This window comes from Helianthus annuus, chromosome 1, assembly GCF_002127325.2.
Source record: "Helianthus annuus cultivar XRQ/B chromosome 1, HanXRQr2.0-SUNRISE, whole genome shotgun sequence".
Classification (NCBI taxonomy): domain Eukaryota; kingdom Viridiplantae; phylum Streptophyta; class Magnoliopsida; order Asterales; family Asteraceae; genus Helianthus; species Helianthus annuus.
The window spans coordinates 95308701-95380789 of NC_035433.2; the positions used below are offsets into that span (position 1 = coordinate 95308701).

A 72089-nucleotide genomic window follows, 5' to 3' on the forward strand; every position below is an offset into this window, starting at 1 on the left:
TAATGTTTTAAAATCTTGCACGTTATTTCCTTTATCATAACCTAGTTAAATTTTTTTGTTAAATCTGTTCATGTCGACCTCATATAAAGGTATTGTTTTCTTTTCACATCTAGTATATAAATAAATCTTTTTTTAGAAAATATATAAAATCAATTCACCCATTCCCACCCACCGTATCCTGTCTCTCTTTAAAAACCCAGACACCCCGCCCCCCTCTCTCTTTCTAAAAACCCATCATTAACACCACTTTCCACCACCGCCTCAACCACCATCCACCACTCTCTCTTGTCATCACAAACACACCATCATCACCTGCATCTCAACTGCCTGCAAAATCCTAATTTCATCCCCAATCCCCAAACCCAACGCAATCACATGTATTTGAAATAAGTTATCTCGTTGTTTCGTCTGTGAGGTTAGAGTTCGCCGACGTGGTGGAGTGCTGCTCCATCGGAGCCTTAGAGTTTGCCGGTGAGATCTAAGTACATCCGTTCAAATCGCTCGCCGCTCGTCGCTCGCTCGGCACTCGTTCGGAAATTGCTCGGAAAATGCTCGTTCGATTTGACGCTCGGTTGTAAACGAGCCGCTCCGCTCGGTTCGGTTTGTAAACGAGCCAAGCATGAGCAAAGGTCCGCTCAGCTCGGTTTGGCTCGAATTATTATTTTTAATTAGTATACATATACATATACATATACATATACATATACATATACATATACATATACATATACATATACATATACATATACATATACATATACATATACATATACATATACATATACATATACATATACATATACATATATAAACATGTATATACACATACATATACACAAATATAAATTATACATATATATATACACACATTACACATACATATATACTTAAATATAAATTAAATTTATAGTTTTATATATAGCACTATATTAGATTTTGGTTCACTATATACAAATTTACAACTACATCTATACGTACTAGACCAACCATGCCAATAAAAAAATTCATATCAAATCTAAAAGTTAAACCCTAAACCGATAAACGATAGGCTGCTTATCGCCTCAATGTTTCATGTCGTTACCCTAAGTCGATCGTCTTCTGCTCTCAACGTAATTGTTCGTGCAATATGATCACCGTCTTGTTGGCCAAAACATTGTTATTCATAAGAAAAATATTATACCATGAAATGTGCATGTTTTAAAGACATAAAAACTTGAGACCAAACATTGTCACTATCTCTCTCAGCAAATTTAAATCGGGCAACTTGGTTGTCCAAATTGCTCGAATTTCGCTCGACGCTCGTCGGAATATTTAGTGCTCGAAAAACGCTCGCTTGATTTGAGGCTCGGTTTTAAATGAGCCGCTCCGCTCGGTTCGGTTTGTAAACGAGCCAAGCACGAGCAAAGGTCCGCTCGGTTCGGCTCGGCTCCTGAACAGCCCTATCTAAGATGTGTGGTGGCAGGTTGTGGCGGTGTTGATTGTAGGCAGTTCATCTGTTGTTGTTTCACTCGTGAGATCTAAGACGGGTTCATCTCTAGTTCTTTCACTGGTGGCAGGTTGTGGTGGTGGTTGCGTGTTGTTGTGATGGTGATTGTGGGGGTTGGTAGCGGGTTGTGGTGGTGGCGGGTTGGGGCAGTGGTGGATGATGGGGATTGTGGCTGATAGTAGAAGGTGGTGCTTGAGGTTGGTAGATGGTAGTAGAGAGAGAGTGAGGGAGAGAGAGAGAGAGAGAGAGAGAGAGAGAAAAGGGGGAGTGGTGGATAGTTGTGGCGGTGGTGGATGGTGGTGTTGATGGTGGGTTTTTAGAGAGAGAGATAGGGTGTCTGTGTTTTTAGAGAGAAATGATAGTGTGGGTGGGTAGCGGTGAATGGATTTTTCATATTTTCCATAAAAGGATTTTGTTTATATATTAGGATGTGAAAAGACAATAATACCCTTATATGGGGTCCACGTGATCATATTTAACAAGAAAATCTAACTAGATTAGGGTTAAAGGATATAACATGTAGGATTTTGAAATATTAAGTGCAAAACTCGTCAATTTTAGCACCAAATGAAACCGTTTGTAAAAAGGGTATTAACATAAAGGATAAAACGTGCAATTTACTCAAAGCCCTTTATATATATGATCAAATACAAAATGAAATTAATCTAAAAAAAATTTAGGAAGGAAAACTAAATCAACGATTAAGATTAAGGGGTTGTTTGGTAGCTCTGAATGGTCATTAAGAGGCTACCTCTTAATAGAATCATTAAGAATTTTACCAATGAGAAGGTAGAAGAATGTGACATGTGATGATTTACCATTTAGAGGTTACCTCTTAACCATTCAGACTTGAGGTTACTTCTTATTCATTCAGAGGTTTTAAACCATTAAGATGTAGCATCTGAATAGTCATTAAAAGGCTACCAAACAACCCCTAAATGGATAGCAGTTTGGTAATTAATTGAAAGTTAGTAAAAGTTTTAGGTAAAAGGGAGATTTTACCTCTTGTGTTTTTTCATTGTATACTAGTTTCTACTTTCCAGGGTGTTCAACATTTCAAATAATGAATTTTCATATTATTCATATTAAACTTTTCGAATATTTATCTTTTTACTTAAATTTAGATTTGATTTGATTCCATTCATATTTGAAACTCGAATTGAAATACATTCGATTAAATTTAATTATCCTTAAACAATAAATTATTTTAATTCTATTTTTAAAAAAGTAAAATGCAATTTTTCACCCTGTAGTTTGGTCCATATTGCCATTTGTCTCTCTATCTTCCATTTTTGCCTAATGAAACCCTGTGCTGGACATTCCATCACACTTTGCATCTTGTCGTTAGTCAATGGTTAGTTTCACAATCCAAAAAGTGATAAAAATGACTATTATACCCTTTTTCTATTACAGTATGCACCCTCGTGGTTTCATTATTATTACATTTATCCACCACCTATCACCACCATCATCATCAATCCATCATCCCCACCACCACTATCATCATAACCACCGCTGTTCACCATATCACTTCCGAACACCTGAAAACTAAAATCTTGAAATTTATAACCCTAGGACCATAGCATATACTTTATCGGGCGATAATCGATACTCTAAAATGCAAATATAAGAGTGTATACATAACTGAAGTTATCTTAGTTTGAAAATCAAAAAGGTCAAAAAGTTAGGAACATGATTTAATTGGATTCACATTAAGTGTAAAAGATTGAAAACTATAGAATATTAGCAATGATAACGTCTAGAACAGAAGTTAGACTAGATTATTTAGATTTTTAGGAAAAAAAGTACAAAAATGTTTAAAACAACAAAGTTGTTATGTATAATAATCACGAGACAATACTTCTGGATATTTGAATCTCAAATCTTGAATCATGTGCTGCTTCCATATACTATCACAAGGAATTTTGGGTTATGTTTATCTCAAAAGGGTCTAATAAATTTCTTCGTTTTTACTTTAGGATCAGATTAGTAGCACCAACAACTCAATCAGATAAGTAGCACAACAGTTTCGATCAAGAACAATAGAGCAAGCCAGCTGCCAACTAACATTAGCAGAATAGCAGCGATATCAACCATTGTGAGCAGAAGTTATCAAACAAACAACCGTCAACTGCAAGAAAAATACAAACTTGGCGTCAGCACTTATATTAAAATCAACAAGACAACAACCACATCAACTACAGACCTTGAATGAAAAAAAAAATGTTGTTTTTTGTAACATCAACTCTTGTTAAATTGAACTTGGAAAACAATGGTTGTTTGATCCTTGATTTTTTAAAATTGCAGTTTAGAAATTGATATTATATCAAGGTCTGCAAATCATCAAGACAACAACACACATCCAAAGTACTTGAGAGAATACTGAACTTCAAACGCTACATCTCGTTTGAATGATTGTGATGTTATACCGTTTTATCATTTTATGTGTGTTATCAAGATGTAAGTATATTTTACTAGAATGTTTTACAAAATTATATACTTTAAATCACATGGAAGTTTTGCACCGTTAAATCCATTTAAAGGAGTGTATTAATTCTCTACACTACATTTGTGATTTGTGAGTAGTTTGATCGGAAATTTAAGATTGTGGAAGGGATTGTTAGATTTCTTTTGGAGGAGTTAACTAGTGATTAACTATTAATGTGAGCAAAAACTATTGTCTTTTAATAGAGGTCTTGATTCAAACTCAAACAAGAAGTAATTTATGATTAATTTGATGCAACTTAAAAGTGAGTAACCATTACTCTTGGATGTGGTAATGGGGTACGAGATTATGATTATCCTATTTTAACATGTCGCTATGATTTTAATTTTGGGTAGGGATAAGAGCTTTTTTTTTTCTTTTTTTTTTAAATAATGATGGTAAAAAATAAATTATAGTAATAATATGACGTTGATATGACTAAAATAACATGAAGGCATCCATGCTAAAAATAAAGGGGTGAATTGCATATATCCCCCTACAAAGTTCATTAATTGCGTATTTACCCAACCTAAAACTAAAATTGCGTATATCTCCTCTCTTATTGAAAAAAAATGCATATTTACCAATTTTGATTTATTTTATTAAATAAAAATTATAGAATGACTATTTTACCCTAATTTTTCCTAAATCTTTAAAATCTCTCAAATTTTCATATTTACCAATTTTTAACCGGTGCTTTTTATAATATTTTTTTTGTAGTTTTTCCTTTTCATTTATGCTTCGTTCGAATCTTTGACTCATGTTTAATCTACTTGAGCTAATAAATTTAGTGAAAATTATGTAGTGTACAACAGGTAGAAATATTATGTCTTCCTTCTTCATGTTAATAAATTTAGTGAAAATTATATAGCGTACAGCAGGTAGAAATATCATTATTCAATTCTTTTGAAACTTGCTATGCGTATTGTTGAGAATTATTCAAGTCTAGCATAATTCAACTTCTTGTAGTGCTTATTCCCGGCCAGTTCAGATGGCATTCCAATAAATTCAATCCTCAGACTACTTTCTTATAACAAGTAGTGTTTAAATTTCCAAACTTTTAGCTTATCTCTAACCACCGCAAGCATGTGAACCAACATGAAGAATCGCCGACGAATTTTCAAACGGATAATTCCCAACTGGAATTAAGAAACGTGAACAATCGTGACCCCATTTGGAACCTGGAATAACGAATAATCGACGATGGAATAAAGGCCGCTGAAAGCATTAGAACCGATATGCATAAATCAGCGAATTTTGAACGAAAAATCACTCGCGAGAATGAGGAAACGTGTTCATCCGCTTATTCTGGATCCTAGATAATCACTGCTAAATTTTTTATTAGGGCTTGTTAATTTTGGAAGGACAATTTTGTCAATATTTAAAACTTTAATAACAAAGGGGATATATGCAATTATAAATTTAGGTAGGGTAAATATGCAATTAAAGATGCTTTTGAAGGGGATATATGCAATTCTCCCAAAATAAAAATTAAAGAAACAATGTAGTCTTATAGACGATAATGGCTATTTATCTTGGTCGTGTGGCATTAAATTGATCAAGATAAACAATTAACTAATATGAGTAAGATCTATAGTTAAATTAGTGAATCTTAAATTGATCAAGAGAAACTCGTATATTTATGCCCACATCAACCAATTGGTCCTAATTGCCACATATCTCAACATGTTTAAATAATTTGTTTTTCTTAGAATTTTGTTTGTTTCATTGGCAAAGAAATATTTTTCGGTAGATAAAACTTCAGTTACTTTTCTCTGTTAAAATGATGTGAAATGACAAAAATACCCTTTCCTTAAAAGGCCAAACCACAGGGACTATCCGGGCATCTTCTTCATTTTTATTTATAAAACCCCACCACCACACTTCATCTTCAACCTCCACCCTCCTCCACCATGTGAATCATAAACCACCCTGTGAATCATAGCCCGCACACCCTGTGAATCATAATCCGGACGGTATTTTTGAAGCTTATCAGTTCGATTCCATTGCTCATCCTGCGGAGAGTCTCCATTCGGAAGTTCTGTTCATCCAGGGTTTGTCGTTGTTCATTCGTTAAAAGTGGTTCAGTCTTACGGATCAGCATAAAACAAATCTGTGTGCAAGGGTCGATATCAGTATTGTTTAAAAACAGTTTCACAGGTGTTGTTGATAGCGAACAGGAATATTTTTTTAACAGATCTGTTAGAACAAATCAGTTCAGGTTGAATCAACTTCTGAACGTTGCTGGTTATACAGATCTGCATAATAATTGCGAATACATCCACAGAATTTAGATGTTTGAAACAGTGTTCATTCGTTGAAACATGGTTCATTCGTCCTATCTGCTGATAATCTGAAAGTCCGAGTCTTGTGTGTTAATCACTGATCTGGATATTCACGGATAAACACTCTATTGATCTGTATGAATCAGTTGTCTGTTTATATTCAAGTAAATCTGAAACAAGAATAATATTCACGAATCAAGATTGATTCGCCCGGATCTGAAACAGATCAGATTGTTGATCAGTTAGCGTGAATCGACGTTGTGATTAGTATTGTTGCAGTGGATCTGTTCTGCACATATTCAATCACTTGTTGTTTACGCATCCGCGTAAATCTGTGAATTTGTAGAGTCAAGAGTTCAGTCTATTTGCAGATTAATATACAGTCTTTTCGGTCAAACAGAAACAATAAATCTGATGTTCATTGTCTGAAATCAGTAAATCAAATCCGAAACAGTTCGATAACGCCGCAGAATTTATTACAGTCGCTAAAGTTTGCACATTCATTGAGTTAGTTTTGTTTGATTCAGTTTGGTGATAATTCAAACGAATCCGGTGGAAGGAGAGGGCACAGGGGTTTTGTCTGGTGTGCTGGTTATGATTCACAGGGTGGTGGTGGAGGGTGGAGGAGGGTGATGGTGGGTGGAGGTTGAAGATGAAGTGCGGTTGTGGGGTTTTATAAATAAAAATGAAGAAGATGCCCGGATAGTCCCTGTGGTTTGGCCTTTTAAGGAAAGGGTATTTTTGTCATTTCACATCATTTTAACAGAGAAAAGTAACTGAAGTTAGACCCAGGGACTATCCGGGAACAAAAAATGAAAACTTGGGGACTATTCAGGTAGTTTTAGAAAGTTGGGGACTATAGATGAAAAAAGATGAAACCACAGGGACTATCCGGGCATTTTTCTCTATAATATATTTCTTTATAATAAGAAAAGTATTATAAAACTGTTAAATTTGTAATTTAATATTAATTAATGATGATATAAGACTTATTAAGAAAACATAAAGTGTATTTATTTATTTATTTAAATATTATAACAGAACCACTACAACTACCTTTTGCTATCAATCATCCCAAGGGTATCTTATGTGCATCCCGTGGTATTTAGATATTGTAAGATGAATAAAGTTAGGTTTTATGATGGCTAATAATCGCGCAATTTTTGTGTACAAATTCCTTTTGTATAAAACTATAATTTAATTTTGTCATATTCTCCCTCCATTATTAATTGAAAAAGTTATTTACATAGAAAGTCCTTTAGTTTTGTCTTGATTACAACTTTAAGGTTCAAGTATAAAAAATATGTTCTGTGTTTTGTAACAAGTGTGATTCTAACATTAACCAACATTATATGTAACTTTGAATGAAATAATAGTTTTACGCTTTCATATGCTATAGCGACTGTTTATTGTTACATAAAGGAACTATTGCAATGTATGAGATGTGTCCCATATCAGTTATATAGGTAACAAATGTGGGATTTATAGTCCAAATCAGCCATTTCAACTATCAAACTAGTTTTAGGTTGAGTTTTTCTATTTGGACTATAAGATTTATGTAGTCTAATAATATTCATGGTTTGTATATTTCATGTTTGTTACATCTTTGAGACATGAACATTCACCGTTTGAAGATACAAATATATTTCATTAAGCATAACCACTACTACTTGGTTATATCTAATACCAAAAGTTCTACCCAAACCAAATCAATTAATTTGTATTGTTTTTAGCTAAAGAACAACTAATTTATACCTAATCCTCCTAAAATATTGAGTCAAAACCATTTCCCTAAGAACCCTTATCACACCCTAGTGCATATATCTACTAACCTTATCTAATTAGCATAAGATCATCATGATCTACCACCATCATAACCATAAACACATCCTAGCCTTTGAGCACTATAAATATATTAACATTACTCTAATAATTTAATTAAAATAAATTAAAAAAAAAATAAATTAGCCTTTGTTATCATCCAAAAAAAGTAAGGGCCCTCAAGCAAACCGTCCAAAGTGGAAGTCACCATCACCCATTATCTCATTCATATTCATATTCAAATTCTTCACTAAACAAAACACCCACTAAAACACCATCACCAACACACATTTCCCCTAAAACCTGCCTCCTTTTCTTGATGCTTCTGCTAGTGTTTTACCTTTGAAGATGGTTCAAAGAAAGGTTGCCAACAAGTCTGGTATCATCAAACCTCATCTCCATAAATTAGATACCCAATTGGTTAACCTTAAACCATCATCCTTAACATCATCATCAACTCCATCAACTTCATCATCCTCACAAGCCCATGACAAGCTCAAGAAGATCATGAAGAAGTCAAGATCCATCAAACGCGCCGATGAATCGCGGTCGTTGGCGCCGTTTAAAACCAAGAAAACACCACCATCAACTCCAAAAAAACAATTAGAGCATCTCCAACGCATCCCTTTTCAAACGCCTACAAACACGCCAAATGCATCCCCTTTTAAACGCTCACCAAACTACATGAAATCCACTACTAGTTTTGAAGCAAGAAAAGAGCAATCACCATCATCCAAGACTACTCCAATCAAAAAAGTTTCAAAAAGTTCAAAAACAAATGAATCATCTTCTTCTGGGATTAAAGGGTCAAGGACATCTAGTTTAAAAGTGAGGAGTTTAACTAAAACTTCCAGTTTTAAACCGTTAAGATCTTCAAAGAAGGTGATCATATGTGAAGATGTGGATTCTCAACGCGCAACTTGTTCTTCGACGTTAAAAGATTCAAAGTTCCCGGATTATCTACAACTAAACGATGGAGGGACGGAGTTAGACGGGACTTCTGCTATGAAAGTATGCCCGTATACTTACTGTTCACTCAACGGTCATCATCATGCGCCTGTGCCACCGTTGAAGTGCTTCTTATCAGCAAGACGACGAGCTTTGAAAACGCAGAAGGGGTTTAAGCTCGGCTGTTTATCGCCACGCCAGAATAAGGCTTCTGTAAAGAAATCCGCGGTTAAAGAGCCTGCGATTGTAACTCCAAAAGAAGTAGATATGGAAGACGAAGATTTCTTTATCGATATCTACAGCGCTCAGAGGGTACCGCTTCTTGCAGATATGAAGGGTAAGGATGCGAGCATCAAAACCAAGCGTGCTGTTAAGAAATCCGCCGTTAGAGAGCCTATAATTGTAACTCCTGAAGAAGTCGATATGGAAAACAACGATATCTTTAATGATATCTACAGTGATGACAAGGAACAGCCTCTTGTAGAAATGCAAGGTAAGGATGTGTGCATCAGACCCGAGTTGGACGGACCCCACACATGCGAGAGCCTCGTGCACCAGGTTTACAGTGATGACAAGGAAAACAAAGGCGCTCAGGATTCGGAGTGTTCCGATATCGAATGGGAAGAAGGTTATCGTTCCGATTCAGGTATCGACGTGTTAAGAGATATATATTTTTTTTCTATGTACAGAAAATATCATTTATCAATGTTGTTTAAATTCTCTTTCAGATGGTGGTGTTGGTGAATATCAAACAGAGAAGATGGGTGTCGAGAAGCTGTACAACGAGCATCAAGAACTGTACGATGAAGAAAGTGTGAGCTCGGGAGCTTGGTCAGAGGAAGATTGTGATTCTGCATCAGATGGTTCGTGCCAGCATTTGAAGATTAATCAAGATTATATGAACTATGATGAATCTGAGGTGACATCAACAACTTCTGAATCGGATATAAATGATAAAATGGATCAGCATATCAATTATCAGCAAGAACAAACTTCTCAGGAGTCAAAAACTGTCCCAGATTTTGCAGAGAAGTTGAGCAGTGAAGCTGACACCAATCGGACCACGATAATCTACAACATCATACAGTTCAACATATCTGTGTTCATCAATGGTGAAAAAACAGAGCACTCTGTTCAAGTCCCTGCAACATCTGTTGCTGCTGATAAAATGGAGACAGACGAGCCCATGGACCAAGAAGCCAGCGAGGTGAATCAAATGGCTGCAGATGAAGAACTTCCGTTTGATGTTCAAGATCATGCATTGGACGACCAATTGGATGTGATTGAAAAACAGGATAATCCTGAGCAAGAATTCAATGAATATGAAGCTGCAATAACATCAGATGAAATGATGCCCGAAACAGATATGAAGACAGATTCTTCGGGTAAAAAGAGTGCATCAGTTGACGAGCAGCCGGACCCCTGCGTAAATCTCAGGGATCTCACCGGTGTTAAAAAACCTTGCGAAGAAACTGGCGACGATTCACGGGAATTCAACCCACGAGGACCGAATTTCCTGCCGGAAGCACCTGACCCGGATGCAGAAACAGTGGATTTGAGGCACCAGACGATCGACGAACGAAAGAACGCGGAGGAATTCATGGTGGACTTTGCTTTACAGCAAGCGGTTACAACACTCGCGCCAGCACGTAAGAAAAAAGTCGCACTACTTGTTGAAGCTTTTGAAAAGGTGATGCCCGATCAGGCTCCGGTTCGGCCTCAGGTCCATATTCCGGGGTATGAACCACAAAACAGGCATACTTCAAAAGCTTTCACAAATTCAAGACCCATGCAAGCTTGCAGCTGATAAAAGTGGTATGTTAAAAAATTTCAGTGAATTTAAAGATATTTGACATCAAGAAAAGTGCGGAATTAATTAAACTTTTGTTATGATTTATGCAGCATTCGTGAATTCCGGAGAACTGCTTGGATTGATTGTGAAACGACGCCAACTACGTACCATTCAAGCTGAAATATTGGGTGACATGGTTAATCATCAGTTTATGGTCTGCAAAGCAGTGCTGAGAATTAGATGATGAAGTGTTATGATAATATATGTGTGATTTGAGTTTATGTAAGAGAATTATAGTTGGATTAAGTGTGTTGTGTATCCATCTATATGTGACTTGTGTTGTAGCAGAGGCACTCTTGCCTGCCTCTGAATATTTATGAATTAAGTGTGTAATTTTACAAGAGTCTTTACTATTATTATTTGTTTTATTTTCTTAAGTTTCTTCTATCATCAAACAATTTTGTACTCATTTGGGGTTGAACAACATACATGTTACACTTGTTCTCTGCGTGTTTTCATTGTTTGGAAACAGACAGTTACGCTTGAATGTGTAGTGGAAGACACCCACCCTTGGGTGTTTTGCACCATATGGCAGTCCAGTCAGCAATGGGGCGTTTTTCTAAATTGGGTGAAGAGTGACTTCGCTAGCAACAAAGAAGGGATGCTTGGCAACGACACCAAAGCGGTACAGGAAAACAAAAACTATGATGTTTGACAATATTGGAAGGATAATCAGTTGAAACATCCAAAATTGCTTCTTAGAGAGCATGCTAGTTACTAGTACTATTGTTATGATATACATAAATATGAAAGTTCACCACTATGATCAAATTTTGAGCAAGAAGACATTATATTCCATTTTTTTCCAACTAAACTTTTATGTGTTATTATGTGTATGTATGATATTAATACACATACATACAAGAACAAGATCGAGAAAGGAATTGTATTGAAGATTTGATTCTTATTACAATAGTAGCAACTTTTAAGCTTTTCTGACTATATAATAAGTTGCAGGGCCGGCTCTGAGCAAGTGCTGGGGGGGCACCGGCTCAGGGCCAAAAACGTAGAAGGGCCCGGAAATTTTTTAAAAATTCGTATACATATATGTATTATATATATTATGTAATCTGTAAAAGAAGTTCGCATGCACAGGCCTTGGTTCAGTGGTTGAAAAGTCTCATTCCAACTTCCACGTAGCAAGTTCGACCCTTGTGTTTTAGTTTTATTTTTACTTTGTTATAGCAAGTCAGTTTTTGGGCTCACATACCTTTAATTAATGGCAGGCTATTCGTTAACATTTAATGGGCTCACATCCTTTTAATTAATGGTAGACTATTTGTTAACATCTAATAAATATATGTTTTCCGCCTTTACCATTGAACAATAAGTTAATTTTTTATTTCAGTAATTATTTTTGAGTTCCTTTAAGAGATTTCTTTTTTTCTTTTGGATCAAAATTTTGTTTTATATGAAAAGTAAATACGCAATGCATAAATAAGAGATTCTTTTATGGTGTTAGTTGATGTTATTTAAGTATGTCCTAGGTCTTGTTATGGTGGCTTGTTGGGCTATTTGGAAAGCGAGGAATGATAAGGTTTTTTCTAACGGGAGAAGTGATAAAGTGAAGTAATACCGGCCTAATAACATCAATACCGACACGATCGATACGTCTAAAACTTATCTTAAATAATATGATAAAGCTACAAGATCAATCATATAAAATAAATGTAAGAAAATACATAAGCAGACAATATAGTAAACTTTTTATAAGTTAAATGGATTCATTAGATCTTCTACCGTCCTATCAATCGACGATCCTTATTAAAAAGGAAGGTGTAAACTTTTTTGAAAACATAGTTGTATTCAGAATAGAGTATGGTTTTGACCGAACAAAATCGGTGTCGATATCAATATTTAAAACCGCTACTGGCATTCATTTTACTAGGGCGGGTAGGGCCCGTTTTTTTGTCTCGCACATGGCCCAAATTTTTTTCGACATTTTCGGAGACGGCCCTGATAAGTTGTTTACTCTTTAAAAAAATTGACAGCAAAGCTAATGCTGGTGTTTTCTTTAAAAAACCCACCAATCATGAGAGCATCTGAAATGCGAGAGCTCGATGGATCCCTCCACCTCAGCTGCTCGATGGATCCCTCCACGTCAGCTTGCCCAGCTCCTCTATCACGGACAACGTCATCTTTCTCTCTCCTCCCCCTTTACACAAGTTGCCTTTTTCTCCCACAGACAGTCTAGTCACAGTTTGCAAGGGCTCTCTCCTCCCTCTTTCTTCTACGTTGGCCCCAAAAACACTAAATTGCACATGGTTTGACGAATAATAATGTGTTCTAAATTCCTTTTCCAACCCATTGATATGAACATGAGTTGATTGACATAAAGCCATGTAAAATATATATTATATATGAATAATTTTTAATAGCATAGCTTTTTGCTTTTTATAATAGTCAATACAATAACTATTCTAATAGATGCCAAACCTATTATGACCTGCACGTGAAATTAACTTTAAGAATATAACACGCTCAGCCTGCTATCCAACCTTCCTGACCCCTCCCCTAAAAACTTTCCGAAAGACTTAACTGCAGTTGCATTACTCTATTGATGTTTGGTAATTTTCAGGATTACGGTATTCACTATTCAGGATTTGTAAATCATTTGGTCTAATATTGATGATTGGGTCAACTGTTGTTGGTCTGCTACTGGAATTAAGCACTGATCATATTGATACTTTTAAAAACGGGTCATTTCAACCCAAACCGGGTACGACCTGTTATCTGTCCTAACATGACCAACTCGACCGTTTTGCTAAAGTTTCAATTGTTTGACACCATGTGAGATCTTCCCACATTTGCATTGACAGTAAGTTAGAAATTTCAAAAAGCCTCAGAAATTTCTAAAAGTATGTTTCTTTTTCTAAAGTTTGAAAAAAAAAAATTCCCAAAAAAGAAATTATTTAATCTCACAAACTACAATTACAATTATAGTTAATATTACCCATGAGTATCTGTTAATAATAAGGACCATGTGTCTACAACAAAATAGACTGTACCATAATCATCAAAAGATGTAACATCAAACGATCAGTTTATTGCATCATGGTTGCGAAACAAACCTCATTCGCGGGAAGGTTCTTTGTCTGACGATGAAACACCAATTGTTTTATCCCATGATTGCACCTCGACAGCAGGGCACTCGACAATGAGAGACTGAAGCTGTCTATAGCAACCATAGAGAACACTGCAATCTGTTTGACCACCCGGTTTGACTTCTCGTTTTGAAAGATCATCACCGAAAGCCTTCAATGCATCTGTTGTTGATAGTTTATTAACAGATTCATACAACTGGTGGAACTTGTTTCTCGTTTCGGGTGATTCGATTATCTTTTCTCTTAATTCACTAGGAAGGCACTCCAGAGCTCTAAACCGAGTTGCAAAGTAACACCAATGTGAAAAATAAATGTTAGAAAAAGAAAGCGGATTATTTAATGTCAAGTTAGTTAGGGTGGAAGGGGTGGGTTCGGTGACATGATGCGGGGATGGGGTTCACCGCGCGGGCACAACGCCGCCGGCCCCCATCAGTGTGTGGTGAAATGCATTTATCGGTGAGTAGTCACCGAGTGGAGTGAGAGGAGAGAGAGAGGGTTTTAATGGTGGGGCCCATTCTATTCCAACCAATCACACATTTATCCTTTTTTAAGAAAAAATTGTTTTGGTGGAGCATTAAGAAAAAGAAAAAGAAATGTACCCGGTGACACCTCTAACAAGACCAAAGTTAAATCCAATGAGTACAGATTCCTGAAAGCCAATGTTGAAACCTTGTTGTGCCGAAGCTTCTTTTCCTGCTATAAGGCCGTCACGATATCCTATCTGTTGAATTATTTAACATTTACATAAAATGTGATACACCACCAGTATAGCGTTCATACATATATTTGAGTATGCGTGTGTGTAACTGTGTATGAGAGAGTGGGTTCGTTTGTGTGTATGCATACCGCATAGAATTGGTTTTTTCTTCTTTGCCATTCTCTGTCTAGGTCAGAGGACAGATCAAGCGTCGCGTCTGCATCATTCCATGATGATCCATCTCCGTACCACTCTTCATCCTCATCATCTGATATTAAACAGTAATTATTTGTTTTTGATTAAGTTATATTGAATCATACAACTTCATCTAATGCATACTACCTACTAATTAGCACACAATGAACCTGGATCTTATACCTACTGAGTGAGGTTGCGTAATATGATGAGTTGATGGTTGATCCGATTCTGCTTTTGGTTTTAAAATCTCCGAGTAGAGCTCATCAGCCAGACTTCTATCCATCTGTTTTGTGTGACGTAGTTCATATCAGTTATCAAGTGGAATTGATGACAATAGCATTAACAGCATAATGTTATTATAATTAGAGGTGTGATCATCAATCTGTTTTAAACAAATTATCGTATTATTTGTGTTATTATCATCATTCGTGTTCAACTCAAAAGTCAAAACCATTTGTACCTTTACAAAAGAACTCACCATTGACCACCACGGTGGACCAAGTTTTAAAAAAACGGAAAAGAGTTTCGAGGCGTTTTCCCTTCGCCTCACGAGGCATAAGCCTCGAGGCGTAAGCCCGAGGCGGAGTTAAAAAATAAATACAAATATTATATATCTTATAAAAATAGTAATACTAACTAAATTCATCAAAGTAATAAAAAACACACATAAAAAAGACATAAATTGCTTGAAATTCACAAAAACTCAAAAACATCAAAAACAAATATCAAAAACCACTGAGGCGCAGCCTTTTTAGCACCTCAGCCCCTGTGAGGCGCACATACAGTATAAACCCCCTGAGGCGTGCCTCAGAATCGTTTTTTGGCCGTTTCACCTTGAGGCGCACACCTCAACCGTTTTTTAAAACCATGCGGTGGACAAGAGGTTTGACCTTGTAAGTTTAGTTACAATCATATGCAATACAGATCATCTTACGATCAATATATCTAGAAATATAATAGCCTAATTAACTTGGTGTCACGTGTAAACATAGTACTCTTGTTGATGTTTAAAATCTAGTTATTATACAAATAGGTAAATTTACCACAGCTAGAGAGTAGTTGAATGTTACCTCAGTTTAGCGAATAGTTGTGATTGGAAGCTACTGCAGAGCAGAATTCAGAAACCTGAAAATGATTAAACAATAGTCAGTCGGATTTGAACACAATTGGTCAAACACTAACATAGTCATGAATCAAATTTTAGTTACTAGTAAGCCACAAATTATGCGATAAAATACGCATTTTAAAGCTATTTCATGTTTAAAATACACGTCCTTATTTAGCATTTTTCATGAATAAAAACCAGATACAAGTCTTCCATTTCCCACATCTCTTTTTGCCACAGATTGTAAAAAAAAAAATGAACGTTTTATATGTCGTACAAACTACAAAGTAAAAAAACGAAGCACGTGTTTACAAATTCACTGGTTCAAAAATCTATCCAAAACATACGGGTGCCGTTCGCTTTTCTTTTGCATTCTATGTGTACCCTTACAAGCAAGGAGTCAAAGATATAGATAACTAGTAACATGTACACAAAATACAGTGCAACTTCAGAGCCAAAAAACATTGACAATCTTGGAGAACATTCAGTTTTACTTTAGCAACTTAAAACTCTCATTGGAGCATTTTATCGAACACTTGGTGTGAACCAACAAACACTAATTATTAATACACATAAGATAGAGATAACAAAAGAACATACCACAGAAAGGAAAATACCAGATATGAAAGTCATAATACGAAACTATGTGATTAGTATTTCTTGTATTGCACAATCAATTACAAAATGGAATTCAAACAGCACAAAATCGACCACTTTGTGCAATCTGGTTTCAAGAATAATAATAATAATAATAATAATAACAATGATAAAGAAACAAGTAGGTAATTCATAGAAAACCTTGTTTGCTAGAATTTCGGCAGAATCCGGCAACCACCAGTTCACCTACGAATCGACCACCTAGTTCTCGAGCGACGGAGGAAGGAAGAATATTTGCAGGGCCAGGCCCAAAATATATTTTGTATAAATAAATGAAGGGTCAGGATATCTAAAGTTTATTTGGATAGAAAGTAATTTTGATTTTTGTGCATCAAAATCAGAGGGGTTGGATTAAATAGATAGAATTGAAAAAAACAGAAAGGCATTTGAGATTTCTAACGGTATTCTAGTCCATCCAAGCTAATAGTTTTTCTTTCCTCTAATTCTCCTTCGTTTTTAAAACGTTAATACATTTTCATACGACATTATTATTATTATTATTTTTTTATAAAAAGTGCACCATAAAAACGAGCGTTTTTTAACATTAAAACGAGCACGCTATTACTATACGTTTAAAAAAAATATCGATAACCCAGATGCGTAAAACGTAATGGCCAAAAAACACAAAAAAATGATTTTTTTTTCAAAACCCAATGGACTAAAAACACAAAAGAAAGTTTTTTTTCTAAAACGCAATGGACAAAAAAAAAACGTTTTTTCTAAAACACAATGGACTAAAAATACAAAAGAAAGTGTTCTTTCTAAAACGAAGTGGATACAAAAACACAAAAAATGTCTTTTTTTAAACGTAATGGATCAAAAACACAAAACAAAGTGTTCTTTCTAAAACGCAATAGACTAAAAACACAAAAGAAAGTGTTCTTTCTAAAACGCAATGGATAAAAAACACAAAAAAATGTCTATTCTATAACGCAATGGATCAAAAACACAAAAGAAGCTGCTTATTCTAAAACGAATGGACTAAAAACACAAAAAAAAATATTTTTCTAAAACGCAATAGACTAAAAACAAAAAAAAAAACGTTTTTCTAACATGCAATAGACTAAAACACAATAAAAATGCGTTTTTTAATTGTGTTATAAAACGCAATACATTAAAAACACAAAAAGAAAATGTTTTTTTATTGTTTTATAAAAAGTAATGGAGTAAAACGCATTTATTGTGCTTTTCATTGTTTTATTACACTAATTCGGAACAAACTATTCATATCGTATGCATAATTCAAAAAAAAAATAAAAAAAAAAATCCAAACTATCACCAGATTAAAGCTTGTGAAGCACATGATACAAACAAAAACCTTTTAAAAAAAAACACAAGAACTAAAGGCAAACAAACAAACAAATCATTTGACTTTGTTACGGTTTTTAATTACTATACATCCAAAATGAATATAAGGAAATTGACTTTATTATCCAAAAACCCATCATAACAGATGATATATATCCAAAACTGAACATGCAATACCCATTTGACTTTATTGCGTTTTATAAGTACTGGATATCCAAAATGAACAAAAGGAATTCTCCTATATAGGGGTGCAAACGAGCCGAGCCGAGCCCGAACTTGACCAGGCTCGAGCTCGAGCTCGATTAACTTATGTGAGCTCGGGCTCGAGCTCGAGCTCGATTCGAGCTTTGTTTTCAAGGCTCGAGCTCGGCTCGTTTGTATTTTCTCAAGCTCGAGCTCGGCTCGGGCTCGGCTCGTTTATTATCTATTAATTAATATATTAAATAAAAATAATATATATAATAGACTTTTTAGGCTCGCGAGCTCGATAAGTGAAGCTCGGGCTCGGGCTCGTTTACTAAATAAGCTTATTTTTAGGTTCGAGGTCGGCTGGTAAACACGTTTGAATAAGTTCAGCTCGACTCGGCTCGTTTACACTAAGGCTCGATAAGGCTTGACGAGCCTAACGAGCTTCACATGCGAGGCTCGAGCTCGGGCTCGATAAGCAAACGAGCTTTATTTTAGGCTCAAGCTCGGCTCGGGCTCGATAAGGCTTGGCTCGTTTCGAGCTTTTTCTCGAGCCGATCTCAAGTAGCTCGCGAGCTGCTCGGCTCGTTTGCACCCCTACTCCTATATATTATTAATAGACCAACGTTTTGAACAGTAGAAAAGAAAAGGGATACTTTTGGTATTTCACCTACAACACGCATCTTCATCCTCTCCTCTGACTGCACATATACCACTGAGACGAGAAAGATGTGAGATAAGGGTGACGACGACGATAGCAATTTTTGTGACAACGCGACGATGATGACGGAGATGGCTGCCGAAAAGGTTCAGTGGTTAGCGGCGGCGGCGGCGACGGCGACGGTTAGGGTTCCGCCATGAAACATGGTATCGGCAGTGTTTTCTTTATCAGAATCGCTATTGGGTGGGCTAAGTTCCAGGGTTCCGGCCGCCGTTCAGTTGAAGGTAATGACGATTAAGAAGGCAATGATGGAGGTTATGGTTATAGGCATGGCGGTGACTTCAGAAACGAACTCCGGTGACTCAACTAGGGTTCCAGCAAGATTACGTCACCTTTTTACACTGTAAGTTTGGTTTTCTTGAAGGTTCAAGGACCGATGATGATGGTATCACACACCACCCGTCCAAAAACCCACCGCCCTGCCCCTTCTCCATTGACCATCGCGGGTGTGAAGGAGTGGGTCTAGAGAGAGCGAAACAGATCAAAGAAGAGACGAGAGACAGAGACGGAGTAGGGTTCTCCGACGTCGACAACGGTGAAGAGGCATCCGCTGGCCTGAGGCAAACTGGTGTTATCAACAGGTTATGCGTTCGATTTTGATTTGTTGTCCCTTTTTCAGTTTTCCCGGCCATACATTAATTAATTAGTTGATTCTACATTCCCTCGGTTTTAAAAAAGAGACAGTGATTGATTTAAGGTGTTTAATTTGTGAAATTGGTATGCATTTTGTTATTTTATTTCAATACATCTCAAACCTTCTTTCAAAATAAATTATATAGATTTTTAATTTGAACACAATGAGTTAATTTTGGGGACATGTGTTGCAGAACATTGGCAGTTAGAATCACATATTTGTTTAAAATATCAGTTGTTTAAGTGGTTGTAGTCAATTGGAAAACACACGTCTAAACGTCCCTTAATCAGTCCCCTATATTGTGGTTAGCTTTATGACTGTAGGCCAACAATGACGATGTTTTAAATCCCAATCGAAATGTTGATGAGCTCCGATGGAACCAGAAAGAACTAATGGAATGGCAAGTGAATCTACCTGCTGGATTCAAACACGAAGTCATTAATAATCTCCCAAGGTATAATATTATGACTGTTTTAGTTCATTTTATTTTGAATTATGAGTTAATAATCTCCATGGATATTATGACTGTTTCAATTAACTTTTTATGTGTAGTCGATGTACAGTTTGCCTCTGCGGATTTTCCAAATGTATAATATTATGACTTTTCAGTTGATTTTTTATGTGTGCTTTTGCGGATTTTCTGTTATTACCTTTTAAACATGAAAATATCTTAGGATTTCGCCAAGGCTATGGTGATGCATTTCAGCTCTTTTGTATGAGCTTGAGCAAGGATAAGATTTCAGTGTGTCTTGGTTACAAAGCTGAGAAGGTCATGTAATTGACTATGCTATCACACGACAACTGGTTTGTGTACAACCATGACACGTTTGCTTTACTTCTTTGATTGATTATCTATCTGAGCATAATCATTGTCTTTGGCCAGTTCCTAAAATCCTAATCACTTATTTTCACTATTTCAGTTACAAGGGGCTATGACAGTTAATGGTTCTTACATAGCTGTGTTGTCTTTATCCTTTTGATCTTACCAATTTATGTCTGAGCCTCATCATATGACTTATTGTTTTCACCATTATCATTTTCCTTTCATGACTGAGAAAATTCTATTGACTCATGTTTCCTTTTCTTTCTATATCCGTTTTTTTTTTCTCAAATTGGTCGACAAGATTTACACACCTAATTGTTGATTGCTTGATTTACATAACTGTTCTAATTATTTTCCCCTATTGTCAGGTAGTAGTAGTATTGCAATGCTTGCTGGTAGTAGGAAAGTGTGCTCGTAAGGTACTCTATTCAGTGTTACTTGCATTAGAACTACTTTCATAATAATATGGGACACGTTTAATCAACGTGATTCTGTGTGCTTTTATTCGACATCGTTTACACATGATTTATGCGATTCATTTCACATATATGATTTTTCTCTGCAGATCTTACATTCATGTAAAGGAAACAATGAGAAAAGGGCCAAAGGAGTGATTGATGAAATATGTTACAACATTTTAAGACTGTAAAATTTTACATTTCGTTTTTGAACCAAACTCACACAATACATCACCCTCATATTATCATATTCTACTAATTCCATTACTTAGGTGGTGGTGTTTTGAGTTTAACCAGTTTCATTCCTTATGGTTTCCTGTGTACCAAGTGAAATTCTTTGTACTTTCAAAGTCATAATTTGTATTTATAGAGAGATTTATCTTTGGTCCAACAAATTCTTCATTAAAATTCGAATCTAATTGCAACTTTGGGTTTGAAGTTCGGTACTCTAATTTTTGGAACGAGAAACACCACGCTTGAGTCGAATGGGTTACTAAATTGACTGCAACTAAATTCACCCAAGTACATCGCGCATGGTAAATTGCCGGCGCAATGCGCCTGCTTTGAAACCCCTAGTTTGACTTTATTATCCAAAAACCCAATAGAAAAGTAATATACATCCAAACTGAAAAACACGATACATGTTGATAAACTATTCATATCATTAGAAGCATAATATTTATACTCATCTCCAAAATCAATAAAGAACTAGTCCAGGATTTGACTTTTACATCAGTTCAAGCTTAAAAAATGTTGGTTCGACGACCATTGCATTTTAGCCTAATCTTTTACTTATGAACAGAATCGGATACCTTTCTTCTTGAAATCGTTTCTTCGAGTTAGTTGCATCAAAAGTGAACTTGAGAACTTTAAGAAGGCAGCAGCTCCGGTGATGGCTAACACGTTCCGTCTCCGTTAGGGCAGGGCCGTTGTTGTGGCGGTGGGATAAACTTAATACAGAGTTGACAAATGAAGGAGTGGTGGTCAGGTTAAGATGTAGAGCGGTAGCTGGTGATAACAAGGGTGGCAGATTGTCGAATGGTGGTGATGGTGCAGGTTGGATATGGTGGATGTGGTGGTTATGGAAGTGGTAGTGGTAGCTGTGGTGTTGCCGAGTAGGGTTGAGAAAAGAACGTGATATGGGTTTTGAGAAAAAAATAAAATAGATAAAATTACCGTTTAATCTAGTTCTCAAGAAGTGATACATGTCATAATCACATTCTTTCTTACCCTTTCTATCAAAACAAAACTTTCTATTTAATCTTTTCCTATAAATAAAAAATAAAATATTATATTATCGTTAATTTTTATTGTTAATTGTATTAATATTTTTATTAAATAAAAATTACTTTATTTATTGTTAGGATCAAAACTAATTTTGGATGATTTGGTTACGAAAACTCACTTAAATCTTGAAAACTAATTTATTATATTGCTTCTCGTCTCTCTTACATAAAATGTCATTTGTCTCGCACTTTCTTAAACAACATTGTATATTTATTATAACTAGTATTAAGCCCCCGCGTTGCAGCGGTTGTTGTAAAACTGTGTCAAGTAAAACCAATGCTACACCACTGTCATCGATCAGCAACACAAGCTCGTAAAAACAAATTAAATAAAAACGAAAAAAATAATGCCGAGCGAAAAGCAAACGTAAAACCTTTGAATCACGAACGCTCGTTTCAGAGAAATTAAACCGTAACGTAAAACATAGAAAAAAATAACTCAGTCAATCCAGGACCCGCACGTTGGTCGAACTTGTTAAACGGAGAAAAAAAGATTTGCTGGGACGGTCTAGTCAAACGGGAAAAAATATACGAAAAAAATGTTGAACCCCACACGCAAGTTGCAGTGCATTAACTCACAAAATTTAGAACGAAACGAAAAATTTGGGAAAGATGATAAGTATGGTGGACCAAAATTGAAAATAAAAAAGAGTTGGAATTAAATTGCAAATGATGAAAAACTTTGGGTTAAAAGTAAAAAAAAAAAACAAAGGGTCTAAATTGCAAAATTAAAGTTATTTATTAATCTTAGATAAAGATAATGAGAAAAATAAATGATATCTATATATTGGTTATTAGATTAATATTAAAAGAAATTTATTAAATTATTATAAATAAAATTTATGAGGTTGAGGGAGAGAATGACATGTGTCATTATTTGGAGTCTTTTATTATAAGTTAGATAAGAAAAAATGAATCGTATACGTTGACCTCATTCATTAACACCAATCTTTTTAACTTGAATCATATTCCATGTGTTCTCTTCTTCACTAATTATTACTATTACTATCTATTAATAATAGAAACCAAATGAACAGTGATTATATTATATATTATATAATAATAATATACTAATATAATATACTATTAATAATACAAAAAACAAATAAACAGTGATTATATTATATAATAATAATCATAATGATAATAATAATAATAATAATATACTAATATAATATACTATTAATAATACAAAGCAAATGGACATATGATAATTATAATAATAATATACTAATATAATAATACTAATTATTATTATTTTCTTTACTCTCTCACAGTTGGATAAGCTTGTTGTCAACCAATACTGGTATTGAAAATACAGGTACGGTCCGGTTCATTATTAGTACATGAAGGTACAATCGGCACCAGCGTGATACAGAAAACGCCAAAAGTCGGTACCGGATTGAGTTTGAAAATCTTTTAGTTTGGGAAATTCGGTACTGCTACACGGTACCATTTGCTCATCCCTGATCACAGGTGCCGTACAAACAACAATGGTATCGTACAACTTTTTCTTCTTGATTTTCTTCAACTTTTAATGATTTCATTTTTTAGTTTTAGGGGTAGGGATGAGCTTGGTGGCAACCGATACCGAAAATACCGGTTACGGTACAGGCATATGAAGGTAAAAATCGGTAGCGAACCGGTACTAGGAACGCCAAAAGTCGGTACCGAATTGGTACTTAGGATCCTTCGGTTTGGGAAATTCGGTACCGGTACCCAGTATTATTTGCTCATCTCTGACCACGGGTTTCATACGAACATCATTAACATATAACTTTTTTGGTTGATTTTCTTTCGATTACTTTTTACTGTTTTTTACATTTTCTTTATTTTTGTTAGTGGTTCCGCGTGCAACGCGCTCGTAGTGATTTCAAAACACATGTAAACACAGACTAAATAACAAAAGAAGTTTGCCGCAACACGGCTAGAGTGATAAACCTAGTTAATATATGATAAATTTAAAAGGGAATGAACAGTGCTCATTCTTTATTATATGATTTTTTATTATAATTTATATTCATTTATTAGATTATGGGGTATGGGACGAGGGTTAGGTACAAATACCCAAGTCACCACCCCGGGTAGGCTTGGGTTTCGGTGTGGCCACTTGGGTGGGAGTTTAAGTCCAGGCGTTTGGCATGACTAGCGGTCCTCCGTGGCCGGCTCTCATTGACTGGGTTGGGTTGGCTAGGCCATAGCGGCTAGGTTTAAATTTTAAAAAATAACCGTTTGGCTTGTAATCATTCTTTATTATGTGTTTTTTTATTATATCTTATATTCATTTATCAGACTATGGGGTATGGGGCGTGGGTTGGGTACAAATACCCAAGTCACCACCCCGGGTGGGCTTGGGTTTCGGTGTGGCCTCTTAGGCGGGAGTTTCAGTCCGGGCGTTGGGCATGACTAGCGGTCCTCCGTGGCCGGCTCTCATTGGCTGGGTTGGCTAGGCAATAGCGGCTAGGTTTAAATTTTAAAAAATAACCGTTTGGGAGTTTAAGTCCAGGCGTTTGGCATGACTAGCGGTCCTCCGTGGCCGGCTCTCATTGACTGGGTTGGGTTGGCTAGGCCATAGCGGCTAGGTTTAAATTTTAAAAAATAACCGTTTGGCTTGTAATCATTCTTTATTATGTGTTTTTTTATTATATCTTATATTCATTTATCAGACTATGGGGTATGGGGCGTGGGTTGGGTACAAATACCCAAGTCACCACCCCGGGTGGGCTTGGGTTTCGGTGTGGCCTCTTAGGCGGGAGTTTCAGTCCGGGCGTTGGGCATGACTAGCGGTCCTCCGTGGCCGGCTCTCATTGGCTGGGTTGGCTAGGCAATAGCGGCTAGGTTTAAATTTTAAAAAATAACCGTTTGGCCAAGCCAAACGGTTCACCCAAGTCACTATAAAACCCCCCAACCCCACCGCATGTCCACATCGCTACTCCAAACCTTCACTCTACCTACCCGAACCCGCTACCCACACTTGATACCGGCACAACGCGATGAAGGGCCGCCAACCCAGTGAGACCCGTTGTTACTGGCCGGAAGCTTTCGCTAGCTACCGGCACAACTTGGGGAACGACTGGCACAATTTAAACGCGTGCCAACACAAGTGGCACGAGCTACGACCGAAGCTCGACCGTTTTAAAACCTACTACGATAGCGTGACGTGCGATGATATAAGTCACGAAGACTGGGTTGCGGTGGCCAACATCCAGTTCCGGGGCAAGGAGCGGAAGTCGTTTGACAAGCTCGCCTGTTTCGAAATCTACCTAACGCTTTAGGCTTTTTTTTTATTTTGTAATCCTTTTTTTTGTAGAATTTTGTATTTTTTAGGAACTTTTAATAATAATTTTAGGCTTTTTTTTTTTTAATTCTGTGTGTATTTTTTTATTTTAGGTTTTTTTAAATTTTTATAAAACTGGCCAACCCACGCGAGCTAGCCACGCCCCGCCATACCGACCCAACACGTCACTTACCAGCGGGGGGCTCGAAGTCCACGTGTCAACCCATGCCCCAAATCCTCGCCCGACGGTCGAAAACACCAATGCCTTTCGCGCAACGCGCGTAATTTAAAAACACTAGTTAGTAATAGTAACTAGTGAGATTCCCTCGCGCTTCGTGGCGGAAATCAATCGGTATTAGTTCGGTTCGTTACGGTACTTGCATTTGCTATAGTATCATTCCAAAGAGAAAACATAACATCAGTCGAAAACAATAAAAGCGAATATCGATACCAGTAATGATCTTGTTCAGTTGATATTGGTTATGTTAGTTTGAATTCTTTGTTTATTATATTTCAACATTGCAATTTTTTTTTTTTGAAAACGGACGTTGTATCGTTGTCGTACCAAACCGAATTGAAACTAATTAAACAACATATGTATCAATCGGTACCAATATTTAATTTTATTGTTAATGATTTCCATAAACTGACACCCTATCGTTACGATATGCATCCATTTTTATAGTATTTTGTTTGATACACATACTTTGACCGTATTAACATAAGAATAAATACGATTAAAATCAAATAAAGTAATAAAACAATAAAATAATGAAAAGTAAAAAAATAATATTAAACAAAAATAAGAAATACTGTTCATGGGGAGTTTCTATTAATATAGATAATTACTTTGCATATCAATGAGTGGTGGTCTATTGGTAAATGTAACGTCTTTAAACATTTTAGGAGAGGAAGTCTTGGGTTCGAGTCTCAGAAACAACAAAAGTACAAAAATTTGCTGTTAAAAAAAAAGTAATTGCGTTGCACTATTCATTATAGTAGGATTTAAATCATTCTATTCATTTTTAATTTAATTGCCTGGATAAGTAACAATTAGGTGAGCACTTACATGTAGGTGAATAGTTGTCCTTAAATACAATAAGTGGATGTCGATCTCATGACCTAGTTTTTCAGAAAATCACTTTGGTGACATAAGGGTGTAAAGAGTGGTTAAATATTTTGAAGTGGCAAACCAAAAAACCGACTAATCAGAGCGCGCCATGTCAATCTGTCAAAAGTGTTTAAACTTTGCTGAAAATTGTTGGCAATGGTTTAAACACTTAGTGAAGTGGTAAACTTAAAAAAAAGGAAAAATGTGTAACTGGTTGAAAGATGGCATGGACCCCACCCCCACAATACCCTCTCTCTCATACACTCCCTCTCTCCCTCCTGCTCCCTCACTCTCTCTCTTCTCCCCGATTCGGTATACCCTCACCGCACGGCATCATCTTCTTCGGCAAATGGGTGTAGGCAATGGTTTACCTATTCGGTAAACCCCTTTACCGACAATGATTGCCGCACCGCACCGCACCGTACCCCCTAAGGTGGTATAACAATGACCAAGAGCTTACTAGAGAATGGAAAAGGGTTGGGAAAAGGTGAATGTGGCAATTTGTTGATTGGTTCACTTTTTTTTTTTTTTGGTAAAGGGTTATCCCGGTGATTTTATATATTCACAACCAAAACGCACAAGTAGTGTAGAGAGTCTACACTAGTTCAATCACAGGATATGCCCCATGAAAGTTGAAACTATGAAAACAAACAAAAACCACCAAAAAGGAAAAACTAGACTAGGCTCTAGAAATATAAGCAAAAACAATCTTAATCAGCCGCCATCATCATGAAGTTCAGTTCCGTTAATCTCCCACTCCCTTAGTAGCCTACGCACGTTGACACAGTTCTTCAACTTCGCTCCCATCAATTTATATCGCACCTGTTGGATAATAATTTCACTTATAGTTTCCGGAGGTCTCAACTGGTTCTTGAATAATCTAGCGTTACGCTCCTGCCAAATCACATAAGCACTAGCCGCCACCAACAATCTCGCAACATAGTTAGCCGCAGACTTCGACTTGGACCGCAACAGAAGCCAATTAACAATATCGTCCCACTTGGGCTGAATCGAAACCATACCCACTTTGTGCCTAACCATATGCCAAACTTGAGAAGAAAACTTACATTCGAAAAACAGATGACTATGAGAATCGTGATTAGCATAGCAAAGCAAACAACACATCATGTCCATATTCTTCCTACGCGAGATATCCCAAGACAAAATTTTATCCTGAGTGAGTAACTTACGCCTCATGATCAGCCACATTAAAAAAGCATGACGCGGGATGCACTGACCGAACCAAACAATTCGACTCCACTCTATCTCCAACTCTCGATGCCTAATCGAGTCCCAAGCACGAGCTGTTGAAAAATCATGAAAATGATCTCCTTGATGCCACATGAGTTTATCAGGTTTGTGCGGATCAATGGACATCTGATCCAGTTGGATAAGAACCGGATATATATCCCTCCAAGCGGCTAGCCATCTCCACGAATTGTCTGAAAACACATCAGAAACCTTAGACCCCATATTGAATCCCGCATTGGCAATAGCTCTAGGCGATAGGATCTGATCAAGCGGACCCAATACACTCCAAGTATCGAACCAAGCTGAAGTACTTAAACCATTACCAATATCGGTCCAAACGAAACTCCTCATACTCGGTCGAATCTGAAGAAGCTTCCTCCAAGACCAGCAACAACTAGCAGGAACTCTACAAGCCCAAAAACTTTTACCTTTCAACCTGTGTGAGTGAACCCACTGAACCCACAAAGAGTCACGTCTCGAAATAATACTCCAAATATGCGCTGTCATAAGAGCTTTATTAACATCACTAATCCGACGGATGCCTAACCCACCCTCATATTTAGGCACACAAACAGCTTTCCAAGAAACCTTGGCCCGACCTTTTTGAAAAGCACTGTCATGAGACCATAAAAAATTCCGCATCAAAGCCTCCAAATTAAGAATCACCCGTGCAGGCAAAATAAACACAGAAGACCAGAAAATATGCATCGAAGACAAGACCGAAACAATGAGTTGTACCCTGCCCGCAAACGAAAGTAACTTATTCCTCCAATGCATGATACGTTTTTCAAGCTTCTCCACCACCACTTGACAATCTTTATAAAGCAAACGAGAAGATATAAGGGGCACACCCAAATATCTCACAGGCAAATTACCCTCCTTAAAAGGCATAATATTCAAAATAGCAGTTTTAATATAAGATGGCACATTAGAGAAAAAAACTGTACTTTTCTGAATACTAGGTAATAATCCCGACATCTTTGAAAAAGAATTGAGGGACTTCATGATACACCTGGCCGACACAATCTCACCTTTCGAAAAGATAAACAAGTCATCCGCAAAACAGAGGTTGATAATCTGTTGACGTTCGCACTTGTTGTGAAATTTAAACGAAGAGTCAATCCTAACCGCATGCTGTAAAATAGCTGTAAGAATCTCCATAACAAGCGTGAATAAGTATGGAGAGATCGGATCACCCTGTCTTAACCCCCGGTTACCCTTGAAAAAACCATGAACATCACCATTAATGCACACTGAAAACGTGGTAGTAGAGACACAAACCATAATCCAGTGAACCATGTTGGAATGAAACCCGAAACCAAGCAAAATATTCTTGAGAAAACTCCAATCCACAGTATCATAAGCCTTCTGAATGTCAACTTTGAACGCACACTTAGGGGGACCGATATTCCGGTGGTAGTTATGCATTAACTCTTGCGTTAACAAAATATTATCAGAAATTTTTCTACCCGGCACAAAAGCTGATTGGTTGACACTCACAATATCATTCAACGCCACTTTAATTCTCTCGGCAACAATCTTACTAATGCATTTGTACAGGACATTGCAACAAGCAATCGGACGATAATCCGTGACCACATACGGGGAAGTAACTTTAGGAAGCAGAACAATAAGTGTATGATTTAATTCCCGAAGAAGCTTTCCCGTAACAAAAAAATCAATAACGGCATTCGAAACATCATTACCCACGATAGGCCAAGCACTTTTAAAAAATCTAGCAGTAAAACCATATGGACCTGGAGCCTTATCCGAACCAATCGAAAACATAGCCTTTCTAACCCCGTCAGTCGTGACTGGACGAACCATATGAGTAGCAACATCCATATAACGTTTTAGAAAACAACTCAGGAGATGGACTAAGCGACGTATCACCCTTGCATCCCAAGAAGTTCTCATAGTGATCAACAAACGCTTTTTGAACCAAATCATCCTCAAACACATTCCCACTAGCATCCCGAATGACATCAATCAATGAATTTTGTTCTTTAGCGATGAGTGAAAGAAGGCCGAATTCATATCACCAGCCGCTAACCAATCCACCTTGGACTTTTGCTTCAAAAACCGCTCCTCATCTAGTAAGGCCTCCTGATAATCACGACGGATATTAGTTTCCTCAACCCGAAGCATGTCACTATTCAGATCCTTATCAAGATCACGCTGAATCCCATCGAGTCTATTACGCAAGAGTTGAACCTTCTTATGCAAATTCCCTTGCTGAAAAAGCAATCCTCGTAATGGAGACTTAAGCAGCCGAAGTTTCTTAATGACAGAAAACTGATACACACCACTAATACGCGTATCCCACACCCGCTTGACAATCCCCATGAATTCAGGTTTATGTACCAGAAAATTAGCAAATTTGAAAGACCGATGTTTAGCTTTGCTAACTTCCGGAAACTTGAGAACACACGGATAGTGGTCCGATAACCGGGACGGGTAGAACATCGCCACAGCACTCGGAAAACTGGTTATGAACTGAGTATTACCCATAACTCTATCAATCTTTTTCATTAACCCAATCCCCTTCTTTGGCTTCTAATTCCACGTAAAATGAATACCTGATCGATTTAAATCAACCATCTCAATGTCATCAACGCAAGCTTGAAAATCTTTCATACTAGTAGAAACCGAAGAGCACCCCATAGATTTATCTTCAAGATTCAAAGCAGAATTAAAGTCGCCTAAGATAACCCAAGGCTCATTACGAACGAAATTTTTATGCATTGAGAGGTGATTCCAAAGCTCCCTACGAGTGACATAATAATTCGCAGCATAAATAATTGAACAAAATACCATTCTTTTCACCTGTTTAAAAAACAGTTGCAGGTGCATAACTTGATCAAACTCCGAAAGCACCATAACATCAAAGATATTAGGATTCCACCCAACAATAATTCTCGTGCCTTTATTGCATTGAGCCCCATTAGACGTCCAGTGCCAAGAACGAAAAATAGCCTTGCAAACTTTAGAAAGATTACTCACCTCAACGTGTGATTCAAGAATTGCACATAAACTTAAGTTAAACTCCTTAACAGCCTGTCGAACCTCAGTTTGCTTAATGGGCCGGTTCAAACCCCTAATATTCCAAGACGCAATACTAACCATCGTTAACCGACGAAGAAGGAGTGCTTGCCTGATAGATACCGGAAAATAAAGAGCTGATTTATTGAAATAATAAGATAGTTGGCCTGATTCGAGATGGCTAATCTCCAATACAAAAACACTTAGATAATCAAACTTAACAAGACATAGAAAACTAGGGCAGAAATGAAATACTTAAATAAGAAATAGAGAGGTCACTGTCACACCCCGATTTCCACGTGTCTCACCGGTGGGCCCGGTGGGGGATTACCGTGACGTAGTTGGCAACAATATAGTCAAACCACACAATATATGAATGCACAGCGGAAGCATAAAGATAAATATATTTCAACGTTAAATGTAATATCAAAGTATCACCATTGTTGAAATAAAAATCCACAGTGGATCAAATAGTAATAATAAAAGTATTGTTCAACAGACTTCAGGTATCTTAAGCTTGCGAGACTTCTAATGATGCTAAGGAGAAATCCCAGCCAATTACGCATAGTACCTGCATTTAGTCTTTTTGGGAAAATACGTCAGTTTACACTGGTAAATACATTCAACTGACACTTTTGTAAAATGTTTAATAAAATTGGTTTAAATGCACAAGGCACAAACTCTTTATAACTTGGGAAAATTTATAATTAAATCTTGTAAAGAATTACATGTTTGCTATGCGTTCGGTCGCCCGGGTCGTGCCGGGTTAAAGTTTAATAGACACACCACATAGCATAAAACCGTGGCGGGAAAAACCAACGGCTATACCTTTATAGTCATGGACATAATGCCGGGTGTACGCCTACACCCGGATGTCAAGGTCGTGGCCATTTCATAAAATGCTGCCAAGGATATCCGGGACATGGTCATTAAGCTCCCAAAGGCGTAAAGCCAACAAAACAAATTTTTAAACGGGTCACATTGATAATACCCAACTACTAATGAGTTGGGGTCAATTGCCCGACCAAGCGGTAATTTAAATACCGTAACCCAAGCCCGTATTACGGAAAATAAGTTAAAAGTATTTACCTTTGCAAGTATAATTCCTTAATTGAAATAAATTGCAGATAGCTTTTACTGGTCCCCTAATCTGGAACGAAGGTTTAAATTAACCTATTAGAATCCTAACGGGTCTTTAATTTAGCCGTAGCTTAAACCGGTCAGTTTCGAAGGATAGATACGGTTTAATCGCGTGAAAGGCGAAAACCGGGAATGGAATGTGATTTTGACCCAACAAGTTTGAAGACTTGTTTTATAGGGGTATAATAATCACACTCTGTATTTTGGGGTCAAAACAATATGGTTTGACCCGTTTCGGCTATTTTATGTAAACTAGTTACATAAGCCGAATCGTGCGCGCAAAAGGCGTAACGGGTAACCGTAAGAGTCCTACACTGTTTTCCTAAGTCAATATGCTTTAAAGAGGTTGTGGTATCAGTAGGATACCTTCCATAATGCCCGGAACGAGTTTAAGTTCATATTATGCCCCGTAGGGGTATTTCGGTCTTTTTAAAGATTATAAAAGAGGTTTCTGAGTTCTACAGGAAATCTGAGTTTCCCGAACAGTTTATCAAGTCTAAAATACTTTATTTATTATTTAAAATCAGTAGCAACTGGAATCGGGTCAAAAGACCTTGTAGAACCCAAGTTATGGCCGAAAGGGTATATTTAGTATTTACCGAACCTTTGCCATCGCAGGTTATGAGCAGGTTAAAAATAATTAAAAATCTTTAAAAATCCCAAAATATTATTTTACATCAGAGAGTAAAAGGTTTGGTGTCGAAATCCGGTTTTAGATAGGCATTATGCTAATTGCGCTATTAACTTACTAACGTTCCGTAATTTGCGCTATTTAGCATAACTCCTATTCTGGACCTCGGATTGACGTGAAATTTTAGGGACATGCTTAGAAATCAGTAACTAAGGTTATGGCTCTTTTACATGTCCGAAATTCTCGTTTTAAATTAATAAGGGCGTTACGGTCAACTTTTAAGCATTTAACGGAAATGCGTAAAAGACTCGGACAAACAACGAACCGGTCACAGAGGGTTATACCATCATGTAACCTGGTTCTAAGAGAGTCCTAAGGCATATCTAAATCATACTTTAACGGGTCAGAACTGAATTCAATGCGAAAGTCAAAGCTTTGCGACTTTCGGTTCCGAACCAGGTCTAAAACAGTAAATGGTCGGATCGAACAAGCTTAGACTAGTTAATATACTTATTATCATGTTTTATGAGTGTTTAAACAGGTTACATATCATCTACATTACCGATTATGCAAGAAATCGCAAAATAGCATTTCTGTTGACTTTTTCTAAGCACGTTTGACTCGACATTTGGACTAGTTAGAGTGGGAATCAGAGGGTGCCCTTTTAGGGGTTTAAAGCCCACATGATTACCAACATATAACTATCTTTGATTTGACAAACCACTGGACCATTTGTGATTTATCGCAAAGTCAATCGTTAATTACGACGGATTGACTTTTAAGCTAAACTAAGCCACAAAAGGGTTAGGCAACTTACAGAAGCTTGGTGCACGACTAAGGATGTTAGAAGAGTGCTTGAGAGCTCCAGAGATGACCAAGAGAACAGGTTTTGAGGTGTGTTTCAATTGTGCACAATGTATGGCCTTTTATAGTAACATTTCATGCATAAGATCATTACAACTCACCCTACAAGGGTTCATGGATGATCAGCAGGTGGCCCTGGGTGCTAGGGGTCATGTAGAGGGCGCACATGCTTCATTAATTGCCTCAATGATCATTCACAAGCTCAAACAGCAAGTCTGTCCGAAGTTTCTGCATCTGGGACTCGTACGTGGCCCGCATTAAGATTCAGGCTACATGCACGCGGGCCGCCTGAATCTTCATGTCAGGAAACGTATCCACAGGTGGCTCGCGGCCCGCATTAACTTGCTTGTTTCACTCAGGCGGGCCGCCTGAGGCCTGAATTTCAAGATTTTCAAATCTTTTGTCACGATTCACCTGACCTTTCGGTTTCGAAGGGGTAACTTTGCGATTTGTCCCTCGATTATTTACAACTAAGGGCCTCGTGACCTTTACCCGCATTATTAAGTCACCGGTTAGTTTAATTACTATCCGAAAAGCCTTAACTTTTATAGTTGACGCTTTTAACCCCTCACAAACGAATTTGATCATAACTTTCTCGTTTTAAAACGGAACTTCGCGAAATTTATATCGTATATTCTAGTGAGCGTATTTTACTGTTACAAAGCCTCGGGTTCGTCAAAGGATCACTCAGAGGTATAAATTAAACATGTTGACACAATTAACCCCTGTAGCTTGTAATCTCTAACTTTCTCCCGCGTTTCGCTCCGTACGATCCATGATTTATTCATTTGAAGGTACGAGCATCATTTAGGGTTACTATACAGTATATTTACCCTTTGTTGACATTTTTAACCCTAGAATTTACGTACATTCAAGGTTTGTCAACTTTAGTCCTTTATTTAATATTAAATGCCACGTGTAAACTCATGACACGTGTTAACACATTATTGGACACAAAATTTCGAGGTGTTACAGTCACTAATCCTAAAGTTTAGCCCTTAAATTCAGCCATTTGACTCGTTCTTGACTTTCACTCCAATAGCAGTCAACCCCCCGTTAATTCAACCCTAAATCTTTGCTCTTCATTGACTGAGTCAAGGTAATTGAACCGGGACCCGTTGGACCCAAACGGGTCAACCCGCTGACAAGGTAGAGTCCTATCAATACTTCCCGCCCGGAGAAATGACTTGTCCTCAAGTCGATTTGGCGAAAACTGATATGCCTATCATTAATTGTTCCTTGAATGGTTCAATGGAGAGATGGTGGCATGTAGTAGAGTTTTGAGCTTCTTGTTGGTCGGTGTCGAAAACCCACCTTTGTGCCATCCCATACTGATTTGGCAGGTCATTTTGACACCTGGTTGAAGTTGGCAGTGATGCGATCGGTGGTACAAGAGCTGCTGGAAAGTTTGTCCCTTGTATGGGCGTGGTTGTAAACAACATGGGGGAGGGTACTCGTAGAACAGGTGTGATTGTTGGTGATGGTGGAGGTTTCTTTGAGGACGAAGTCAGGCAAGGAGAAGTGTAGGTAGCGATGTGCTTTGGTGGCAATTCAACGGTAATATGTGGTGGGGTGGCAGAAGTAGGCGGTTGAGATGTTACTGTTGGGGGTTGTGCTAGAGGAGATGGTGGTGTAGGGGCGGAAAATGACGGTGAGGATGGTATGGTCCCCTAGACCAGATTTGTCAATAGGCCTTGAGGTTCATCCTCGGGTTCTAAATTATGTTTAGGATGAGCAATGTGAGTAGGGATGATAGGATCAATCGCTGATCTAGAATGTACCATGATAGCGGATGTTCCATACGTCTGGGTCTTGATTGTTTCAACATCATTCTTCATGACTACAAAAATTGAATCCAGACGCGCTCCTATGGCTGCTAGTTGAGCAGCGATAGCATCTCTGTAATCCCCGGGTTTCTGATCCATCTTCTCTCCGTTTCCCGGCAACGGAACCAAATGATAGATACCGGAAAATAAAGAGCTGATTTATTGAAATAATAAGATAGTTGGCCTGATTCGAGATGGCTAATCTCCAATACAAAAACACTTAGATAATCAAACTTAACAAGACATAGAAAACTAGGTGTAACACCTCGAAATTTTGTGTCCAATAATGTGTTGACACGTGTCATGAGTTTACACGTGGTATTAAATACTAAATAAAGGACTAAAATTAACAAACCTTGAAAGTATGTCAATTCGAGGGTTAAAAATGTCAACAAGGGGTAAATATACTGTATAGTAACCCTAAATGATGCTCGTACCTTCAAACGAATGAATCATGGATCGTACGGAGCGAAATGCGGAAGAAAGTGAGAAATTGCAAACTACAGGGGTTAATTGTGTCAACATGTTTAATTTATACCTCTGAGTGACCCTTTGACGAACCCGAAACTTTGTAACAATAAATTACGCTCACTAGAATACACGATATATATTTCGCGAAGTTCCGTTTTAAAACGAGAAAGTTATGATCAACTTCGTATGTGAGGGGTTAAAAGCGTCAACAATAAAAGTTAAGGCTTTTCGGATAGTAATTAAACTAAACAGGGACTTAACAATGCGGGTAATAGTCACGAGGCCCTTATTCGTAAATAATCGAGGCCCAAATCGCAAAGTTACCCCTTCGAAACCGAAAGGTCAGGTCAATGATTACAAAAGATTTGAAAATCTTGGAAATCAAGCCTCAGGCGGGCCGCGTTAAGGAAACAAGCAAGCTAATGCAGGCCGCGCGCCATATAAAGATCCGTTTACTGACACGAGGATTTAGGCGGCCCGCGTACAAGTAGCCTGACCTCTAATGCGGGCCGCGTAAGACCTCCAGATGCAGTAAACATGGGCAGATTCACTGTTTGAGCATGTAAACGACCTTGGATGCATTAATTGAAGCATGGGCGCCCCCTACATGTCCCCTAGCACTCAGGGACACCTGCTGATCATCCATGAGCAATTATAGGATGAGTTGTAATGATCTTGTGCATGAAATTTCACTATAAAAGGCAATGCATTGCACACAATTGAAACACACCTCAAACCTGCTCTCTTGATCATCTCTGGAGCTCTAAAGCATTCTTCTAACATCTCTAGTCGTGCACCAAGCTTCTGTAAGTATGCCCAACCCTTTGTGGCTTAGTTTTTGCATAGTTTAGCTTAAAAGTCAATCCGTCGTAATTAACGATTGACTTTGCGATAAATCACAAATGGTCCAGTGGTTTGTCGAATCAAAGGTAGTTATATGTTGGTAATCATGTGGGCTTTAAACCCCTAAAAGGGCACCCTCTGATTCCCACTCTAACTAGTCCGAATGTCGAGTCAAACGTGCTTAGAAAAAGTCAACAGAAATGCTATTTTGCGATTTTATGCATAATCAGTAATGTAGATGGTGTGTAACCTGTTTTAACACTCATAAAACATGATAATAAGTATATTAACTAGTCTAAGCTTGTTTGATCCGACCATTTACTGTTTTGACCCGGTTCGGAGCCGAAAGTCGCAAAACTTTGACTTTTGCTTTGACTTCAGTTCTGACCCGTTAAAGTGTGATTTAGATATGCCTTAGGACTCTCTTAGGACCAGGTTACATGACGGTATAACCCTCTGTGACCGGTACGTTGTTTGTCCAAGTCTTTTACACCTTTCCGTTAAATGCTTAAAAGTTGACCGTAACGCCCTTTTTAATTTAAAACGAGAATTTTGGACATGTGAAAGGACCATAATCTTAGTTACTGATTTCTAAACATGTCCCTAAAATTTCACGTCAATCCGAGGTCCAGAATAGGAGTTATGCTAAATAGCGCAAATTACGGAAACTTTAGTAATTAAATAGCGCAATTAGCATAACGCCTATCAAAACCCAGATTTGGACACCAAACCTTTTACACACTGATGTAAAATAATATTTTGGGATTTTTAAAGATTTTTAATTATTTTTAACCTACTCATAACCTGCGGTTATGGCATCGGTTCGGTAAATACCGAATATACCCTTTTCGGACATAACTTGAGTTCTACAAGGTCTTTTGACCCGATTCCAGTTGCTACTGATTTTAAATGATAAATAGAGTATTTTGAACTTTATAAACTGTTTGGAAAACTCAGATTTTCTGTAGAACTCAGAAACCTCTTCTATAATCTTTAAAAAGACCGAAATACCCCTACGGGGCATAATATGAACTTAAACTCGTTACGGGCATTATGGAAGGTATCCTACTGATACCACAACCTCTTTAAAGCATATTGACTTAGGAAACCAGTGTAGGTCTCTTACGGTTACCCGTTGCGCCTTTTGCGCGCACGGTTCGGTTTATGTAACTAGTTTACAAAAACTAGCCGAAACGGGTCAAACCTTATTGTTTTGACCCCAAAATCCAGAGTGTGGTTATTATACCCATATAAAACAAGTCTTCAAACTTGTTGAGTCCAAATCACGTTCCACTCCCGGTTTTCGCCCTTCGAGCGATTAGACCGTAAATTATCCTTTAAAACTGACCGGTCTAAGCTAAGGCTAAATTAAAGACCCGTTAGGATTCTAATAGGTTATTTTAAACCTTCGTTCCAGAATAGGAGAGCAGTAAAAGATATTTGCAATTTATTCGATTAAGGATTTATACTTGCAAAGGTAAATACTTTTAACTTGTTTTCCGTTATACGGGCTTGGGTTACGGTATTTAAAATACCGCTTGGTCGGGCAATTGACCCCAACTCATTAGTAGTTGGGTATTATCAATGTGTCCCGTTTAAAATTTGTTTTGTTGGCTTTACGCCTTTGGGAGCTTAATGACCATGTCCCGGATATCCTTGGCAGCATTTTACGAAATGGCCACGACCTTGACATCCGGGTGTAGGCGTACACCTGGCATTATATCCATGATTATAAAGGTATAGCCGTTGGTTTTCCCGCCACGGTATTATGCTATGTGGTGTGTCTATTAATCTTTAACCCGGCACGACCCGGGCGACCGAACGCATAGTAAACATGTAATTCTTTACAAGATTTAATTATAAATTATCCCAAGTTATAAAGAGTTTGTGCCTTTTGCATTCAAATCAATTTTATTAAACATTTTACAAAAGTGTCGGTTGAATGTATTTACCAGTGTAAACTGACGTATTTTCCCAAAAAGACTAAATGCAGGTACTAAGCGTAATTGGCTGGATACTTCTCCTTAGCATCAATAAAGAGTCTCGCAAGCTTAAGATGCCTACGTCTGTTGAACAATTATTTTTATCTTATTATTGATCCCCTGTGGATTATATTTTGACGAATGTGATACTTTGATATTCCATTCAATAGTTGAAATATATTTTTATGCTTCCGCTGTGCATTCATATATTGTGTGGTTTGACTATATTCTTGCCAACTACGTCACGGTAATCCCCCACCGGGCCCACCGGTGAGACATGTGGAAATCGGGGTGTGACACTAGGGCAGAAATAAAATACTTAAATAAGAAATAGAGAGGTCACTAATCCTAAAGTTTAGCCCTTAAATTCAGCCCTTTGACTCGTTCTTGACTTTCACTCCAATAGCAATCAACCCCCCATTAATTCAACCCTAAATCTTTGCTCTTCATTGACTGGGTCAAGGTAATTGAACCGGGACCCGTTGGACCCAAACGGGTCAACCCGCTGACAAGGTAGAGTCCTATCAATACTTCCCGCCCGGAGAAATGACTTGTCCTCAAGTCGATTTGGCGAAAACTTATATGCTCCTATCATTAATTGTTCATTGAATGGTTCAATGGAGAGATGGTGGCATGTAGTAGAGTTTTGAGCTTCTTGTTGGTCGGTGTCGGAAACCCACCTTTGTGCCATCCCATACTGATTTGGCAGGTCATTTTGACACCTGGTTGAAGTTGACAGTGATGCGATCGGTGGTACAAGAGCTGCGAAAGTTTGTCCCTTGTATGGGCGTGGTTGTAAACAACACGGGGGAGGGTACTTGTAGAACAGGTGTGATTGTTGGTGATGGTGGAGGTTTGTTTGAGGACGAAGTGAGGCAAGGAGAAGTGTAGGTAGCGATGTGCTTTGGTGGCAATTCAACGGTAATATGTGGTGGGGTGGCAGAAGTAGGTGGTTGAGATGTTACTGTTGGGGGTTGTGCTAGAGGAGATGGTGGTGTAGGGGCGGAAAATGACGGTGAGGATGGTATGGTCCCCTTGACCAGATTTGTCAATAGGCCTTGAGGTTCATCCTCGGGTTCTAAATTATGTTTAGGATGAGCAATGTGAGTAGGGATGATAGGATCAATCGCTGATCTAGAATGTACCATGATAGCGGATGTTCCAAACATCTGGGTCTTGATTGTTTCAACATCATTCTTCATGGCTACAAAAATTGAATCCAGTCGCGCTCCTATGGCTGCTAGTTGAGCAGCGATAGCATCTCTGTAATCCCCGGATTTCTGATCCATCTTCTCTCCGTTTCCCGGCTACGGAACCAAATGATAGATTCCGGAAAATAAAGAGCTGATTTATTGAAATAATAAGATAGTTGGCCTGATTCGAGATGGCTAATCTCCAATACAAAAACACTTAGATAATCAAACTTAACAAGACATGACAAACTAGAACATGAAATGAAATACTTAAATGAAAAATAAAAGAGTTACTTCCTAAACTTAAGCCCCTAAATTCAGCCTTTTGACTTTGACACTCCTAAAATTTAGCCCATAGATTTAAATTAGCAGGTTTGTATCAATACTTCTGGCCCGAAAAATCGACTTGTCCTCAAGTCAAAAAGAAGGTAGACCCTAAATCTTTGCTAGGACTTGTCCTCAATACTTCCCGCCCGGAAAAACGACTCGTCCTCAAGTCGAAAAGAAGGTTGACCCGTTGGACCCAAACGGGTCAACCCGCTGACAAGGTAGAGTCCTATCAATACTTCCCGCCCGGAAAAACGACTCGTCCTCAAGTCGAAAAGAAGTGAAACTGGGACTGCAGTCAATAACAAATTCCTTGGCCATCAACAGTTGTTTCTTTTTCTGCTTCCATCTATGAACTGCAACCTTTTCATGATCGTTAACCCAAACCTTGTAGTCACCATCAGAAGAAGAATGGACAGCCATAGGCTGATTAGTTAACCAAATCTTCTCTACGCCATCTCTTACCTTCAATCGAACACTGCCTCTGATTGCATAAACACCATCGCGAATCTTCAGTTGACCACCCAAGTCATGGTAGCTGATCTTCAATTGACCACCCAAGACATGGTTGCTGATCTTCGATTGACCCCCCAAGACGTGCTCAAATCGATCTTCGTCGATACTATCAAGATCTTCCTCTTTGACCGGACCTGGGAGTGGTCCGTTAGGCTCATCCTCGGGTTCCTTGGTTAACTGTGTTTGTCTTGCTAGCCAAGCTTCCCTGATCGCTGCAATATCATTCTTCAGAGATAACAAGGAATCGAGTTTTTCTGAAATGATCTTCAATTGTGCAGCGATTGAATCATAAAAAATTCCGCTGTCTCCAATCTGGTTGCTCCGGGTCTGCACCATCAGGTTTCCCGGCAATGGAACCAAATGATAGATACCGGAAAATAAAGAGCTGATTTATTGAAATAATAAGATAGTTGGCCTGATTCGAGATGGCTAATCTCCAATACAGAAACACTTAGATAATCAAACTTAACAAGACATAGAAAACTAGGGCAGAAATGAAATACTTAAATAAGAAATAGAGAGGTCACTAATCCTAAAGTTTAGCCCTTAAATTAAGCCCTTTGACTCGTTCTTGACTTTCACTCCAATAGCAGTCAACCCCCTATTAATTCAACCCTAAATCTTTGCTCTTCATTGACTGGGTCAAGGTAATTGAACCGGGACCCGTTGGACCCAAACGGGTCAACCCGCTGACAAGGTAGAGTCCTATCATTGCCCTTTTTTTTCATCCGATTTAACAGTTCCTTGCCTCAAAAAATCATCCATCTCATACCCATCCGTCTCGTTAAGAACCTCGACTACCTCTTCATCCTCCACATCGTGCTGGGCCGACCCTGATGTGTTACCACCCTCATCCACATTAACACTAGGATCGTTGAGAACATCAAAAGGGTTTGAAATTTGAACGGACGATTTCGACCCTTTGACCGACTCATCTTTTTTCGTGGAAACCACCGGATTAGAATTAGGATCCCCTCCCTTACCCTTAGACGCAACAGACCTATATTCAAATTTTTGCTTTGGTTTGTTGACATTAAAACCAACCTTCCTAGCTGCCTTCTTACCTTGAACAGTCGTGTAACCATCGTCGTCCACAATGGGTTGCCGCTTTGAAAGACCCCTGTCCTGAATCGGCTGCTTAAACTTCTTATCATGACCAGGGATCTTGCCATGTTGAGGATTGCCATTAGATACTTTCGAAGCCTGCTTAGGACAACAGTCCTCATTGTGGCCAAAAACACAGCATCGACCACACCTATGGGGACACCATTCATATTCGACATAAACCTTCTCCTTGATAAAACCATCCCCATCAAGACGAGGAACCGCAATAGTCAACTCCTCCTTGAAATCAGTATCGGCTGAAATCTCAACCAGAGCACGAGCAAAACTGCTTCTACCCCACATATCTACGCACATTGAGGTAGTGAACGAATCCAAAGCTTTCGGCTCCCCGATAGTTGTAGCAATCAAACTTAAACCATCCTCCGTATATGCCGCTATAGGAACTTCATGGAGTTTAACCCAAACCTGAACCTTTTTCACTTCCTTCTTCTCTAACTTTACCGACGGTGACCAAACTTCCAAAAACAACGACTGTGAACGAATAATCCACGGTCCCTCAGTAAGAGCGTTCATCATACCTGCATGATCCGCGAACTTGAAAAAGAAAAAAACCATTGGCGTTCATCATTGATTTCTGTAGACCAAATCATTTCCAATTATTCTTAACATAGTAATCCACAACAGGAAACGCAACCCGATCCCCCAAAAAGTATCCATACAACGTGTTTGCTAGCTTATCTTGCACTACTCTGTCAGAGTCCCTAGATAAGACAACATCACATCCATCCTGCTTCTCATCAGTCACCAAAGAACGAAAATTCACCTTCCTCGCACTAGCTCCCCTAACAGATTCAGCATATGACAAAGGTTTTACTCCATTAACATGATCCTGCTGACTACAATTTTCATGAACTTGATGTTTCTCTACACCCTGAATAACCGAACTGACTTTCTCAACATTATCAAGGATAACGGGTTTTGAAATGGCAGCGAGCCCATCGATAACCGATACATTATCTGAGAAAAACATACCTCTCCTCGGTAACATAGATTTTCCTTCGATGTTAGTCACCCGTAGGCCAATACCGCGAACAGGAACTGTACCCGGAGTAGAGCCTGTCTCTTGAGTCCCGGAATCCTTCAGAGCATCAGTAGTCACCGGTGATAAAGGAAAACCATCCTGATCAAACAATCCTTGATTCACAAGATTATAAGGGATGTTACTCCCCGGATAATCACGATCATTCATTAGTAAAAACACAACTCTCCCTTAAACAACGAAGCAGAAGACACCATGCAACCAGAAAAACGACCACTACGCCAAGAAACCGAAGAACACTTCAAGAGAACAAAAAGATGAAAAACCCTAATCCTTTAACCCTAGCGCCGAATTTCAATCCCAAACTGATTAATCCAGAGTATCAATCTAGCTAAATTTAACTCAGTAAACCGCGACCAATGACAACCGGATTAATAAATCAGGATTTCAAAACAGCAAACTATGGCTGCGATTTAAGAAGAACAAAAGAAAAAACCCTAATTTCAGATTGATCACTATTGCTAACGAGTTCGTTATAGAATTTTGATAAACAAAACTCTAATCACAGACTGTTATACAAACGATCTCAAAGAAAATGTAGGGTTTCATGAAGAACAAGAAAAATCGCCCAGAAGAGAGAGCATAGGGTTTGCTTCATATGATTTTTTGGTTCACTTTTTTTAGCCTAAATATAAGAGAACAGAGTGGGTTTGAGCAATTTATAATAAGACTAAGGTTTTCGATATATATAGTCGAGTGCGTGCGAGGATTACTGGCAATTCAATGACTAAGGTTGGAGGTTGAATGTTTTTTTTACCACTAACTCACACTCTCTATATATCTACTTCTAAAACTACACATTTTATCCGGGAGATTTGAACCCTCCACCTTATGAGGTGAGGCACCTTTTCTATACACCTTAGTATTGATAAGCTACAACCCCCTTGGTAAATGAGTTTTGTAGCTATCACTAGCAGCGAACGAAAAAAAGTAATCGATCAATGGTAGCAACTCACTAACTCGGTCACAAAATTCGATGCATAAAGAAAAAGAAAGACATATCTTATGGTGTACAAATCGTTCCCGTGGAAGTATAGGGCTAGATATCCTCATATCTTATGTTCCTAATAGTGAAATAGAAAACAACAATACGTGCAAAGAAAGTATCTTATGGGACCACCAATTGAAGTAATCACATTTGTTGCAAACACATACGCTCACACCTTAAGGCTGCGTTTGAGAAGACTTTACTAATGTCAAAAGCTCATGTCTTATAGAAGATGAAGAATTCCAATGTGAGGAATGAGTTCGTAAGGGCTATTAGGTCACGGGGCCCTCCATGAGTAGGAGGTTGCGGGTTCGAACCAACGTCAGAACATCGCCGCCACCCCGCGGGTATTGCAGGCGTGTTCAGTTGGCTAGCATGAATACCCGCATGAGTTTTGTATTCTTCAATGCTTTTTTGACCGTTGAACCCCAAAATTGAGCGTTTACTTTTTAAAAAGAATACAAATAATTTATTACCTTTCTCTATTAAACCAACCCTTTCAATTATTTAATCTACCTCATCCACAAAACTCTCTCAATTTTATGTTTCCATCTACGAAAACCTCTCTAAATTTTATATCCCCATCTACAAAAGTCTCATCTCAAAATGGCAAAGATTTCGTTGACCGAAGAGGAAGACATCGTGTTGGCGATATCTTATGTCGCAATCCATCACGAACGCTCATCCCCTAGTGGAAAGGCTACTTTTTGGAACCGGGTGAGGTGTTCCAACAATATTGTATCCATGTTGGTGAGACCACCCAAAACGTGGATCAAGTAGACTCACGTTTCTCATTTGTCCGTTTCAGGTGTTCAAGATTCCATAGAAGGTTTATGAATGTGGAAAATCCCCACAACCAGCTCTCGGAGGCGAAAGTTATTCATGTGGCCCTTGTGGACTACAAACACGCCTACGATGAGGATTTTGAGCACGTTTCAATGTGGCGAATTATTAAGACGTATGTTTAAGTTTTATGTTTTAATTTTATGTAATGCTTTAGGTTTTATGTATTATGTTTTATTTTAATGTAAGGTTTTAAGTTTTAGGTAAAGAATAATCCAAAAGTTCAGTTTCGGTACATTTTTTAGGTTTTACTAAGAAGGTAAATCGACACCTTTTTAGGCATTAGGTTTTACAAAGAAGGTAGATCCTCACATTTTTTGCCGATAAAAGATTAAAAATCTAAATTTTAAATTTTAGCCCGGTACTGGTATATCGGTATAACCAAATTTATTGGTGGTACATCTTCTTTGTCGTTCTCTCAGTTTACCAGTATGATTCGTGTCAGATAAGGTATCCGGTTTAACTGGTTCAACTGACCGGTATAAACTAGTTTTTAAAACCTTGCCCTTGAGTTCCCGTGCCTCCCATAATAAAACTTTATCTTTTACCCTTCAACTTTTCTCTTCACACATATTCTATACTTTCCTTTTTTGTTCGTTCCACCCAAACATTTAATCAACCGAATGTCAGCATGCAATTTCACACCCAAACATTTTTTTTAAATATGTTTTCATCATTACGCATGTCAATTATTTGACTTTTGTTGCGAAACTAGCCTAATAGCAAATAATAAGAGTAGAAGAAGAAGAAAATAATAGGGAGAAGAGATCTAATATTTCATTGATTGAGCAATAGCGGTATATATAGGAGTACAAAACTTGGAGAGAAAGCTAATCTATTTTTGTAGTTGATAACCATAATAAATAATAATATATTTATAACACTCCCCCTTGGTTATCAACTTCTTATGCTTGGAGATACTGCCTCGTTAAAAACCTTGCCAGGAAAACCCAGTGGGACAAAAACATAGCTAAGGGAAAAAGAGTGCAGCCTGTAATGCATATTTTATCTCCCTGATACATCTAGATCAGGTTTGTTGCCTCGTTAAAAACCTTACTAAGAAAACCCAATGGGACAAAACTTAGTCAAGGGAAAAAGAGTGCAACTTGAATAAGTCTCCCCCTCATTTTAACATGTGTCCTTTAAGTGATGTGTCCATCTTCCTTCAAAGTTAATCAAAGCTTTTGTAGCCAATGATTTTTCGCTCGATCCCTTAATGCACAATCATTTATGCTGAGCAATGTTGTATAATCTTCTAACGAGACTTTAGATGGCTCCTTTCAAAAATATCATATGTCCACGACTGTGTTTTGTTACATTTCTGATCTACAAGACTAACCAAGCTTGTTTTGATGAGTTAGTAAAATATAATCAAATATCGTTTATACCTGAAATATTTCTTTGAACTCATTCCATTGTCACTTCGCTTGACAAAGGCTATATCATGATAATAAACTCAAGCGAAAGATATTATAACCATACATAGCTAGCAAAACATGTTAATGAACATACGCATTTAACGATGTTACTTCTAAAATGAGAATCTCTAATTTGGTAAAAGATGGTAATAGGCATTTCTTATAACACGTGACTTAAGAACCTTTAACATACTTTAAGGTTCAACCATGTCTATACTAAAATATCCCAACATCATCTTCTAGATATACTCGAGGGATTGATAAAATATAATTACATATATACTCGAACTGTGTGCCAAGGTCATTCAAAAATTCTCCCTCTAAAAGATCGACAGTTTCTCTCGATGATGTGTAGACATCATCACTGTAAACTGCGATGATATTGAACTATTAAAAGTAGAATGTTGATAAAACATGCCTAATTTTATCAAACATATATCCCTCTTTATCTGTCTCGAGTTGTACAACACTCGACCCGATTATTTTAGTCCATACATATTTTGTCAACTTCATATTGTATGTTCTTGAAATTTTGACATCAATGCTTCTGGCATTATCAATCCATGAGAAAATTCATTCCATCTTATCCCAATATGCATGTGCTTTCATTCTTCAGGAGCTTTGCTACATAAATTTGCATATTTAACACACAGATATCTATATCATATGCAAAAATGCCATTTACACTTGCTTTTATCTCCAAAAATCCATATTGTACTATGCTTGTACACTTTTTATTGAGATATCATAATCATCATGTACAAGTTTTCTATGTATCATTATTGGTGCACAAGAATTACATCGTTAAGATGTTTCAATTCACCTTTATGTAACTCATCAGGAGTTCAATCGTATTCAAATATGAATATGTATACAACGATCATGTTGTTCTCGAGAACTTTATTTACATGGTTTTGATAATTTAAATCCTCCAGAGACTTTCATGTAAACTTTCAGTATCAAGTGATACATATTATTCATAAGATGCATGTCAATTCTCTCTTTAATATTATTACCAGACTAATTAAATATTGGAACGCTATTGTATCTGTAACGCCCTGCGTTTTCAAACATCCTACATTTAGAAACCTTACGTGAAATTCTATCTTTGGAAATCTTGTGTTCTTGTAACCATTCTTTCATCGTAATCGTTGTAAAATACGGAACTTGCTTCGTAAATAAAACTTGTACATTACACTTTTTACCTAGTTAAATCATGTTTTATTTCATATTTCACCTTGGTACAAGTTAGGGGAAACATTGTTGTATATTATTACACAACTTAACTAACAAAATTACTCATTATAATGTTTTAAAAAAAAATAAAAAAATAAAGAAATATGGCAGCCCAAATTCAGCCCCATATAGTTGGGTTTTGTGGGCTAGTTTCAAGGTGTAACCCCTTCTAAACACTTCCAAAGTCCAACCCATTGAAACCCTAATCCTTCCCCCTATAAATACCACTTATAACCAGCCTCCCTACCACTTTTGCAACACTAAAAACTCTCAAAACATCCTCCAAACCGTAGCTGAAAGCAAGGGTTCGAGTAGATTGACACCCCTTCACGAAAATGAGCATAACTCACTCAATTCTTATCCGATTCACTCGATTCTTTTTCCTACTTGCTTGTATAATCATGGGGTTCGATTCCTAGACTTCTCCTTGGAGAAATCAGACCTGGAAATGCCCCGAAATAGTCCATAAACTTTCTGTTTGTTTTTATGTTCATCAAAAACTTGTTTAAACCTATGCAACTTGTGTCCAACACATCTCATACCTATGTCCTAATGCTTACAACTTATCCCATGGTTGGTTAAGCTTAAAAACAAGGTTGAGACATTTAAAATCAGAGGATTAAACCTCATAAACTTGGTGTTTTGTTTAGGGTTTTTAACCCACAAGTCATGTCAAACTTTGTCTTTGATACATGAGTGATTATGGAACAACTTGGGTTGTCCAAACATACAATCCTCACATGATTTGATGATTTCTCTTAGTTAGTGTGTATATTTCTTATTCTTTATTGTATGTTCATGACCCTCCTTGGTTGTTTTTTTTTTACATCAAGTGTAGTGGTGAACACATAGAGGTGCCTAAATGGAAGACTTGATCTTCCTACCTCCTACATGACTTCTATGACATTTAGAGGTACCAAAATGAAGATTTTAATCTTCTACCTCATGCTTGAACTATTGGACATATATTATATAACCTAAATATATTATTCGAATAATCGAATCTTTGATGATGAACTAGTGTTCATATGTCGGGGTACTAGATTACATCATCCTAGACTATGATAACTTGTCACGATTCTAATGGAACCTTGTTCCATGAAAACATCTAAACTCCTTCGAGTTTCCTAGTGTCAAGAACAAGCATCATATGTACTAAATGATTATTTTCCATGTTATTCTCATATCTTATTTTTATGTTGTTTTAAACACCGAATCTCGACTCTAAACATACTTGAACCTTAACCCTTATACATTCGGACTCTAAATCTCTACTCGTCAACAATTGGATAATCGGAAAACATATGCAAACTTTGTGAGTATACTCGTATTCCCCCTTTTTACTTTTATCACTTTTGGGGTGTAACATGTTTACCTATTGAAACTTACACATGAACTTTTGTCTAAACACATGAACATTCCTATAACATGCTTGTATATGTGATGGCTTGATACTTTAAATTTGGGTGATTCTTATGTGTAGAACTTATCATTAACTTCGTACGAGCCAAACCTTGACATATGTAGCGCTATAGGATTAACGACCCGCCTCTACTGAAACTTTGGTTATGTCATGAGCAAGTTGCGTTTTCTTGGTTTGATATGTTAGACACATGCCATATTTAATGTTTATCTTGAATCGCATGCTTGCTATGAGGGATTGTTCACACTTTTATCTATTGCTATGTATGTACCAAACTTGTATACTCGCCTTTGCTTTTGCATTGAATAGTATTTTTAAACATGTTACAGGTTGATGATGATGAAATGAAAGAGGTAGCACGATGCCTAGATACACACTTTAGACGTTAGATTTAAATATGTTGTATCGAATTTTGGTTATGTTGGTTTGTTATTTTGATTAAACTTGTTGTTATTTGGGATCTTGTATTGATGACTACTTGAAGTTTAGAAATGAAATTTGGATTATTAAATTATTGTCACAAATAGCGTTATGATGTCTCGAGCAATCTTCACACTTCGTCTCATCCCGATGTTTCCGCCATTGGTTGGGGTGTGACAGATTGGTATCAGAGCCATAACTATAGGGAATTAGGAAAAGTAGGAATGCTTTAGCCTAGTCTATAGTTTTAGAACCTTATTCGTATGCTTTGCTTGGACTACTACATGATACTTTATTTGTTACTTATTTATGCTCTTTTAAACATGTATGTTACTCATGTGTAATATTCGACATGTTATTCTTACGCATTAATGCTTGTTTTATTATGTGTTAACACTTGTTTCGTTGTTCGATTCTTTATGTGTTATTCTTGACATATTTCTCTATGTGTTAATACTTGTTTTATTTCATTATTTAAGTATCATCCTTGATATGATTTCTTATGTGTTTATACTTGTTTGTGTATCTCCTTCGACATACACTTCCCTCATGCATTTTACTCGATTATTCTAAATCCGACAACACTCATATTGTACAAATGAGACGAATTCACCAAAATAGGCGTGAAACCCACAATTTAGTGAACGACTCTCAATCTATCTATTCTTCTTTTTACACGAGATATCGCCATTGAGCTAGGAGTGAAATCCACATCTAAATGGCAAATCTCAAATTTCAAATTCTAGTGGACCCTCGTCAACATGTCGAAATTTAAATTTTGACCCGATGAGTACCAACCACACTTAGGATACGAAATCGTCAAGATAGGGGTGAAACCCGCACCTTGTCGACTAGTTCCACTCCTTGATTTTTTCATAAATCCCGCCAAGTCTCGAAATTTCGATTGATTTGGGACATGTAGTAACCGGAAGGGTAAATACCGTTAACCGACTTGTCGGCGAGAGTATTTTACCTATTAGGCCAAAGCATGCTCCTCAAATTCAAAAGACTTTTCGACCACTTTGGTTAGTCAAAGTTCCGTTTGGAACACTCCAAACTTTGGTCAAACATGTGTTTCTATTGTTCATTTTATACGATGCAATCTTTCAACCTCGAGTTTACCTTTGATTTCTCTTTTCACACGCATAACATATCGAACCTTTTCGATACATTTATATATGCATGATTTTCATATAATTTAAATTCATATTCCTTGTAACAACTAGTGGAGAGGTATCATCGAGATTGGAGTGACTTCCTTACCTTGACGATTGACTCCACCCCTCTTCCCTTAAAACGACCTCACCAACGAGTTAGGGGTGATTCCCTTACTTAGGTGACCGTTACCCAAAACTTCTCTTTCAAAATATTTTATTATGCAAACCCGATCATGTTTTATACCTAAATCATTTATCATTATTCAAAATACCTACTTATACCGATTTCAAAATACATTGTTTATCAAACGTACTTCTTATTCTACCATCCATTTTCACTCAAATCATATACACGAGATTCTTAATCATGTCTTTACCGTTTTACTACACGAATTTCCAAACCTTACGAAATGCTACCTATTAATTTAATCGGTCTAATGAATCTCTTGCCCATGAACTTCACATCTGATTTATTAACTGAAACACGTTCACATTATATCATCATACTAGAGACTTCCACTCTTAATCGAAATCAAACTAACCTTTCTCAATTACTTATAAGACCTCATAGATGTTATATGACCGTTTACCAAACACTCTTTCCAACATCAATAAATCCTTTGTTAAAATTATTTTTAAACAATCACTAAGTTCTTTTACTAAATTTCTTTTCTAAGGGTCGACGTTTTCACAAGAACTTTCAAAGTCCAAAATTTTCATGTTTTGATGCAAATGAAACAAACCCGTTATTAAAAAAAAAAAAAAAAAAAAAAAACCTTCTCTACAACGCTTAACTCGTCATCCAAATTTCAAAACACGTGGGCTAGAAGACTTTATGGGGACCGACAATTTTCAACATACGTGAACTCCTTTTTTTTTTAAACAAAAGTAGCATTTCAATCATTACAAAATACGTTAAGCATGACCAATGAGTACTTTATGTTCCTTTACATATACAAACTATATTCTACCTTTCAAACCAAGCTCAATCTAATTTTGATTCGACAAACTCAACGTTTTGTTTAAACAACTATACATGCACATCATCATACACATTTTAGTCGATATCTCGCGATAACATCATTTATATCGTTCGTATCTACATACTTAACCTTTTTTTTTTCTCTGCAATGTCTCAACGTACACCATATACGCAATATTTATTTTTCATACCTACACCTATGTTCATACGTTTTATGCTTGTACTCATACACATACTACTTATACGTTTTACGCTTCTGCTTGTACACATACTACTTACACGTTTTATGTTTATGCTCATACATACATGCGTATTCATACTTAAACTTATGCTCATACTTTCATCCTTACTCATGATTCGTACATTCGTACCTATACGCGAGCGTAATCCGAGGGATTCGCTTACGTGGGTCCCATACATGCTTAAACATAAACATGCTTACATACGACATTCTTCTATGTACACATTCTTATTTTCAAATTCATGTATACCTTGATTCATACATAACTAGTACAAGCTATGTGGATCATGCGACAATCAGTATAATCGCGGGTGCACACGGGATTATAGTGATAGGCGTATGAGAACCATAGAGTGTACTACTGTGTATGGTAAGACACGGAATGTAACATGACCCCGAGTAACGAAACGGACGTAATGTGGTTAAAACATGGTGGATACGCCGCTGGTACTTCCTATATATAAGTGTTTTCACCATGTTACCAAACTTTCGTAAAACGTGCCATGAGAAATTCAGTGTGTTGCAGACCTTTTGGACCTAATACAACTTCACGCAACTCACAAACGCATTATATCCGATTATTCATGACGAGACTTCATCCTTAACACACTATGTTCATCTATCCAACACTTATGCTATTCACATACTTGTACTCTTTAAGAGTCATTCGTTCATTCTATACTCGTATTATTTTATACAAAACTCGTTCGCAATCCAGCTTGTTTAAACATTTGAGTCCTAACTTACCTCGTTACCTATAAAATAGCCTCCCTATTCTTGATTCTTGTGTAACTATACTTAGTATCTCTCTATTGCTTTATTTAAAGTAACAAACCTTTTCGTCCCTCTCAATAAACAGGTTTTACGAAAGTATGATTTTTTTTATACTATCCTTAAAAACTTCCCCTTGCAAATCTACCTTGATGTTCTCCAAAATTTGGTACTTTTCAAAACTTTCAAACTTCCCAAGTTTCAATTCTTAATGATCACCTTTATGCCAAAAACTCTTTCAAGCCTTCCTCTTGAATAAATTTCGGGACGAAATTTCCTAAAGGAGGGGAGACTGTAACGCCCTGCGTTTTCAAACATCCTACATTTAGAAACCTTACGTGAAATTCTATCTTTGGAAATCTTGTGTTCTTGTAACCATTCTTTCATCGTAATCGTTGTAAAATACGGAACTTGCTTCGTAAATAAAACTTGTACATTACACTTTTTACCTAGTTAAATCATGTTTTATTTCATATTTCACCTTGTTACAAGTTAGGGGAAACATTGTTGTATATTATTACACAACTTAACTAACAAAATTACTCATTATAATGTTTTAAAAAAAATAAAAAAATAAAGAAATATGGCAGCCCAAATTCAGCCAAATTCAGCCCCATATAGTTGGGTTTTGTGGGCTAGTTTCAAGGTGTAACCCCTTCTAAACACTTCCAAAGTCCAACCCATTGAAACCCTAATCCTTCCCCCTATAAATACCACTTATAACCAGCCTCCCTACCACTTTTGCAACACTAAAAACTCTCAAAACATCCTCCAAACCGTAGCTGAAAGCAAGGGTTCGAGTAGATTGACACCCCTTCACGAAAATGAGCATAACTCACTCAATTCTTATCCGATTCACTCGATTCTTTTTCCTACTTGCTTGTATAATCATGGGGTTCGATTCCTAGACTTCTCCTTGGAGAAATCAGACCTGGAAATGCCCCGAAATAGTCCATAAACTTTCTGTTTGTTTTTATGTTCATCAAAAACTTGTTTAAACCTATGCAACTTGTGTCCAACACATCTCATACCTATGTCCTAATGCTTACAACTTATCCCATGGTTGGTTAAGCTTAAAAACAAGGTTGAGACATTTAAAATCAGAGGATTAAACCTCATAAACTTGGTGTTTTGTTTAGGGTTTTTAACCCACAAGTCATGTCAAACTTTGTCTTTGATACATGAGTGATTATGGAACAACTTGGGTTGTCCAAACATACAATCCTCACATGATTTGATGATTTCTCTTAGTTAGTGTGTATATTTCTTATTCTTTATTGTATGTTCATGACCCTCCTTGGTTGTTTTTTTTTACATCAAGTGTAGTGGTGAACACATAGAGGTGCCTAAATGGAAGACTTGATCTTCCTACCTCCTACATGACTTCTATGACATTTAGAGGTACCAAAATGAAGATTTTAATCTTCTACCTCATGCTTGAACTATTGGACATATATTATATAACCTAAATATATTATTCGAATAATCGAATCTTTGATGATGAACTAGTGTTCATATGTCGGGGTACTAGATTACATCATCCTAGACTATGATAACTTGTCACGATTCTAATGGAACCTTGTTCCATGAAAACATCTAAACTCCTTCGAGTTTCCTAGTGTCAAGAACAAGCATCATATGTACTAAATGATTATTTTCCATGTTATTCTCATATCTTATTTTTATGTTGTTTTAAACACCGAATCTCGACTCTAAACATACTTGAACCTTAACCCTTATACATTCGGACTCTAAATCTCTACTCGTCAACAATTGGATAATCGGAAAACATATGCAAACTTTGTGAGTATACTCGTATTCCCCCTTTTTACTTTTATCACTTTTGGGGTGTAACATGTTTACCTATTGAAACTTACACATGAACTTTTGTCTAAACACATGAACATTCCTATAACATGCTTGTATATGTGATGGCTTGATACTTTAAATTTGGGTGATTCTTATGTGTAGAACTTATCATTAACTTCGTACGAGCCAAACCTTGACATATGTAGCGCTATAGGATTAACGACCCGCCTCTACTGAAACTTTGGTTATGTCATGAGCAAGTTGCGTTTTCTTGGTTTGATATGTTAGACACATGCCATATTTAATGTTTATCTTGAATCGCATGCTTGCTATGAGGGATTGTTCACACTTTTATCTATTGCTATGTATGTACCAAACTTGTATACTCGCCTTTGCTTTTGCATTGAATAGTATTTTTAAACATGTTACAGGTTGATGATGATGAAATGAAAGAGGTAGCACGATGCCTAGATACACACTTTAGACGTTAGATTTAAATATGTTGTATCGAATTTTGGTTATGTTGGTTTGTTATTTTGATTAAACTTGTTGTTATTTGGGATCTTGTATTGATGACTACTTGAAGTTTAGAAATGAAATTTGGATTATTAAATTATTGTCACAAATAGCGTTATGATGTCTCGAGCAATCTTCACACTTCGTCTCATCCCGATGTTTCCGCCATTGGTTGGGGTGTGACAGTATCTACCACTGGATAATACGATTCCTCATATTCAATATTAGGTCTTTGCGAAATCCTTGTGCCACCAATTTTGCCTTATACCATTTTCTTTTCATTTATTGATTCACATAAAAGACCTGTTTGTTTCTAATTTGTTTTACAACATTTGTTGTATGGACTACTTGTTCGAAAACTTTCCATTACAATAGAGAATTCAACTCTGCCTCATTTGCGTCTTTTCGTTTTGGCCAATTATTTTTTTGTATTCGTTCATGGGCAGATCTTAATCTTGATCCACATCATTTCATCATTACAAGCGCTATATTATATACAAAACTATAATGACGTCGATTTTATTTCGATTCCATACATATCTTAGACATGATACAACTTATCGAGATCTCTTTAGTTTCAGGTACCTGAGGTTTTTCTTGAACCATCATGTCTTTCGTCTCTTCAGGAGAACTTTTTATATAACCCCGACTTGACCATCTTAATTAATTGCTCCAACTTTCGAGGAATTTTATTATTGGAATCGACTAGTCTACCACGCTTCAGACGTGCAATAGACTTGTGACAAACATGTGGTTGTCCTTCTAGGACACTCATCTTAATTGGAGCATTAGTAGTTGGTATATGTGACATAATCACCTTTTTAAGGTCAGTGAATGCGTCTGGTAATAGATTCGCTAATCTTTGTATATGAGTTATTATTTGAACTTCTGGTTCACACTTTTAGTTTTTGAGGATCAATGATAATTTATACCAACTCATTTATTTTCCAACTACTTTTTATCTCCCTCTGATGTTGGGAATGTTAATCCATTGAGATGGATATCAATTAATTTATCATATATTCCCAACCACCTTTTAAGATCCCATCTTTGTGCGTAGTGGTGAATCAATTTCAATATATACCGCACAACCAAAATCTTAGAAGGGATATTTTTCGGTTTCTGACCAAAAACCAACTATAATGGGGAGAAACTATTACAACATGTTGGCTTGATGTGTATTAATGTTATTGCATGTATAATTACATGTACGCATATATAAACATGAACTTACTCACATGATTAGTGGCTTTGCTATCGATCGTAGACGTTCAATGATCGTTTTAACAAAAGCAATTTGTGTATGAACATAATCTACAGGAAGTTCAACACTTATTCTGCCGATCATTAGTAGATAGGGAAATAAACTTATCGTCACTACTAATAAATACATGCAATCTGGAATATTGTGCTTGCTATCTTATTAGCTAAGCCATAAATTAAACAAACATCAAGTTGTGAATTTGATAACCATTTAGACGATGCATCGATTTAAAACACTAAATGGTATCATGTTGGGATATGCATATCCTTTAATCACTTCCAGAATATTTAGGGTTACACATCCTTAATTGATAAATACATAATTTCCCTTAAGAGCAAACAATACATGCTATCAGCTAGAAGAATCTTCATGTTCTTCATTATGTTTCACATCATCATTGACTCGGTGTGGTCTAACCGGTCATGCCAATAAAGTAATAATCATGATCCATAAACTTCTGGTTTGTGATCGTATATGTATTATTTGCATGTATGTAATACAAAATATAAGATACAATAAATGTATTATAACTTCAAAGTTCAACAATCATGTTATGACACTTTTAGGGGTCTACCTCGTTATTGACATGATTATTGTTGCATTTTAGATGGTCGATCTCATTATTAATATAACCATCATTACAATTTCTCAATGATGTCCATGATCACAATGATTATATATTCACTTCATGGATCAAAGTAAAACCAAACAAGTTTCATGGTTTTTCATCATTTTCTGAGCCAACCATATAGATATAAAATCATTTCAAGCCTTTCATGGTTTTAACGATATTGCTACGTTATGAGCATATCTCAGGTATTGGCAAATGGAAAAACTTTTATCAAGTTTTCTTTACAAATAAACTTCTTTTCACATAACATCACTAAGAAGTATTTCAATGTCCAGATCATGTAAGATTTATTGGTCTAACATCTTACAACTTTTATAACTTGAATGAGCATTAAGGAGTATGACACTTCGTGTGTCATGTCGAAGCGTATCTATGCTCTTACATAAGATTGATAGTAAACCACAACTTTGTTTTAATTGTTCCATTAAATACTATCTATATAATAAACATAACATATAGAATAGAAGATGTACACAAAGTAAAATAATTTATGACATTATAAGACGTCACTGTATTAAACAACTTATATTAAGACTTTATGAGATAAGATAAGATATTATATTTATTAATAATATCCAAATATATATAATTTACGTACAGTCAATCATAAGTATATCTCACGTAATATGTCACTTAATTTGAAACTTAAACAAATATCTCTTTCAAATCCTCAACATATGTTCATTCATTATTTTAAATAACTCTTTCTTTATAATAAAATTTGTTGTTTCATAAAGGACAAAACTGATATGTAAGAAAAAGGCAATACAAAATTATACATCTTGAATCTTACACATATATGCATGGATATGGAAAGACATAGTTGAATTTTAACTAAAACTTTTACACTAATCATGTTGAGACAAATCAAATCTCATATCAAATAGTTGGCCTAAAGTTTCAACTTTTCATCAAACAAAAGAAAATAATATCTAAACTTTTGTAAAAATAAACAACAGCTATTAGTTAAATATTCGTATGATAGAACATATGTTTTAATATATAAAGATATATATTGAAAACCTGAAAATAATTAATAGGACTAATCAAGGTTGAATTCATCAAATAGTTATATTGATTGACCAAGTAAAAATTACATCTTAATATAATAAAAATTCACAGTAACATAGCCGATAGACAGTTTCATCTAGTATTACAAACAAAAAAACTTAATTCAAAATCTAAGAATTTTGTAAATCATAATCCCATAACATATTATGTAGGGTTTATATATCTAATTTTCCTTTGTAACTCTAAATGCTTAATTTCTTGTTGAAAACATAAAACAAAACTTTAATTCCTTGTAAAATACTTAAAACAATATTCCAAAAAAATTATTTAATTACTAGTGTAAAATATCATAAAACCTGTTAACCCAAAATTCTTTGAGTTACAATATGACTTACATCTATGATTCAACCATATCATTCTTCTAACATATACATTGTATATAGAGTAGTATAATAAAATCCCTAAAACCTAAAGCTCATAAACAATGGGTTGGGCATATAGAAGATTGACTATGTTCAAAAGTTATGTTTAATTTGGGCTTTTGGGCACAGCTGGGCCTTAGACAAGATTTTTTTTGGTTTTTTTTAATTGATTTGTTGGGCTGATTTTGATATCAACCGAGATCCGACTACCAGATTTGTTAAAAGTAAATATTTTAATTAATTATGATGTTTCATACTTATTTTGTGACTGCATTTTCTTTGTGTGGAAATAGCTTGCAACATATTTATCATCACAATTTTAACTTACGAGTTAATAAAACTAATATTTTTACCTTAAATTTTTTTTTTTTATACATTAGTTGTCAAGTGAACCATATCTAGCCTTTCCCAGGTTTGTGATGGGGCATTGCAATCTTTAGTTTCTATTGAAAAAGATTTATTTTATGATATACGAAGCTTCTTTTAAATATATTCAATATCCAATTAAAAGATTAACCAATCACCCCAAATCAAAACCAATAAATAATACAATAAATAAAACTTACTTGTAAGATATTTTGAACGATTAATATACTTCGATGAAAGATGAAAAATCACTTGTGGGAGCTTTAATGGCTACGACTTCATGGATATGGATTGGTTGAACGATAAATCAGGGAAGGTTATTAGGGTTTAGGGGAGAGCACTTTCGTGCTGATAACGTGTTGCGAAACTAGCCTAATAGCAAATAATAAGAGTAGAAGAAGAAGAAAATAATAGGGAGAAAAGATCTAATATTTCATTGATTGAGCAATAGCGGTATATATAGGAGTACAAAACTTAGAGAGAAAGCTAATCTATTTTTGTAGTTGATAACCATAATAAATAATAATATATTTATAACAACTTTCTAGTTTTTTTTTTAAATATTATTTCATAAACTAAGTTTTGATAACTTTAAGCTTATATCTATTTATAAAAAGGAAAAGTGATGTACAAGATGGTAATTTTACATCACGTACACATTTTGAAGCAATACGTACAAAGAAATTGTACTAGAATTTTGAGGGTAAAATAGGCACTAAACATTAATTTAAGACGCGTGTAGGGGTAGTATGGTAACTTAAGTATTAGTTTAATGACGACATTTACTCGTGGTAGTTGTTTCTTCTCCTAAGACCATGTGTAGTGGTAAGTTGTTATAATGCCCCCACCATGGGGCATTATCCGACACGTGGCATCCTAGTCAGCGTTGGGCATTATAGCAAAAGTAGCGTAGTGAGACATTATGCCAATAACACTCATATTATTTTTAATGAAAAAAAAAATAAAAAAAAAAACACACGAAAGTGATCCTCAAAAGTTACCTTTTTCAAAAAGTTGTCAGAGATGCATGCAAAGTGATTGGTGGGTGGCTAAAAAGTCAATCCATTCACAACTAAATAGCCACATGCAAAAATCCCATTGGCCACCTTTGTTTGCATTTGACCACTTTGGCGTTTTAAAAAAAAACGCCGGCTTGCAAAATGGAACAAAATAACGCTGGATCACGCCCTGTGTAGTGGGGGAGGGGCGTTTTGGGGCGTTTTTTTTTCATTTTTTTTTTAAAAATCACGCCCCACTACGGATGGTCTAATCAATGGAGCCCTAAGGCTAAAGGGTGTGGTCATGACCCTCATGCCCACCATGATCCTCCACGTCAGCGACATGTCATCACCCTCTAATTCATCATCCAAAATCACTATCCTAAGAGTGTGGTCATGACCCAAACCACTATCCACCCATTTTTTTGTGTGAAATTCATTTTATTTATTTTAAATAAACAACAAATAAAATTAAATAACTTTTAGTAATAAAACTACATAGCATTCAAATTAATAAAAAAAAAAATAACATCCAAATTTATAGTTCTTATTTTTTTCAGGAAAGAATGTAAATCTGTTATGAAAACTTAAAACATAACTAATTTCAAACTTAATTTGTAGATTGTACAACAGTAACATGCACACAACCATTAACATCAACACCAGCAGGATCACCATGTGCATGTGCATGTGTATGGCCAATTCAGATCAAACTTCGCCTCATGATCTCTCCCTACACATTCTTCTCCTTAGTCTCCGAACTCGCCAACGAAATCGCCACCAGTGTCTCACTCAATGCCAGTCAGGCTCGAATCACTGGAGCCAATGCCGCAGGCGACCAGCTTGACAACACCATTGTTCTTATCAATCTAGTACCACTAAACCAAAACTTCAATCCCGCCACCACCTTTTTGATCTACCAAAAGTTCTGGAACAAGCAACTTTCCATCAACCGAACTCTTTTTGGCGCGTATGAAGTCGTGGATGTTAAATTTCCAGGTTTTACCGCTGTAACAAATATACAGTCTCGTAAATAATGTTAGTTTGTTTTGATCTTGAGAGATCTATAACAGAGTTGTCCAAAAATTAAAAAAAGGTAATTTAATCCATAAAATATAAAACTGAATCAATTTCGTTACAAACTAGAAAATATAAAATAGGATAGAGACATAAATTAAAGATGAAAACTAGAAAATATAAAAAATGATAACGCCATAATTTAAAGACCCCATTTTTGGGCAATTTTCGCCTTCATTTTTTGCAACACTTCTTTATCTTTTTCTGGGGGTTTGTGGCGGGTTGTTCGGGTTGCTTGGATCCATAGTAGTATTTACTATTCTTTGCTATTGTAGGTACAAATAGTATAACAAATTAAAATATAAAAAATTAAAATCCCATACAAACATTGATTTGTGCATCTCTAGTGAGTGGTGAATGTAGTGGGTTGGTTAGAAAACATAATATGACACACTTAAATTCTTATAATGTTCTCACATAAATGACCAGGTTTTTAAGCCCAAGTCTAGTGACAACATAGCCTCCACCAATGTCTAGTGAAAATCGAAATTTGCAGTTGCACACTCTTTTTTAATATGTTACTATCTCCACAAAGTAGAGTTCAAATAACTTATGAGCTACCTAACCCTCCAAAACTCTTCCATTTGCTTTCTAAAAGCAAGCAGTATATCCTAAAAGCAAGAATACTCAGGTCCATGCAAAATTATAAATCCTCAAAAGAATGAATACAGAACAACCTACTGTTCACTTTTATAAATCACCTAAAAGTAACCCTAACATAAAAAAAAAACTATAAATTCTATCCTATGGCAAATAAAAATTCAAAACTCCATTACTTTCCACACATAAATTAGTCAAATTCATCAGCAACAATTCGCACATCAACAACACCAATTTCACTTCATATATTCAAATAAAATTCAGATCAAACTCCACAAGTTAACATTCTACATATCATATTAACCGATTTATCATACAATTCAACTAGAAAACAATCAATCCAAACAAAAAATAATTACATCAAGAAGAACTATAAATCGTAATACATATCATAAGAAAACAAGTACCTGTTACCGTTCTTCTTGATGTAATTTGCGATTGATTTGCTGCCGTTCTTCTTGATGTTTGGGTTAGGGTTTGCGTGAATATTGGGAAAAAAGGGGGACGTGGTTGTCGTGGTTTAATTCACGGGAACCACCGTGATTTAATTTGGGGGGTGGTATAGGGCATGAATAATGGACCGATGTGGCAAATCATGACCCAATTATGATCCCCACACCCTATAGCCTAAGTAAGGTAAGTGGGAGAGTCCTGACCCCTCCCCTTCTCTTCCGGTAAATAAGCTTCTTTCGTGTTCATACATCTGATGCAGACGTCAAAAATTCTCACCACTTTCTTTCATTATTCGGAGATCGGAGCTGATCAACTAGGTAAATCCTCTCTCTCTCTAGAACTATACATATCCACACCCACACTCATCACACATACATAATAATAGATCTATTCTTTTCAGAGTTTGGTGCTCTCATAATTTTTTCCGATCAATATACAAAACTCTCCAGATTATTGAAATGGGTTTTGTTCCTAACTCGATTTTAATAAACATAACTCCCCGGATTATTGAAAAGGGTTTTGTTCCTAATTCGATTTTGATATTAGTAATAATAATATTTGTGGGTGGTTCAATAAGATTGATTGTTCACTTTCTGTACTTCTCTCTTTATGGAGGAACAATTGTAATAGTGCTTGCTGCTATATTGGTAATTGATAACAATTTTATTGTTTCTTGGTCTCTCAACACGGAAAAGGTGATGATATGTGAAGCAAATCATTGATCACGGAGTCATATTTAATTTCCATTATTATTGTTTTGGGTTTATTGATTTGCAGTTACAGGCGATTGGAGGATTTAGGAATTAGGGCATTGTTCTTGGTTCGGAGTTGAATTCTTTGAATCCTTTGTGGAAAACGGAGCTACCTTTGAAACTCAATTTCAAGACTTCTGTAAGGATTTTATTTTCATCTTTCTTTCTTGTTTTTTTTAACTCGATTGGCTTATGTTATTCATCTATTATCTGGTTCTTGGATTATTAGTTTGTTGTATATAGTTCTGATTTCTAGACTTCATTTGTTGTATCTTGCTGCTAAATGAATCATAAATGTATGTGACACAGGTATTTAATTATGGATTCACCAATGGAAAATTTTCAATCCACTGCAGTTTTTCTGACACAGTTAAGATGAAGTCGACTTTCAGTTTTTGTTTGTTAATTATATTCGTTTTTGATGGGTAGTTTAGGTTATTTTGTTAGTTAGCTAAGTGGTTATACATTAGAGGTAATTTTTCCATTAATTCCAGTTAGTTATAGTTATTATTAGCTAATAGAAATCATTTTATATACACAATCTATGGTTTCTTCTTATCTCAACTTGTGAATTGTAGGCCTGTGGACTCAAGTAGATAATTGTGAATTAGCGTCAGGTGGAAATGATAACAGGCTAAGTGATTAACCTACTTATCTTCTTCATCTCTTCAATATATTAGTTTAACTTATTTTTAAATCTTTTTTTTTTGTTTTTACGCAGCTTTTTGTTTGTGACCAACAATCGACATAACTTGTTTAAGCCTATTCCAAAGGCGAATTTTTTAAAACTTTGTAAGTTATGGATCTTTTTTTTCCCAGTGATACAAATTGAGAGGTATGATGTGATATGTTCTGATCAGGTATCAAAAGGTGGTTATTTGGAAGTTGGTGTTTAGACGTATGGAGGCGGGTTGTGTGTTCAAAATGCATAGAATCTTCTAATTTATCATCTATTGGGCAGAACGTTGCGAGAGTGAAATGTGGACAAAATTGGGGGGGGGGGATAAATGAGATGAGCACTTTCACCCAAACGGGCATGGTGGGAAGGCGTGTATGGAGAACGGTGGAATCAAACCTGAGGGGAAGGTCACAACAGCTCTGGATGGGTCCAAAAATACAGCTATAGCAGCTGCGGTCAACACTGGGACACCAATGTCCAACAAGACACCTGCTATGAAAGATTTCCTCGTTATGGTTTCTATCATTGCTATGGAAACTCCGTCCCCTTGCGTCAGGTCAACAAACCTTCTAAGAGGTAACATGTTTGTAGATCATCTGCTGAAGCTGTCTGTGATAAATAATAATAACTCCCATCAAATATGTAATCTGTTGTGGACACATTTATAATGCATTAACATATGATGCTTTTGAATGTAGAAAGGGTGGTTCCTTATGGTCACCCCAATGATCCTCATTGCAGAAAGAATACATTTGATGTAGGGGAAGATGGACTAGGTAAAAACGCCCATTTTCCCTTACATCATGTAGTTTTGGATCAAATTGGTCGAAGTTAGGGTATGTAGGAGGTTTGTTATGTGAAAAGGATGAGAGGTATACAACTTTGGGTTGCAAATAAAGCTTATTTAGTTGAATGTACATGATCTCGGTAGTAAATTATTTAGCTTGAATGTTAGACCATTTTATACACTCCACGTTTCCATGTTTATCACATCTCCATGATTACATGTTCCTGTTTGCATCTTGTATTTAAGACTCATTTTGAGTTTAATGAAGGTTGTTTGTGATTTATGCTGTAGGTGATAACTCTGGACATGGGTCTGCTTGTTGCTGGCCAAAGTACCGTGGGGAGTTTGAAGAGCGACTAAAGAAAGCTGATGGAGGAAATCAAGCAAAGTGACGAAATTATTCTGTTTATTGATGAGGTCCATACGTTAATTGGAGCAGGTGCAACCCTTAAAAAAATATTAACTTAAAATCTAACTGCTCAAATACCAAAAAAATGTGGACGGGTTAACCAATCTAACGGAGTGACGAGTCAACCGAGTTTTAACTCAAAGCCTGTTTTGGCCCGTTAGCCAATCCACACATGGTGTCACATATATTTTTTTCTGTACACATGAGATGCTAATATTATGCTCTTGACAGGCTGGGGAGTTGCGTGATCGGGAAATGGATCTTAAAACTCAAATATTCGCTCTTATGGACAAGAACAAAGAGATGAGCAAAGCCGAGACCGAGGCGGGAGAAGAGGGCCCCACCATAACTGAAGCGGACATTCAACACAATGTCTCATCATGGACTGGCATACCGGTCGAGAAAGTCTCAACAGACGAATCGGACCGTCTTCTCAAAATGGAAGAAACACTCCACACACGTATCATCGGTCAAGACGAAGCAGTTAAAGCCATTAGCCGTGCCATCCACCGTGCTTGTGTAGGACTCAAAAACCCAAACCGCCCCATCGCCAATTTCATCTTTTCGGGACCCACTGGTGTTTGTTGCTGTCGAGATTCCATTTACTCCCTGTGCCAAACGTGCACTGGAACTCTCGCTAGAGGAGGCCCGACAACTTGGTAATCTCTGCATCCAAACAATACATATGCTGATATGCTGTTGAATCATCATAAATTTAAAAATGTGATGACGTATTTCCACCGTTGATTAATGTTTCAGGTCACAATTATATTGGATCCGAGCATTTGCTTCTTGGTTTGCTTAGAGAGGGTGAAGGTGTAGCGACCCGTGTTCTTGAAAATTTGGGTGCAGACCCAAATAACATTCGCACACAGGCAAGCTATATTCATTATATATTCATCTCTACTTTAATAAAAAAATCGGATATCGGTAATCGCGGTGGGATGTCGGTAATTTTAATATCATGCTGAATTTTATATATATAGAAATTTAACACTGAAAATTCAGTATACTCTCCTACCATTAACAAATTAACCTTTCGCACTTGCCGTAAAAAAGATACAGAATTGGAGATTATGAGATTCGATAACGAGAGGATGAAGATGGAAAACAATCAAATGCTCTTGGAATTGACACGTGAGGCGATGGTGTCTGCGGATCTTAATCAATAAGGTCCTGAGCCTAAAATAGTAAAATAATAATTATTTTTTCCTTTATTGATTTTCCGGTTTGGTTAGCAGCTCGGTTTTACTTACTTTTGGGTCATGTTTTAGAGTATTTTTGGTCGGCCTGAAATATTCTCACTCCTAATGAGCTCGAGGAGAATCTACAAGATTGAATGGCCACCACAATGAGGTCATTCATGAAGAAACTATCATATGCAAAAGTGGTACGCAAACTGGGCAACTTGGGTGATGGGTTGGGTTGACCCAAAACAATTTTTCTTCATATATTTTGGATTTTACATGCATTATAAATTACGCGTCGACCTGTTTGACTGGTTTCATTTTCTTGATTTTTTCTTGTGTTTATTTTGTAACATGAAAGTTACGTGTTTCTTTTGTTTGGAATATTAGATGATCTACAAATTTGGTCGGATCTATACCTGGTACACGCGAAGCAGTGTGTATCATGGGAACTAGCATAGAGGAGGTCATAATTCTCTTGAGATAAGTGAAAGTTAAGTTTACTTTGTAGGTGTGTAGCAATTTGTTTTGTTCATCATTTTTTATCACTGAAGTTTTAGACTTCACTGACTGATGATTCTGGTAGTATTTCAAGATTACTACAACATATTTTAATTGTTTGCTACTCTGTTCACTTTGATATTGATGCAAGAATCTCTATATATTTATCACGACTTTCATTTGAGTTTTAGATGTTATAATGATTAACATATTATTTTTTCCATTGCATTATGGGTGATAAGTTTTTAATCCGCTAAAATTCTACTCTTTTGAAATTGCATAAAGATGTACGATTGCTTGATGTGTATCGTGTTCCTGTCGCATATTGTCGACTCCGCTGCAACGTGCGGGTTTCTCACTAGTGTTTCTAAACTTGTTTCATTAAAAATAAGTGTGTATATATTTTTGAAATCTAGGTTATTATAATTTTGAGTCTTATAATGTTGTTTAAAAAGTTAGAAATATTATTGAGTTTTAAGTTTTAATAACCGTACGTTTTAAATATTTTTGAAAGTTGAGTTTTAACTATATTAATTTCCGTTCTTACCTATTTGTAAAACGTCAATGGAATAAACGAGGTAATGGAATGGACAAGTGAATGCAATAGATCATTACCATTTCATGTTTTGTTTGGTTACCATGTGGAAATGAAATGAATTATTATTGTATATTGTTTGGTAGGCCAAAAAAAAAAAAAAAAAAAAAAAAAAAAAGGAATAAAATTAGCGGCGAGTGGTGGTGGTCGGTGGTAGTGATTGTGGGTGGTTGTAGGTGGCGGTGGTGGGTGGCGGCGACGACGATGAGTGGCGGTGTCAGTGGCGAAGGCGGGTGGTGGTGAGTGGTGACGTGACCGGGGGGTGCGTGGCGGCAGATGTAGCGGTGGGTGGAGGCGGTTGGTTGTGGCGGTGGTAGTGGTAGGTGGCGGCGACGAGTGGCGTTTTGTTACCATGGGGTAGATGAAATGATTTTGAGGGAATAGAATGTCTTATAGAATGGGTGATTCTATTCTAATTCCTGCATACCAAACACCACCTAAGTATTAAAGTATTTCATTGAAATTAGAGTAAATTGCTTTTTGTTACCATGTGTTTTAGTGGTTATAACCACCTAAGTTCAAAATAAAAAAAAAATTAACGCCCTGATTACTTGGTTGGTAAATCTATAACCGTTTTGAGTCAATTTTTTTTAACTCTTTTAGAATTACTCTGTTAACTCTTGTCAAATAACCTAGTTACATCTGACAACAACAACACTATTGTTCTATTTTATGTGGATTATTAAAGCTTGAAAAATTTACTTCATTTGCTGAGCAAAAGAAAAAAGAAGTATTCTTATTCTTCTAGTGCCATCAATGAATCTGCACCTATACTTGGTGTAACTCCCTTAAAATTTGTATTTTGATTATTAGTTATGTTCTTAAGGTTTAGTTTGGCCATTTAGACTCCAAAGTTTAGCAACATAGGGTTAAAATCACTAGAACTAAGAAATACAAAAACGTATTAGGCTTTCGAAAAGGACCTCAAGATTTCAATTCGCTTAGGACCTTTAAAAAGGTTGGAACGTTTCTGGTAAACGATTAATAATATAGGTGGCAATGGTAAATTCATCAACCCAATAAGAACTGACCGGACATGAGCGTGAAATGGCATAGGTAGACCCATTTCTACAATATGACGATGTTTCCTCTTGGCGGGACCATTTTAAGGAGTGGTGTAAAGACAAGATAGATGATGAAAAATACCATTGTCATCGAAAATTTTACGAACATGTCCATTTACAAATTCCGTCCCACTGTCACTTTGGAATACTTTAACTTTCCTTGAAAATTGTGTTTGAACGAGACACAACAAAGTGGATAATATAGAGTAAAAACCATTTTTTTGTTTTAAGAGGATAAAGCCATGAAAACCGCGAATGATCCTCAAGAAACAAAACATAGTATTTATATCCATCACTACTTAGATCGTAGGGTATGGTGGGGCTTGGGTTGGGCATTGGTTGACACATAGAATGGGAAAAAAAACCCACGCCCATAGGGTATGGTGGGGCTTGGATTGGGGGCTTAGGTTGGGGGCATGAGTTGACACATGGCCATTGAGAGCCCGCCATGTCACCTTGCTAGACCGCCCCACGCCTGGCTTGAAAGCCAAACCCCAAGAGGCCACGCCCAAACCCAAGCCCCAAGAGGCCACGCCCAAACCCAAGCCCCCGGGATGGTGGCTTGGGCGTTTTCCCCCAACCCACGCCCCAACCCAAGCCCCATACCCCATGACCTTATAACGGACGAAGGACCCCACAAATCACAATGAATATAATCTAATGGGTTTGAGGCATGTTTTTCATTTAAATAAAAGAGAATTTTATTATCATTTGCAAGTTGGTATGGAAAACTAACATTAGGTTTAGGCAAAATAGAAGTAGACAACCAGCAACCAAGTTTTTTTTTCTAATAGAAATAGTATGCCTAAACGATTATGATAATTCAAGTGAAGCTTTATTGGAAGAAATTGAGGTAACAAGAGCAAGATTTACATCCCGTAGCACATAAAGATCGTGTTTAACCCGACCTTGAGCTAGAGTTTGGCTTGCACATGTCATAGTTAACTGAAAATTTTAACCAAGTTATAGTTAAAGGACGTAGCGTGTAATGAGTTTTCAAAATAAAGGATTGTGACTGTAATTATTGAAGTTAAAGGCTATCTATTGCAATCTGATACAAACAGTACATCTTTCGTCCTTTAATATTAACAAGGTTAAAATTTTCAATTAAGCCTACTCACTTAAGGGCAATTTAGTCTTTTTACTTCATTATTTATAAAATAAATAAAAGAAAATAATATCAAGAGAAAAATGCCCGGATAGTCCCTGTGGTTTCGCCTTTTTTCACCTATAGTCCCCAACTTTCTAAAATTACCTGAATAGTCCCCAAGTTTTCAATTTTTGTTCCCGGATAGTCCCTATGCCTAACATCAGTTAGTTTTTTCAGTTACGAGGGCGTGAAATGACTAAAATACCCTTTCCTTAAAAAGGGTAAACCACAGGGACTATTCGGGCATTTAATAAATAAAAAAATAAAAAATCTAACTAATAAAAAAATTATTTAATAAACTACATCTTTTAAGTGGGGCCCAACCCCTCTTCATCTCCACACCACCACCCACTTCTTCTTCATCCTCTTTCACTCAGACCCACCCCTCCAAACATACTTCATTCAAACTCTCTGATCCACTTCTCGATCTACCACTACCAAATGCGAACGTCACCCAAACTCACATATTTGTCTCCCACCTTCACCCCAATCTTCTTATCTGACTCATAAAAAAGGTCCATGAATCTTCAGCCAACCTAAACCTCTTAAACGGCGCCTCCAAGTTTCGAGCATGTACCCCCTGGCACCACCATCTCCTATACCAAAAGCCTGAATTTGATTGAACTCGAACTAGAAGGCATGTTAAATCTAAAGCCGACTGATGTAAACTAGAAACCGATTGTAGATGCACATCAGGCATGTTTAACTCTTCAATTATCTTATTTAGATCCAGTCTTTATAAAATTTCTCATGAAAAAGATTAAACTTGAAAAACCCTTTGCCAACGATGTTCTGTAATTAATGGTTGTTGACTTGTTGTATTTGTCAAAGTTAGCATATTTTCTTAAGCAATTTGTGGAATTTGTAAATGACAATTTGACTTTTGAGGTCTGAATTGAAGATCCAAAGCCTTTTAAAAACAAGGGATGGTCGAAAGCGGTGGCTGGCAGTGGTGACGGAGTTTTTGGTGGCGATTCTGGAACCCGACAACCTCGAGCCGCAATGGTGTCTTTGTTGCAGACGTGTTGAATGGTGTCGGGGAGTTTTTGGACGCAGGTGTTGCAGTCGGTGTTGGAGAGGTAGCCACGGCACTGGTAGAGGCCGGTGATGGAGGTGGTGGTGGGTTGGTCGGTTGTTCCGGCACTGGTAGAGGCCGGTGATAGAGGTGGAGACCGGAGGTGATGGTGGTGGTGGTACCAGAGAGAAAGAGAAGGGATGATCTGTTATTTACATACATATATATATATATATTATATATGTTTTAATAAGAAATGGGTCCTACAAAGATATATTATATATGTTTTAATAAGAAGGGTATTTTAGTCATTTAACACTCATTTAACACCAAAAACTAACCTTCATCCGTGCCAGGGACTATCCGGGAACAAAAATTGAAAACTTGGGGACTATTCAGGTAATTTTAGAAAGTTGGGGACTATAGGTGAAAAAAGGCGAAACCACAGGGACTATCCGGGCATTTTTTCTCTAATATCAAACATAAATACCCCTCTTCTCTTTCATTCTCTCTCTCACACACTTCTCTCCCCCCCTCTCTCTCAACAAACCAGCAGCCACCACCATCAAACCCACCAACAACCACCATCATCGGATCTGAAGCCGGTCACTAACAACCCACCACCAGAGCTGAAGCTTGTTTGTGTTTCAACCACCGCCGCCGCCATCATCTCCTGCCACCGCCACTAGCCGCCGTCACCTCCTGCCACCACCACCAGCCACCGTCGGCACCCCACTGAAGCTTGTTCGTGTTTCAACCACCGTCGCCGCCATCACCTTCTCCCACCAACACTAGCCATCGTCACCTCCTGCCACCACCACCAGCCACTGTCAGCACCACACACCTCCTCTCTCTACATCTGACGCCCATGCTACCAACGTTGCAGTTCCTTCTCTTTTAGATTCGCTGGTGGTCGCCAGTTAAGTTCTGAAGACCTAAGTTTGCCATTGAAGTTTAGTGGATTTAGGACTCGTTTTGATTTTGAAATCTGGTTTCGGATTAGATTTTAGCTGTTAATGAATTGCTTGTTTGGGTTGAATGAGCTTATGAAGTATTTATCTTTACCTTGTTCTAAGAAATAGGTTTTTTTTTTTTCTTTTAATTTAGGGCTTTTTGGTAGCCTCTTAATGATTTAGGAGAGAGAGAAGAAGAGAGAGAAACATAATTATTTTAAATAGGGTTTTAACATATGAATTAAGTGTTTATTTATTATTTTTTAATAAATTGGTAAAAAGACAACTATACCCTCATGTGCAATGCATATGACTAGATTTAACCATGAAAAGTAACCGGGGTAGTGCTAAAAGACGAAAGATGTATTGAGTTTTTCAAATAAAGGTTTGTGATTGTAATTATTGAAGTCAAAAGTTATCCATTGCAATTCAATATAAACATAAAAGACTAAAAGTGTAATTTATCCAAATAATTATATCACTAAATGGTAAAAAACGTTATATGAGGATCCTTTGAATAGAAATTCTAAATTTGACCGGCATTGCTCATACCAAATTTAATGACAAACAAATACATAAATTATAGCAATTGGTTATTTACTCGTTTCACACTAAAAAAGAAAAAAAATATGAATTCACTAAAAATGGGATTTTTTTTTTAATTTTATACGGGGAACTTCATCTATAAAGTTACCACACTCCAAAATAGAGAGCCTGTATTGCCCCACTCTGCCCATACTATGTTGTCTTAACCGGGCCCATGCTGGCTTCAAAGTTTGACTTTTTTGTGCGTCCCCACAGGAAACCATACCGCCGGGGCTGCCACTTGGTAGTCGTTGTGCCACCACAAGAGCAGAACTCTCTGACGTAACACATGATGGGACGAAAACCCGGTTCGGCTCGGGAGTTGAACTAACAATCTCACACAAGGCATAAGCCAAATCATTCTTTGCCTATATCCACTCTAATATGACAAAAATGATAATTGAACTTGAGTCTCCATTAGAAAAACTAGTAGGGGGATTGGGGAAAATGTTCGAGTGACAAATTCAAGGCCTTAATTGATTGAATTTAGGTAAGATAAACTGGCCACTGCCGTTTGCCACATGATCAGGGTAGTTGAGACTTTTCGGCCCTACATACTACTATTTTATGGAGTTTTTTTTTCCAAACTAGTGTTGGTGGAAAAAATGTTTACCGTTTTGGTGTTCTTTGAAAACTATTTACCAAAATAGTGTTTTCCATCTATTTGAGTTTTAACTTTTTTTAATCAACATATTAGACTTACTATTTTTTTTTTTTTTTATAAATGACATATCAGCTTACTTTTTTTTTCATTCAATCAATCCATTTACTATTTTTTGTATTTTTTTATTGGTTTCTATGCATTCAATCCATTTTTTTTATCAATATAGCTGAATATTCGAATCACGTTTTGCATTCTTGTTGGTTTAACTTGTTGACGTAGTTTGTTGTGTCATAATTTTTTTAATGAATAGAAAGACCAAAATCCTTATATTAATTTGTAATATATGGAGCACTAGGATTATAACGTTCACCTTATTTGCGATTTCACAATTTTCTATGATGGAACAGCAATGTCAAACTGAAAGATTGTATGGTGGGTTTCATAGTTTTTTAGAATAAACTAGAACTTTCATATTTGGATTTGTGTTATT

General features: G+C 36.7%; 5 protein-coding genes and 2 long non-coding RNA genes across 14 annotated transcripts; 3 read left to right on the top strand and 4 right to left on the bottom strand.

The window, feature by feature from the left end:
- Positions 1–8320: 8320 nt before the first annotated feature.
- LOC110897834 lies at positions 8321–11245 on the top strand. Its single transcript, XM_022144564.2, has 3 exons — positions 8321–9671; positions 9754–10840; positions 10928–11245. Exons 1-2 carry the CDS (start codon positions 8426–8428, stop codon positions 10830–10832), a joined length of 2325 nt encoding a protein of 774 aa, XP_022000256.1. The 5' UTR covers positions 8321–8425; the 3' UTR covers positions 10833–10840; positions 10928–11245.
- A 2525-nt stretch (positions 11246–13770) lies between these two features.
- Positions 13771–16927, bottom strand: LOC110897833 (protein YAE1). Its single transcript, XM_022144563.2, has 6 exons — positions 16780–16927; positions 15947–16001; positions 15057–15159; positions 14828–14946; positions 14581–14702; positions 13771–14253 (listed from the first exon to the last, which is right to left on the bottom strand). The coding sequence occupies exons 3-6, from the start codon at positions 15157–15159 to the stop codon at positions 13950–13952; spliced, it is 648 nt and encodes a 215-aa protein (XP_022000255.1). The 5' UTR covers positions 15947–16001; positions 16780–16927; the 3' UTR covers positions 13771–13949.
- Positions 16928–18770: 1843 nt separating this feature from the next.
- Positions 18771–21135, top strand: LOC110897832. 2 transcript variants are annotated; one of them, XR_002568988.2, is made up of 3 exons: positions 18771–19941; positions 20679–20729; positions 20876–21135. It is a non-coding gene; the product is annotated as an uncharacterized LOC110897832 (long non-coding RNA). The 2 variants fall into 2 exon arrangements; XR_004864275.1 differs by having other exon boundaries at positions 18777–19941; positions 20040–20729.
- Positions 21136–29682: 8547 nt separating this feature from the next.
- On the bottom strand, positions 29683–30819 carry LOC110900819. The gene is made up of 2 exons (XM_022147681.1): positions 30292–30819; positions 29683–30249 (listed from the first exon to the last, which is right to left on the bottom strand). Exons 1-2 carry the CDS (start codon positions 30817–30819, stop codon positions 29683–29685), a joined length of 1095 nt encoding a protein of 364 aa, XP_022003373.1.
- Positions 30820–39202: 8383 nt separating this feature from the next.
- LOC110900818 (proline-rich receptor-like protein kinase PERK8) lies at positions 39203–39781 on the bottom strand. The gene has a single exon (XM_022147680.1). It carries the CDS (start codon positions 39779–39781, stop codon positions 39203–39205), a length of 579 nt encoding a protein of 192 aa, XP_022003372.1.
- A 1455-nt stretch (positions 39782–41236) lies between these two features.
- Positions 41237–42208, bottom strand: LOC110900817. The gene has a single exon (XM_022147679.1). The coding sequence runs from the start codon at positions 42206–42208 to the stop codon at positions 41237–41239; it is 972 nt and encodes a 323-aa protein (XP_022003371.1).
- Positions 42209–61493: 19285 nt separating this feature from the next.
- LOC118481048 lies at positions 61494–65753 on the top strand. 7 transcript variants are annotated; one of them, XR_004864282.1, is made up of 11 exons: positions 61496–61635; positions 62096–62209; positions 62380–62439; positions 62649–62708; positions 62792–62862; positions 62931–63325; positions 63828–63975; positions 64177–64604; positions 64705–65118; positions 65220–65335; positions 65523–65753. It is a non-coding gene; the product is annotated as an uncharacterized LOC118481048 (long non-coding RNA). The 7 variants fall into 7 exon arrangements; XR_004864280.1 differs by having other exon boundaries at positions 61494–61635; positions 64705–65335; XR_004864278.1 differs by having other exon boundaries at positions 61498–61635; positions 65220–65753.
- Positions 65754–72089: the final 6336 nt, after the last annotated feature.

What these genes read in the sequence shown, in the direction of transcription:
- LOC110897834 (XM_022144564.2), top strand. Translation starts at nt 8,426, where the DNA reads ATGGTTCAAAGAAAGGTTGCCAACAAGTCTGGTATCATCAAACCTCAT. An exon ending in AGGTTATCGTTCCGATTCAG is followed by an intron (nt 9,672 to 9,753) that starts GTATCGACGTGT and finishes ATTCTCTTTCAG; the next exon opens with ATGGTGGTGTTGGTGAATAT.
- LOC110900818 (XM_022147680.1), bottom strand. Translation starts at nt 39,781, where the DNA reads ATGGATCAGAAATCCGGGGATTACAGAGATGCTATCGCTGCTCAACTA.
- LOC110897833 (XM_022144563.2), bottom strand. Translation starts at nt 15,159, where the DNA reads ATGGATAGAAGTCTGGCTGATGAGCTCTACTCGGAGATTTTAAAACCA. An exon ending in TACGCAACCTCACTCAGTAG is followed by an intron (nt 14,947 to 15,056) that starts GTATAAGATCCA and finishes GTTTAATATCAG; the next exon opens with ATGATGAGGATGAAGAGTGG. An exon ending in GAAAAAACCAATTCTATGCG is followed by an intron (nt 14,703 to 14,827) that starts GTATGCATACAC and finishes ATAATTCAACAG; the next exon opens with ATAGGATATCGTGACGGCCT.
- LOC110900817 (XM_022147679.1), bottom strand. Translation starts at nt 42,208, where the DNA reads ATGGTTTTTTTCTTTTTCAAGTTCGCGGATCATGCAGGTATGATGAAC.
- LOC110900819 (XM_022147681.1), bottom strand. Translation starts at nt 30,819, where the DNA reads ATGGTTAGTATTGCGTCTTGGAATATTAGGGGTTTGAACCGGCCCATT. An exon ending in GCGTTGATGACATTGAGATG is followed by an intron (nt 30,250 to 30,291) that starts GTTGATTTAAAT and finishes ACGTGGAATTAG; the next exon opens with AAGCCAAAGAAGGGGATTGG.